Here is a 71646-nt window from a genome sequence, read left to right as displayed (position 1 = left end):
CACTCTGCTAGAGACCCTGTTCTCACCACAGCCCCTGGGCTATTTTCCACACCTACCCATGGAACACCCTTCCTGAGCTCCTCAGCAAGGCCATTATTACCCTTTCCTCATTCCAGTCCCGCCCTGGGAACCCGTCTCTACCAGCGCACTTGCCAAAGGAAGGACTTGAATGTATGGACATATTTCTAGTATGTGTCATTTAAAAAAACCTTTGCTGCACCATGATGTGCACTTGTTCTGGCTGGTAAGCAGCCACCCTGCCTCATTGTTGCATGACCCCTACGTCGCGTTATCAGACTGCAAATTCCTCAGGGCCAGGACCACACCTGCAAGGTGCCTCGTATGCTTTTGGGTCTGGAAATGTAACAAACAATACTCATAAACCCTGAGATCTTTGCTGAAAGGCCCTGGGAAGCGTTCTGCTTCCTTAATTCCACTCTCTGAAATAGGACAAGCACTCTGTGCTGATTGGTTTCAGAGTAACAGCCGTGTTAGTCTGTATTCGCAAAAAGAAAAGGAAAAGGAGTACTTGTGGCACCTTAGAGACTAACCAATTTGTTTGAGCATAAGCTTTCGTGAGCTACAGCTCACTTCATCAGATGCATACTGTGGAAATCTTCTGCAGTTTCCACAGTATGCATCCGATGAAGTGAGCTGTAGCTCACGAAAGCTTATGCTCAAATAAATTGGTTAGTCTCTCAGGTGCCAAAAGTACTCCTTTTCTTTTTGCGAATACAGACTAACACGGCTGTTACTCTGAAAAAAGAAAAGGAGGACTTGTGGCACCTTAGAGACTAACCAATTTATTTGAGCATAAGCTTTCGTGAGCTACGCTGATTGTCACCTGGTTTGCATGACTCTGCTGCTGCTGTGACATGCATTCTCCTGGCTGAATCCGCTCCGTGATGATGCAGATTTGCTGAAGGAATAGACAGCGCTCACGCAGTTTCACTGGGGAAATTTATAGAACCTAAAGAATCAACAGCTCTGTGAAAAGAGCCAAACTCTTATGAAAACAAGATAAATGAGGCCAGGATATTTACATTGGAACAAGCCAACACCCAAATGGATTAAGCGTACAGCCAAGACACTCAAACAATTTGCAGTGAAATTTTTTAAACAAACACATGGTGTGCCAACGGATCCTAATAAAATTACAGAGAAATACAATGGATCCTTTGTTCCTTATCAGCGGTGCATCTGTTGGGAACCATTTTCCAACCTTCCCTGGGAAAGCGGATTCCTTTGGATCTTTATCTAATGGGACGGTAAGTGTCTGACAGCATTTTACAGCCCCGACTCAGGTTAGCATCCCTATTCAGAACGAGTGCTTAAGTGTTTACATGAATAGGGATGGATTTAAGCATGTACTTATGTGCATTCCTGAACTGCAGTCCAACATGAGTAATGGGTGTGGATTAAGTTCTCTCAGAGGCTAATTGCTGAGATGCTTAATAATTTATTAGACTAAACCTTGGATTTTCTAGGGTATTTTTATTATGTCACTGAATGATGTTTTAGTCTGCGTAATACCTGCACAAATGTTAACAAGCTTCTGTATGAGTATAGTGGGTTACTGATACCTCTAAAATTAGCACCTCTACTGTCCAGACTTTTTGAATTGAAAACTTCATTACAGACCTTCGTTTCTCAGTTGTGTTTGTTGCAGGGACTAGTCACTTTTGGTATCTATGTCTGTGGTGTCATTTGATTATGTTGTATAACCAGATCCTGACCGAGCTACAATACTTTCTATTTTTCGTGAACTTTAAAAAAAATACTGACACATCAAAAGGAGAAAAGATAAAAGTGTGTTACACACACAGAGCAGTGCTGAAAAATAAACATTCTAGGGTACAATTTGCTGGAGGCTGAAAATGAAACAGGAGACTCGGAACAGAAGTTAGGAGTGATGGTTGATAAAGCACTGAGGTGGGATTCAGGAGATTTGGGCTTAATTCCCAGCTTTGCCACAGACTTCCCATGTGACCTTGGCCAGTTTCTCATCTGTAAACTGGGATACGATGCTTCTCTTTCTGCCACCATCGTCTTGTCAATATAGACTGGTAGGGAATGTCTCTTGCTTTGTGTTTGTCCCGCACCTAGTACAGCAGAGCTTTGGTGCAGGCTAGGGTCTCCAGGCATTATTGGAATGCAAGTACTGAATACTAGCAGACACAAGAGATGTTAGGGTTACACAGGACACAGTAAAGAGGTACAATGGTTTAAAATGAAACTATGGTGTGGCTTTAATTCAGGAACCTGCATTTTTCACAAAGACGCCTTCAGCTTAAAAAGGAAATGGGGTAGAGTTTTTCAGTCTCACTTGATAATAAATTTAGAGGCGTTAACATTTTGCAAAACCCTCTCCAACACAGACAGAACTGATTCTGGGCGTAGACGGGTGGAATGTAATTATAGTCAGCCAACTAAAAAGGAAGGACTTCATTATTAGTAACTATGAATAACGTGCTCTAATGGTGTGAATTGGAATATGTCAAGCCGATTTTGCAAGTCAGTAGGGTTTGGGAATGGGTGACAGATACATTAAATGGTTTGAACAGAAACATGAAAACAGAACCTTTTCTTACGTCATTTCAGATTGACATCAGACAGGAGGCACATGGTAACAGCGCCAATGGGCGTATGGGACTAAAGTTCATCCCATGGAGAGATCACCATGTGTAGGCGCAAAGCATCATGTAAAGGACAGAGACTGAGGCTTTGTGGGGGGGAATTGTTGGAGGTGGGCTGAGGAGAAAATGGTCTGATTTCAACCGGGTTTACATTCGTATTTGAAGCTGCATTAGGGCTAATGTTTAGGGGTGAGTTTGGATTTAAAGCCATGGGTATCTCATGAGCTGTTCTCACAAGATTTCAGCCCAAGGAAATCGATCTGGTTTCAAAAGATTTGGGACAGATCAGGAGTAGAACTAGAAACAGGCCAGGGTTTCAGTATGGGGGCATGGCCCAGAAGCAACATTGCAAGCATTCCTCTGGATCCAATTATTTGAATCTGACCCCCTGTGTTCAAAGGTCCAAGTCCTGGGTTAGTCTGGTCTCTAGTTTGACTGGGTTTGCTGCTGGGTTTTAGGAAATAGGAGCAAGTGGGACATGGGAGGAATTAGTAGCATGAATGACTCCTGAGATTATCTGCCCACTAAGGGAAACGGAAGAACACCTTTGTTTGGATGTCCTGACGTATGCACCGGGCAGCATTTCCCCTTCTTTCAGAGTAACAGCCGTGTTAGTCTGTATTCGCAAAAAGAAAAGGAGTACTTGTGGCACCTTAGAGACTAACCAATTTATTTGAGCATGAGCTTTCATGAGCTACAGCTCACTTGATCGGATGCATACCGTGGAAACTGCAGCAGACTTTATATATACACAGAGAATATGAAACAATACCTCCTCCCACCCCACTGTCCTGCTGGTAATAGCTTATCTAAAGTGATCATCAGGTTGGGCCATTTCCAGCACAAATCCAGGTTTTCTCACCCTCCACCCCCCCCCCACAAATTCACTCTCCTGCTGGTGATAGCCCATCCAAAGTGACAATTCACATTGTAGGGAGAATGGCCACTTTGGATGAGCTATTACCAGCAGGATAGTGAGTTTGTGTGTGTGGTTTTTGGGAGGGGGGTGAAGGGGTGAGAGAACCTGGATTTGTGCAGGAAATGGCCCAACTTGATTATCATGCACATTGTGTAAAGAATTGTCACTTCGGGTGTGCTATCACCAGCAGGAGAGTGAATTTGTGGGGGGGGGGTGGAGGGTGAGAAAACCTGGATTTGTGCTGGAAATGGCCCAACCTGATGATCACTTTAGATAAGCTATTACCAGCAGGACAGTGGGGTGGGAGGAGGTATTGTTTCATATTCTCTGTGTATATATAAAGTCTGCTGCAGTTTCCACGGTATGCATCCGATCAAGTGAGCTGTAGCTCACGAAAGCTCATGCTCAAATAAATTGGTTAGTCTCTAAGGTGCCACAAGTACTCCTTTTCATTTCCCCTTCTGTCTCCTTAACAATGATAACCACAACAAAAGCCATAAGCAACTTCTGGCTCCAGATATTGTGCAGTCCTTATTGGGAGCAGCTTTGCTGGTGATATTTCATCACTTGTTAGTTTCAGGGATCCAAACCAATGGTTGCGGAGGCTTTGATGGGTTTCCCCCTTTGGTAGCTGTCAGGTGGCCAGGGCAGGACACTCCTGCCCTATTCTCTGCAACAAAAAGCATGGGGGTGGAATGGTACGTGGAAGAACTTGTGCATTCTAATGACAATGATTGCTCCACACAAACCACTTTAATAGGCCTCACTCAATCCCATTGAACTCCACACCATGTAGCACCAGCCCTGCCCTCTAGCAGCTTGGCAGGGAACCTTCAGTGGAGACAGAAGCCTCCTCTCTGGAAGGAACGCTCCCCCAGCAGGTGTTGGAGGTGCCCTGCCCATTTACCCAGGTGGATTCCTAGAAATATTAGTTTCTATTTATTTTCTCATTCGCTGTCCCGCTGGTATAAAGAGCCTGATTGTGCATCCATGAGACAGGGGAGGTCTTTATGCCCTAGAACAGGCAATGAAAGGTTTTTGCCTTCCTCCCCAAATCCCATGTCCATGTTCCTGCAGGATCCGCTGTCATGACACAGGCTGCAAGGCAAGCTGCTCTTCCCGGACCATCCAACCATAGTTCTCTTTGCTAAGCCTGCCAATAGAAGTGTTCAAGTCAGTGCTGAAGATGCTGGGGCTTGTTTTGTGTGTGTGAGTGATAAAAAAACTCCCATCCCTGGAACTTGGCTGGGAACTGCCTTCCAGACTCCCAGAGCTTGCAGTCAATAGACTCACACTTTGGAGGCAAATTGGAACTCGTGATCCCGAGATGAAAGGCTCCTTCTCCCACTCCGTCTCCCGAGCCAGGCAGTGCCACACAGCTATCCGCATTTCTGATCGTTTCAGCAGAGCCCCACCCCAATCAAGGCGGAGACTATTGTTGCGTTTGTCTAATTCATCCAGCTCCCCCCTCCCTGGGGGATCCTGTTCTCCTTCCATTTCTGTCTGTCTTATAAACTGACACAGAAACGAGAGGCCCAAATGGACCCTGAGCAGTGGCTAACGCAAACACACCACGCAAGGCAGGCAGTGCTGACTGAGAACGTGGGCTGAGTAAATGGATTCTTCTCTCTGCCTGGCAGCCCTGCAGTTACGAGAGGGTAACCGCACTGGTCGTAAAGCCTCAGCCAAACCATAAATAATAGGAATGGGCCTAATGGGAAACAGTCTGAGCTGCGAGCTGGGGAACGAGCTGCTACGGAACCGGGGAGGGAATAAAGCAAGCAAAAGTGTTTGGGGAACTTCACCATCAGCTTTTTGGGTGGTTGATTAATTTGGCCAGCGAGGGATGAAGTGGAATTTGACCGAAGAGGGAGTGATTGAAACTCAGTGCTGGGAGGCCCGATTCTTCTCACAGGTGCTGGGCAGGGGAAGCGGAGAGATCAGTGAAGGTGGCTTTAAAAAGCTTCACATCACAGAGTAACAGATTTTTTTTAAAAATCACTAGAAGATGAGTGAAAAGTCCCCAGGCCCAACCCATTTCCCCACAGGGTTTTCCATGCCCTACACTGAAAGGCAGCTGCTAGGATCCATCCTCCTTGCCTGGTTTCAGAGTAGCAGCCGTGTTAATCTGTATTCGCAAAAAGAGCAGGAGAACTTGTGGCACCTTAGAGACTAACACATTTATTTGAGCATAAGCTTTTGTGAGCTACAGCTCACTTCTTGCCTGTCACTCTGACCACGTCACTCCCTCTATGAATCCTTCCACTGGCTCCCTTTTCGGCTCCCTCAAATGCAAGTGGCTTGTCCTTGCCGCCAAGAGCCCTGCGCAGCGCTGCCCCTCCTGGCTCATCTGCTCTCCTCTCCCATCGCGCTGCCACCTTCACCCCACCCTCTCCGCTCCGACAGTCCTGCCATCTGGGACATCCATTTTGCCCACAAACATCTCTGTGCTTCCCTTGATGCACCAGGACTCGTCTCTGAACTAACCTGTCAGGCCTCTGTCCTCCTTCCCTTCAGATCCGGTGTTAAAACCCTCTTCTGTGGGAGGCCTGCCAGACCCGGAAGTAAACACAATCACTGATAACATTTGCTGATGATGCCCTGGGGGAGTGGTAAATAACGAGGAGGACCAGTCACTGATACAGAGCGATCTGGGTGGCTGGGAAACTGGGTGCAACTTAGGAAACACTCTGCATTTCGATAGGACTAAATTTCTTCCTCCGTCCCCAACCCCACTTTGAGAAAAGGTCTCGCTTTGGGCCTACCAGTCCTGGTAGCCAAAAAGGGCCTGGTTTGGTTCCCTGCCACACTACAGTGCAGGCCTGAAGAGAGACTCCTTGTGGCCCTTCCCCAAATGGCGTCGGGGGCCACTTCCATAGCATTGCTGGCCTCAAAACCAAAGACCAGTCCTTCCTGGGACTCCATCTTGGATCCCTTGAGTGGGGCTGCTTTGTCCTGCCAGTCTGCTTTGCCAAGCTGGGCCCAGAACAGACATTTTTCTGTCATCCAGGAGCCTTTCAAAGAGCTCGCCAGGAAGAGACACTAGTGAGCAGAGACACAAGGCGGGGGAGGTAATATCTTTTACTGGACCGACTTCTGTTGGGGAATGAGACACGCTTTCGAGCTTCACAGAGCTCTTCTTCAGGTCTGGTGAGCAGGGCACAGGACTGCTGTCACATAGGGACAGGACAATCCCTAATTTCAAGCAGCTAGATTTTGCTCCTTTTCCCAAACTTCACCCAATTGACATTCAGGGCAGGAGGACTTCCAGACAAAGCCTCAATATGACTGTTAGCCTTAACTCTCTCAGTGATCTATGCATCCCACAGCATTTAGATAGCTGTATAGATGAGAGCCCATGTGATTGCATGGCACTGAATTTTTGTACCACACCTTTCACAGCCGGGGCTACCCAAGGGGTTAACATGGCTGATTTGGGGAGGATTGTCCAAGAGCAAAATAATGTTTTGCTGAAAGGGGGAAGAAGTGAGTTATTTTCTGTCTGGTGACTGATCTATTTTCCTGAGCAGATGCAGGCTCACTGGGAGGTGAGCAAGGCCTGGGCCGCGACAGGCGGCATGCATTCTGCAATGGGCGTACGTTCTGTGCCAGCTGGTCTCTCTCTGAGGCCAGAAGAAAGTTCTTTGCTGTTTGCCTAAGGTCTTGCCTCCTCCCCTTCGAGAAGCTCACACACATCACAGAGGAGTTCCGATAAGTGAGCGAAATGTGCAAGGTTGGCGAAAGAAGCCTTTGCAGAGACCCTCCCCTGCTGCGCAGGCTGCCTCCAAAAAGGCAGCGTGGGAGTAAGATGGTAACAGAACCACACCCAAGCTCCCTGGCGTCAAAGGGAGTCCACTGACCCCAATGGGGTGTTGGATCACAGCTTTGGAACGGACGTCTCTGTAGACATGAGACACGTGCCCCAGGAGGTCATGGAGCTCTGTGCACGGACCTGGAACCTGAGCACTTGAGACAGTCAGAGGTGCCCACTCCGATGGCAGTTGGGATTCACAATAATGAGTCTGTTTGACCCTCCTAAAAGTATTTCCCAGGGGTTGTGTCCCCCCCACACACACACCCCCACACCTCCCCACACACTGCGACATTCTGCAGCTGTGATCCAGGGATTTGCGGAGGGAGGATGTTTATTTGCAGGGAGAGAGGGACGGAGTGGGTGGCTGGCCCTATCCACTTGTGCAGGGCAGCCACCCCGGGAAAACAATGAGTAGCACATAAAAATAAACAGTGCATTGGACTGCATGCAAAGAAAGACAGCCACTGCTGCCCGCTGTCAGGGGAAAGGTGACTGGCTGAAGACAGCAGGCTCCACGCAGGCAGATGGCATTGTCCTGTCCAGGGTCACCTTTTGGGGCTTTTCAGACACGCATTTACAGGAGGCAATGAAAGTGAAAGACTTGAGAACCTTCTTCCTCTCTGCCTCGCCTTCCCTCCCCCAGCGAGAGACACATCCTCCTCCTGCCAGAGCCCCAGGATTGATGCTCATCTTCCTCCCACTCACAGCTCCTTTGATCTTCTGGCCAAATGAAGCAATCCAGCCCACTCCAGCAGGCAGCTGGGTGGAAACTTTCATCTGTGTCCAGGGGCTGCTGCCTGTTGCTGCACTCAACTCATGGCTGCAGTTGCGTACCTTGCCTTCATCTTCCCTGGCTCCCTTCCTCCCATCAAAACCCTCTCTCTTTGCTGGGACCAGCACGGCACCACTTTGCCTGCTCCTTCCTTGTGCAGGAGAGCAGGACCCAGGGGGCTGGGGCTGCGGAAGCATGTGCAGAAGGGAATTGCAGCGAATCTGCTGCAGCATCTGAGTCTGGGCCTGGTGGCAATTCTGAGCACAGCACTTCTGCCATCGCCGGCCATCGATGTGGAACAGCTGGGCACAAGTGTTTACAACACACACACACACAACAAAGCGTATTCACCCCTGCCAAAGCAGGTGCATCTCCCATTGGCTTCAGTGGACATTGTGTCTGTTTGCTTCAGGTCTGAATGTTGCTTCGTGCTCTCTGGTGCACACACGGACCTGCCGCCCACTGTTATATTATCTCCTTCCTTCCACCCTTGGCTGGGTCCCCCCACACCAAAGGCTCTCAAGCAAAGTAAGCCATCATGGGATAAAAGGGAAGGTGCTCTCATGGATTGGTAACTGATTAAAAGGTAGGAAACAAAGGGTAGGAATAAGTGGTCAATTTTCAGACTGGAGAGAGGTAAGTAACAGTGTCCCCCAAGAATCTGTACTGGGACCAGTGCTGTTCAACATAGTCATAAAGGATCTGAAAAAGGGGTAAACAGGGCCGTGGCGAAGTTTGCAGAGGATACAAAATTACTCAAGACAGTTAAGTTCAAAGCAGACAGAGAAGAGTTACAACAGGATCTCACAAAACTGGGTGACTTGGCAACAAAATGGCAGATGAAATTCAACGCTGATAAATGCAAAGCAATGCACATTGGGAAACATCATCCCAACTATACATATAAAATGATGGGGTCTATATTAGCAGTTACCACAGAACGTTGGGAGTCATTAGGAAAGGGATGTAAGTAGGAAGAGAGCCTAAAATAATAAGCCCTTTTATTAAAGGCATGGTATAAGGCAGTACCTGCTCACAGAGTCTGGCAAGAACAGGACTAATATTGCAAATCTACACATTCCTAAAAAGTGCTCAGTACAAAGTACTTACACAAACACACCCTGATATCAAGTGGTACCAAAACATCCCAATATTAAAAATGGTACAAAAACATTCCCCAAAAATAACAAAAACACACTAACCCCTCCTAAAAGATAAGGTCAGGATGACAGTATGTAACTTGTTTATATCAGGGTATAAAAATGTACCTCAGAAGGAGTGTCTTTGGCCAGCCTAGGGGGAAGTAAAAAGTCCCGCCACTGACTAAACTGAGTCCATTGTCACGGGCATACATGTCTTAGTATCCTCGTAAAGTCTGCCAGGTGCTATTACCATGCTTCGTCAACAATAAACCTGGCTGAATGCCTTCATACCTTAACGGATCTTGTGGTCATTGAGCAGCTCGCTCAAGGTCTGCTGTGCCAACTGTCCGCGCAAAGCTGGGACAGCACACAGGAAAAACACACACACGCAGCCAAACATCGAACCACAAGGGATAGATAATAAGATAGAAAATATCATAACGCTATTATAGAAAACCCACCAGCTACTCTCACTAGAGCCCTATTCAAGCGGGCTATGGGCTGCTCTGGAGTCTAGAATTGTTGGAGTGCAGAGTTCTCTGGCCACTCCTCTAGCCACTGCCCTTGGGCCAGGGACTGCAAGGCGGGGGGTGGCATAGGGCTGTGTATGCTGGTCCCACAGAGCCCTTGCATTGGACGGAATTCCCACAAGGGCTGGAGATGGAAAAAGGGGTTATGGGGGTGGGAAACAGATGCTGACCACTGTCTCCACACTTGCACCATCTTGTGGAGGTGTCCTGAGACTTGTCTTGTGGCCTGATTCTGGAGGTGCTGGGTGCTATCTCTGCTCATTGACTTCAGCTAGTGGTGAAAGCACGAAAACCTTAAATAGCCATGATACTGAGAGAGGCCAGACAGTATGAACTGCAGTGCATCCATAGCCCTGTGTACCAATACCAAGGATGTGTATTTGTGCGTTCTTGGAATCTCTAGGGAGTGATTCATGAAAAAATCCCAGAGCTGGTTTTGTACCTAGCCAGCCTTTGAAGCTTGACTTATGGGGAACAGTGGGAGGGATGGGTTTTACCTGTGTTCAGGAGCATGGGGGACACAGCAAGACTTTGGGTGTAAGAGACTGAATTGAAACAAAGTCAGCTCTTTCATTTTGAGTGAGCAAATGGGCAGGATCTTCTGCTCGATGCCCAACAGCCTTAAGGGCAGGCAAGGAGGTTGGCCTAACAGTCTCCTCTTGTGGGTGATGGGTAGTTCACGGTCTGTTCAGTGTGCATTGGACTCTGTTTGTTGTTCTTTCTGTGACACCTTGCCCTTAACAATAAAGGTCCTGTGCTTTGGGAGAGCTGGGGATAGGGGGGTCACTGGTGAAACCCCGTCCTTTGTCCTCGGAGAGAAAGCAAAGCGCACCTGCAGGCAGTTAGGCAGATTGGCCCGCTGGGGAGCGTAAGGCAGCGCGCCGGGCAGCCTTAAAACCCCCAGTCGGGTGGGGGAGTCTCCTCCACCCACAAGATGACATCTGGGAGCCAGAAACTTTCAGGGGGTGCCCTGGAAGGGTCACAGAGTGGGGATACAGGTGCCGTCCCTGTGACACTCTGACAGCCCCCTCTTACCATAAAGCAGTACAGCCCACCCCACAACGCCCTGCAGCTGCAAGCCCCCCGGAGGCCGGCCCTGGTCTGCTGATGGGTGCATGGCTGTTTTGACAGCCCGGGCTACATTGTTTTCTGCTTCAGTTTGTTGAGCAACCTCAAGTGGGTGGACACACACCCGGCTTAACTACAGCCCTGGATCTCACCACCCTCAGCTGCATTGGCTCAACCAGAGCCCGAAACACACACTTGTTCTGGGTGCCCTGGATCTCACACTCCACCTGAGAGAGGTTCCCTCATTGCGTAATGCCACATTGCGTCTGCTTCTGAAATGGCTGTTTAATGCTCTTTCTCCCGAACCCAGGACTGAATTTCCTTAACCTCACAACGTGCCCTCCCCACTTCTCCACAGAGACTCAGGGCTTCATGCTGAGACTGTGCGATTCTGCGACCTGGGGACGTCTGCCAATTCCTCCCCCGCCAGCTGCTGAACAGACTCCGTTCTGGAATGGGACTGGTTCAGCCAGGCGAAAGGTTCCGTTCGCCCAGTCTCTGCTTGCTGAGCCGGCCAGTCCCCCACACTTTAGCAACCCTTGAATACAAGTCAGCCAGTGAAACAGCTGTTTTGTGACTGCCAGAGGCAATAGGGCTCACACAGCATTCTCAGCGTGGGCTTTACCTTCCCATGTCACACCACCCACCTGTCATAAGTAACAATGATGATGCTTAGCACTTCTAGAGCACTTTTAATCTTCAAAGTGATTTACAAACATAATCCTCTCAGCATCCTAGGTTGGTAGGTGAGGGTTGTTATTTCCAGCTCACTCATGGAGAAACAAACCGAGAGAGGTTAAGTGACTGCCCAAGGCCACAGAGTGAGTCAGCGGCAGAGGTAGTAGTTTCTGAAGCCCCGCCCGGGGTACGATCCACTAGGCTAAGCTGACTCTTACAGGGGACCCCACCAGCATTTCTAGCACCAGTGCTGAGGCCAACTGAGTTTCAGCCCAAGGTGCGGAACTTGTTCTGCTGCGGCTTGCATCCACCTCAGCTCCTCCATCCCACCTATTAGGTTCTGAAACTGTTCCCATTGAAATCAATGTTAAAGCTCCCCCAGAATGAAATGGTGCAGAGTCAGACCCTTAAAACAGCCCCAAAACTTATGCTTTCAGATATATATATTTGTCTTACTTCCTGTTGCCCCCTGTGATGATGTTATTTTGCATGCAAGGAGTAATGGTCTCAAGTTGCAGTGGGGGAGGTCTAGGTTGGATATTAGGAGAAACTTTCACCAGGAGGGTGGTGAAGCACTGGAATGCGTTACCTAGGGAGGTGGTGGAATCTCCTTCTTTTGAGGTTTTTAAAATCAGGCTTGACAAAGCCCTGGCTGGGATGATTTAATTGGGGATTGGTCCTGCTTTGAGCAGGGGGTGGACTAGATGACCTCCTGAGGTCCCTTCCATTCCTGATTTTCGATGATTCTATGCTCCAGAAAATACATTTATTCTTCTATTTTCTTTGCATTTTGAACCATTTCATTTAGCCTCCTTTGTCTCCTCTCTTGACAGTCCCAGCTTCTCAGTTTCTCTCTAGCGAGGACTCTCATCAGCCCTTTCTATTTCTGCTGGGTCTTCCTCTGGGCCTGTTCAGTACTGCGCACACTATTGCGGGTCAGGGTACCCACTAGTTTCTGTAAGAGCTTTAGAATGCTTTCCGGTTTAGTCACCATCCCCCCCCCAACCTTTCACGTTCTGCTGCATAGTGAACAGAGGTTGTCATTCACCGGATTCTTTTTCCTGAGCGGTTACAGCCATCTCTGAATACAGCAACATGGACAAGTGGTTCAGATGACTCCTTCCAATGTGCATTATCCTTGCATGTGTCAGCACTGAATCTCATCTGCCCATTCACCAGACTCGACTCAGTTCCTCTGACCTTCCTCGGAGTCATCTCCTGTCTTAACTAACCTCAATCATTTCGAGTCCTCTGCTAATTTTGCTCTCTCTGCTCACTTCCTTTTCCAGATCACTGAAATCCATGACAGCGCTATGCCTCTGACCTGATGACTGTTTCAGCTTCATGAGCCTTGAGTGGGACATTAGAACGACTTTCAGAAAGTCTTTCACAAATGAGGTCAGCCATGTCTCCTTTGTCCACTATTGCCTATCCTCCTCAGGGATGCTTTTTGCACTATTTTGTGTAGCTTGGCCCAGTTCAAAAGACAAACCTGCTCTTCAGAATTATAATTCTGAGCCTCGGGCATATTTACTCTCTCTCAGCAATGGTGTATTAGTATCCAGAGAGAGGACAAATTCCAATGGAAGGAGGGAACTCGATTTTTGATGGCAAATTTTAACACGGGTCTCCTGCGAATCCCTTTCCAGCACATGAGTGAAACTATCCCTGTTTGTGCAACATTGACAGAGACCTGGGATGAGACTCAAATTCCTTCTCCTTTCCCAGCTGTTCTGACATACAGGTGGGCATGCAGGAAATCTTCCATTTGCTTGTGTCTCCTAGGGCCAAATCCTAATTTTGACAATTATTCAGCGTCATTCATCCAACGATCCCAAATTGCTCAATCAAAGTTACAAAGCAATAGGGATCACTTCACCCGTCTCCGAAATGCAGGTGGCAGCCTTTAAACAGTGAAGAGCAACACAACACAGCAGGTCAGGATAGAAAGGAGCTGTAAAAGAATCCCATATCCAACTTCAAACGCAGGAGAATTTCAGGCAGGAAGGATGCAAATTATCCAACTGGAATTTTCCAGGATACTGGGGCTAAAATCTATAAAATGAATTTCCTGTGCAGGTCTGAGTTTCATATTTGCCCCTCTAATGGCTAAGATTTGCACCCACAACCAGGGAGCTGTTGCAGTCTCACTTTGTCACGTTTGCACCAGCAATGCAGTTGCAAGTCTAAAACTGTAGGTGCAAACTTTGCGCGTGCCAGCGGGCCCCATTGAAGGGGGCTGCTCTTTAATGATCATAAATGATCAGGACTTCAGTTTTATGCCTCATCTGCAAGACTGCAGCATATATATATATATATACACATACAGATAAGTTGGAAGTTACCATGCAAACTGTGAGAGGCTAATTAGTTAAGATGAGCTATTATCAGTAGGAGAAAAAAACTTTTGTAGTGATAATCAAGATGGCCCATTTCGACCGTTGACAAGACGGTGTGAGGATACTTAACTTAAGGAAATAGATTCAATATGTGAAATGACCCAACCATTCCCAATCTCTATTCAAGCCCAAGTTAATGGGATCTAGTTTGCGTATTAATTCAAGCTCAGCAGTTTCTCCTTGGAGTCTGTTTTTGAAGCTTTTCTGTTGCAAAATAGCCACCCTTAGATCTTTTACTGAGTGGCCCATTCTCTGACATCCCGGCTTTTTCATGAATTCTCCGAAGGGACCCCGCCAGCCCAAATCAGTTGCCGATGCAGGATCCAAACAAAATGCCTTGAAAAGCCGCTACATTGCATATATTCCATGATGTTAGGAACACTGAGTCACTTCCATCCCCTGTAAAAAGAAAAGGAGTACTTGTGGCACCTTAGAGACTAACCAATTTATTTGAGCATAAGCTTTCGTGAGCTACAGCTCACTTCATCGGATGCATCCCCTGTGTAATTCCACTGATTTGGAATTGTGCTGAATGTGTCAAGCTGGGTTTTGGAAGATTCTTGGTATGTAGCAAAATAATCTTAACGTCGGCTGGATTCTACATTGTGTTTACTAGGCGTTCATTCTCTCACTTTCTCTTTCTTTTGGGCTAATGTGGACAGCAACTCATTTGCCAAATTGCAGAAAGTTCTTCTTTCCCTTCAGTCTCAGGCAAGGCATGTATTTGTTTCTCTGTTCATGGAGCAGGCAGTAGAGTTCCTGGTGCTATGGCAAATACGGTCACTGCTTGGGCAATAAACTACTGTAACTGCAGCATGCCCAGGAGCTCTACCCACAGGCTAGAAACCCATTGGACTAGGCCCTGAGCAACCGAACACAATGGTCCCTACTCCAAAGAGCTTACAATTCTCTTCTGTAGTCAACAAGGAGAAGGAAGGTCAAACTACTTTAACTAGCCACTTCATTGTTCTCTAATTTCAGAAAAAATGATGTTTTGTCAATATTAATCTCAGGCATTATTAATCAGAATTTGTATTACAATTGTCCCTGCAGGACCCATCCAAGATCAGGCCCCACTATACTAGGCTATACAGAGTCACACACCTGGGAAGAGACAGACCCTGACCTCCCTGGGGCACTGAGGGTACAGACACAGACGAGAGAGACACAGGGCGGGAGAAAGGAAGTTCTATTATTACCCCATTTTACAGATGAGGCACAGAGATTAAGTGACTTGCCAAAGGCCGTATTATAAATGTCAATACTGAACGTGGTATCAGCGTGGTATCTGAATAGCTGGCACGTCGATGGATGTGAACATCAGGGCTCATTTCTCACTCTCTACTCGCTGGTCAGCAGGGACTAGGTTTTATCTTCCCCCAGAGTATGTCTACACTGCAGCTGGTAGCATGCCTCCTAGTGCAAGCAGACAGGACTGCACTAGTTCGGTAGCCTGCCCCACTTCCTGGGCCCACACTTGGGTGGCTAGCCTGGGCCACCGCCTGTGGTGCAGTATAGACATACCCTGATAAAGGAAGGTGAAAGCCCTCAGTGAGGATCACTCCCAGGAGCAATGCAGTGGTAGCTAGTGGTAGGCCTAGCTCCCATGCATACAGACCCCATTGCCCCAGCCTGTCAAAGCCCACGCTTCTGATTCAGGCCTTTAGGTCCTTTAGCAGAGTCACCTGGTGATGCTCCTCAACAGTGCCAAAGTTCTAGCTCAGCATCATCTCAGGGTCCTAATGCAGCATTCTTGAGGTCTGTTGTTTTAGACACTAAATAGCAAGAGAACACTAGGGTTGGGGATAGCAGGGTCCAGAATGAAGACCCACTAACAGCTGAGAAGGATGTACTGGCCCTTTGCTGCACCCTGGCATGCTACAGCCAACCCAGAGACTGTAGCTGCAGGCTGCAGTGTGAATGTGTGTGACGGAGTAGTTCAAATAAGCTGAATTCAAATCACTGATGCTGGGAAGGGTAATACAGGGTAAACTGATGCTGGGAAGGGTAATGCAGAAAGAGAATAAAATCACTGATTTCTAGTGACCTGAAGAAGAGCTCTGTGTAAGCTCAAAAGCGTGTCTCACCCCAGTAGCAGTTGGGCCAATAAAAGATGTTACCTCGCCCACCTTGTCTTTCTAACCCTGACGTTCACACTGGAACCGGAGCTTCCTCTGAGTCTCCTGGCTGACTAAGTTATTGAAGATGATGGGAGTGTGCATTAAGACCAGCACAGGAGACATGGTCTGAGAACTAACACACTTCACCACCACAGCTAGACATGCCTGCCTAGGAGCACTGGGGCATGCAGCAGCTTTGAGATGAAACTTGCTCCTTTCACCCCCCTGAAAGTACTCTCGGTGGGAAACGCTTCTTGTCCCCCCATAACCCTTTCCGCATCAAAACTAAGGTTTTTAAATTAAAAATGTTATTGCAGAACAGTCACGATAGTGCTGAAGGATGAAAACCTTTGAGAGACAGGAAATGGGAGCCAAGAGCAGAGATTGCAACCAGGGAAGAAGTAAGACTGTAATAGACACGGATTGACATTTGGATGAACATTGACATGGGGCAGAAGAATGCTGTGGGCTGGGGTCTCCTTCAGACTATAGACCCTCGGCATGTGGGTCCTTGTATGTGCACTTAATACATCTTTCTTTATTCTACTTGTATCATTACCAGGAACCTGTTACAAAGTAAATGTCAGTGTGTGATGTGCATGAAAGTCCCAAAAAAGTAAGGTTGGAAATTATACTGCCGTGTCCCTGAGGACAGCCTTTCTATGCTGTACTACCAAGGAGCCTTCTAGTTAGTCTCTTAGCTATTTCACACCCTAACCTGCACATACCCTCACACAGACACCAGCCTCCCAATATGAACCACCCCAAACACACTGGCTCCCAGCCCTCTATTTATAAGGTCTGTCTGGGTCACATGACACAGATCAGCTGACCTTTCCCATAAAAGGCAGCTTTCCAGCTACTCTAGCCCCTCTCTCAAAGCAGAATATCTCAGCGTGTAGGTGAAACAAATGCACCTAACAAATAAGGGTCTTTTTCTGGTCTGCAGTGAAGTTTGTGGCCTGGAGCTAGGGAAGTGATTCCGATGTAAAAACAGCTGAAGTTTTTTTTAAAAAATTATAAACTGAAAAAAACAGTTCTTCTTCCTCCTCTCTGAAAAGTGAGCCCTAGGTGGAGACTGTGTGTTCAGCCTCACAGCAAACACACTCCTCTTGATTACACCCAGCCCTCTGACCAGCCACACCTCTCCCAAGGCAGAGGCTTGCAATGAAACCCTCAGCTCTTTCCAGCTCCGCCCACAGGTTTTATCTCTTTCTTGTTTTGATCTCCCCCCGCCCTCCTTTATGGATACAAGGGAAGGGCAGAAACATAGAAATTTAGGGCTGAAAGGGTTGAGATGTCTTCTGGGCCAGCCCCTTGCTCTGAGGCAGGACTAAGTCAACCTAGACCATCCCTGACAGGGGTTTGTCTAACCTGTGCTTAAAAACCTCTAATAAAAGGGATTTCACAACCTCTCTAAGAAGCCTCTCCAAGTGCCTAACTATCCTTATAATTAGAAAGTTTTTCATATCTAAAATGACCTAAATCTCCCTGGCTGCAGATTAAGCCCATTGCTTCTTGTCCTGCCTTCAGTGGCCATGGAGAACATTGATCACTGAGCTCTTTAGAACAGTCCTAAACATATTTGAAGACTGTTCTCAGGTCTCCACACTTCAGCCTTCTTTTCTCAAGACTACACATACCTCGTTTTTTAACCTTTTGAACCTTTCCTCACAGGTCAGGTTTTCTAAACCTTTGATCATTTTTGTTGCTGTCCTCTGGACTGTCTCCAATTTGTCCACATCTTTTCTAAAGCCTGGTGCCCACAACTGAACACAGGACTCCAGCTGAGGCCTCACCAGTGCTGAGTAGTGCAGGACAATTACCGCCCATGTCTTACATACCACACACCTGTTAATACATCCCAGAATGATATTAGCCCTTTTCACAACTGCATCAGACGGATGACTCATGTTCAATATGTGTTCCGCTATAACCCCCAGATCCTTTTCTGCAGTACCACTGCCTAGTACTGCACACAGGCATCAAATATCAAATTCCCCATTTTGTATCTGTGCATTTGATTTTTGATGCCTGTGTGCAGTACTCTGCACTAGTCTTTACTGAATTTCAGCTTGTGGCTTTCAGACCAATTCTCCAATTTGTCAAGGTGATTCTGAATACTAATCTTGTCCTCCAATGTATTAGCAACCTCTCTCAGCTTGGTGTCTTCCGCAAATTTCATAAGCATCCTCTCCGCTCCATTATCCAAGTCATTAATGAAAATATTGAACAGGACTGGACCTGGGATAGGCCCCTATTTGGCCTCACCTGATACATCCTCCCAGTTTCACAGTGAACCATTGATTATCTTTGAGTATGGTCTTTAATCCAGTTGAGCACCTACCTTATAGTAACTTCATGTAGACCGCATTTCCCAAGTTTGCTTATGAGAATGTCATGTGGGACTGTATCAAAAACCTTAGTAATATCAAGATATATCACATCTACTGCTTCCCCCCATCCACTAAGCCAGTAACCCTGTCAAAGAAGGAAATGAGATTGGTTTGGCATGATTTGTTCATGACAAATCCAAGTTGGTTATCCCTTATTATCCTCTCCATGTTTATAAACTAACTGTTTGTTTATACCAGTATCTTCCAAGGTATCAAAGTGAGGCTGACTGTTCCCCTTTTTTAAAGCTAGGTACTACATTTTCCTTCTCCAGTCCCCAGGGATCTTAGCTGTCCTCCAGGAGTTCTCAAAGATAACTGCTAATGGTTCTGAGATTGCTTCAGCTGGTTCCTTAAGTACTCTAGGGTGAATTTTGTCAGGCCCTGATGACTTAAATACATCTAATGTATCTAAATATTTCATTGCCTGTTCCTTCTCTGTTTTCATTTACTTTCCTTCCCCCGGATATAATATTAAGTGTTAAATATCTGGTCACAATTAACTTTTTCAACACCTCAGCCTTCTTGATGTCATCCATTATTAGCTCCCCTTCCCTCCTAAGTAGAGGAACTACATTTTCCTTCATTTTTATTTTGCTTCTAATGTACTTATAGAACCTTTTCTTATTGCTTTTATTTCTGTTCCATGGTGCAACTCATTTGGGGCCTTAGCCTTTCTGACTTCGTCCCTACAGGTTTGTGCTGTTCCTTTGTGCTCCTCCTTAGCAATTCAGCCATGTTTCCACTCTTTGTAGGATTCCTTTTTGATTTTCAGGTCATTAAAGAGCTCCTGTTGGAGCCATATTGGCCTCACCATTCTTTTTATCTTTCCTTTGCATTGGTATAGTTTGCTGTTGTGCCTTTAATATTGTCTCGTTAAGAAACTGCCAGCTCTCCTGAACACCTTTTTCCATGAGATTTTCTTTGGTGGGACCTTTACCTACCAGTTCTGAGTTTGGACTTTTCCACATTTGCTCTTGTCATAAATATAAAGGGAAGGGTAAACACCTTTAAATCCCTCCTGGCCAGAGGAAAAACCCTTTCACTTGTAAAGGGTTAAGAAGCTAGGATAACCTCGCTGGCACCTGACCAAAATTACCAATGAGGAGACAAGATACTTTCAAAGCTGGAGGAGGGGGAGAGAAACAAAGGCTCTCTCTGTCTGTGTGATGCTTTTTGCCAGGAATAGAAAAGGAATGGCGTCTTAGAACTTAGTAAGTAATCTAGCTAGATATGCATTAGATTCTGTTTTGTTTAAATGGCTGATAAAATAGCTGTGCTGAATGGAATGTATAGTCCTGTTTTTGAGTCTTTTTGTAACTTAAGGTTTTGCCTAGAGGGATTCTCTATGTTTTGAATCTGATTACCCGGTAAGGTGTTTACCATCCTGATTTTACAGAGGTTTTTCGTTTACTTTTTTTCTTCAATTAAAATTCTTCTTTTAAGAACCTGATTGCTTTTTCATTGTTCTTAAGATCCAAGGGTTTGGGTCTGTGTTCACCTATGCAAATTGGTGAGGATTTTTATCAAGCCTTCCCCAGGAAAGGGGGTGTAGGGTTTGGGGAGGATTTTGGAGGGAAAGACGTTTCCAAGTGGGTTCTTTCCCTGTTATATATCTTTTAGACGCTTGGTGGTGGCAGCAATAAAGTCCAAGGGCAAAAGGTAAAAATAGCTTGTCCCTTGGGGAAGTTTTAACCTAAGCTGGTAAAAATAAGCTTCAGGGGTTTTCATGCAGGTCCCCACATCTGTACCCTAGAGTTCAGAGTGGGGAAGAACCTTGACAGCTATATTTATTGTATCTAAACCCATTTGGAAACACTAGAGTTACATGACACAATGCTGACTGTGACATGTGGCCAATGAAGACCATGGCAAGTTGTGTTTAGTGTCTTATCAGACAGTGGTGGTCAAAACAGAGTCCCAGAGAAAATTATCCTGCCAAGGAGCCTTCTAATGCTGGAATTTTCATTGTAGACAGGCAGTAGAATACGGGCAGTAGAATACGGACTGGAAAATCCAGATTTCGGGTGCCAAAAGTTCTGAACCAAAGCCCACTGAAGTCCTTGGGAGTCTTTCATTGATTTCACTGGGCTTTGGATCAGGAGAAAGAGAAGATCTAAGACTATTTCACTAGTGGCACCAGAAAGCAGCCAGTCAAACAGCCAACCAAATGGTCCCTTCTGGCTTTAAAATCATAGAATCATAGAATATCAGGGTTGGAAGGGACCTCAGGAGGTCATCTAGTCCAACCCCCTGCTCAAACCAGGACCGATCCCTAATTAAATCATCCCAGCCAGGGCTTTGTCAAGCCTGACCTGAAAAATTTCTAAGGAAGGAGATTCCACCACCTCCCTAGGTAACGCATTCCAGTGTTTCACCACCTTCCTAGTGAAAAAGTTTTTCCTAATATCCAACCTAAATCTCCCCCACTGCAACTTGAGACCATTACTCCTTGTCCTGTCATCCGCTACCACTGAGAACAGTCTAAAGCCATCCTCTTTGGAACCACCTTTCAGGTAGTTGAAAGCAGCTATCAAATCTCCCCTCATTCTTCTCTTCCGCAGACTAAACAATCCCAGTTCCCTCAGCCTCTCCTCGTAAGTCATGTGTTCCAGTCCCCTAATAATTTTTGTTGCCCTCCGCTAGACTCTCTCCAACTTTTCCACATCCTTCTTGTCATGTGGGGCCCAAAACTGGACACAGTACTCCAGATGAGGCCTCACCAATGTCAAATAGAGGGGAACGATCACGTCCCTCGATCTGCTGGCAATGCCCCTACTTATACATCCCAAAATGCCATTGGCCTTCTTGGCAACAAGGGCACACTGTTGACTCATATCCAGCTTCTCATCCACTGTAACCCCTAGCTCCTTTTCTGCAGAACTGCTGCCTAACCATTCGGGCCCTAGTCTGTAGCGGTGCATTGGATTCTTCCGTCCTAAGTGCAGGACTCTGCACTTGTCCTTGTTGAACCTCATCAGATTTCTTTTGGCCCAATCCTCCAATTTGACTAGGTCCCTCTGTATCCTATCCCTACCCTCCAGCATATCTACCACTCTACCAGCTTTTTCCACATCCTCTGTCACTAGGTTGCCTCCATGCTTCAGTAAGGGTCTCACACTTTCCTTGACTTTCTTCTTGTTGCCAACATACCTGAAGAAACCCTTCTTGTTATTCTTAACATCTCTTGCTAGCTGCAACTCCAGGTGTGATTTGGCCTTCCTGATATCACTCCTGCATGCCCGAGCAATATTTTTATACTCATCCCTGGTCATTTGTCCAATCTTCCACTTCTTGTAAGCTTCTTTTCTGTGCTTAAGATCAGCAAGGATTTCACTGTTAAGCCAAGCTGGCCGCCTGCCATATTTACTATTCTTTCTACACATCGGGATGGTTTGCTCCTATAACGTCAATAAGGATTCTTTAAAATACAGCCAGCTCTCCTGGGCTCCTTTCCCCCTTATGTTATTCTCCCAGGGGATCTTGCCCATCAGTTCCCTGAGGGAGTCAGAGTCTGCTTTTCTGAAGTCCAGGGTCCGTATTCTGCTGCTTTCCTTTCCTCCTTGTATCAGGATCCTGAACTCGACCATCTCATGGTCACTGCCTCCCAAGTTCCCATCCACTTTAGCTTCCCCTACTAATTCTTCCCGGTTTGTGAGCAGCAGGTCAAGAAGAGCTCTGCCTCTAGTTGGTTCCTCCAGCACTTGCACCAGGAAATTGTCCCCTATGCATCTATGACCCCAAGACGTGTCTGGGTTCAAGACCACCCTGCCTTTCCCAGACTGTTACATGGGAGTTAAGTACTGCCTAGATCCCAGATAAATGGCAGTCCCAGTAGAGGACAATGCAGTTGCTACATGAGGATGGTTGTAGGGTTTTTCCCTGTGCATGCTGTCACATGATGAACCCGTGTGCCCTAGGAAGCCAGGGAGTAGTAGCTAAACAAACATGCATCAGTAACCTCTCTGCCACTTATTGATAAGAATCCCAGATCTCTATTACCGTGTCCTATAGCAATAAAGCATCCTACTGGCCTGCCTTTACTGTTAACATTGGGTCTCTCTGCAGCAGGTAACAATAAAGTGATGCCTTTTTACACATGAAAAACAGACACTTGACCAAACTGGATTAAAATCAAATCAGTTCCTGACACCAAGTATCAGGAATGAGACCTGCATTAGAACAGGGACGGACCAGCTGATTGTGGAAAACATCTCTGGTTCCCCAGACTGAGCCCTGATGCCCTTCAGCCTCAGATAGACCCCCCCACATTCCCACCCCAATATCCATCCTCTTTGTCCGCTTCCAAGATAGCCGGGAATTGCTCTTTCCCAGTTATTCCCTGTTTACCTGCATTACTCCACACTCTGTGCTACAGCCTGAGACCCATCAGAGAAGATGGGAGACAAGCTTGTCCTCACAGATATTCAAAGTTGGGTGCTGGAGGGATGCATCAGTGAGATGGTGAAGAGGAGGGTCATAGATCAAACTGGAACAGCAGGACTGAACTAAAAAAGGCTGGAGAATTTGACTGGGCCCAGTCAGGGCAAAGAGAGAATTATGGAACGAATAAGGCTTCAGGGGTAAGACTAGACAGAAGGAGGAGGAAGGTATCAAGACAGACATGACCCCTCCAGTAGATTCTGGGTCAGTTCAAAGCCCTGAGTGAAATTTTTGGAATAATTTTTTAGTTGCAAAATTGCCTTTTTTTATCATTTGAAATTTTTCATGAACTATTGTACAGTTTTTCTAAATTTTTCATTTTCACTGGATTTTTAGTGACATTTTTCCTGGTAACTGCGACAGACAGCATTATCAAAATCACTGTCAAAAGCTGTTTCATTTCTGAGAAGCCAGGGTTTTTGGTCAACAACTATTTTGATAAAAATGTTAAAAGATTTTGATTGCTTGCTGTGTTGCGGAAGCCATGTTGGTCCCACTATATTACAGGGACGAGGTGGGTGAAGTAATATCGTTTATTGGACCACCTTCTGCAGGTGCCAGAGACAAGCTTTTGAAATTCTTTGGAGCTCAGGCTAACTTGAAAGCTTGTCTCTTTCCACAACGGAAACTGGTCCAATAAGAAATATTACCTCACCCAGCTTGCTCCACTAAAAGAATAGGGGGGAAATTCCCCAAATGTGAAAATAGTCTATTCCGAACCCAGTGAAGCAAAATCAACGTCAGTATTTGGAAATTTTCTATGCAGTTGTTTCCCCAGGTTTCAGCTGGCTCTGTAAGTAGTTTGAGGAATGGACAGACATTCAGATCTGAAATCTTCTCTTCAGCAATCTGCTTTGCAGACTGTTGCAGTGGTGGCTGAATGCTTTTTGCGCAGACGGTTCTCCTGATGCTGTCTCCTACTGACTTGCTCTGCCATCTGCTGGTTGTAGCAGCACTAGAGATACTGCCCTACTTATAAATTAGTAATAAAATGAACTCCTTTTTCTGCTGAGCCATCTGCAGTCCCATTCAGAACTATTTGCATTGTGCTTAGTTTTCCTGCTTAACGGTTCAGAAACAAAATGGGGTAGCAGTTGGGCCCAAGACATTTGGGACCTTCAGACACAGTTTATTTTCACTACTTGAGCTGCCTTTACAGCTGTGGCTACTTCCCTCTTGATTGTTTCTTGCCTCTTAAATTCACTATGGTTACTTCATAGAGTCACAGATTTTAAAACCATAATGGACCATTGTGATCATCTAGTCTAGTGGTTTTCAAACTTTTTTCATTTGCAGACCCCTACAAAATTTCAAACGGAGGTGCGGACTCCTTTGGAAATCTTAGACATAATCTGCGAACCCCCAGGAGTCCGTGGACCATAGGTTGAAAACCATTTCTATGGTAACAAAAAGCTTTTGTGGACCCCTTAAACATAGTTTGAGGACCCCCAGGGTCCACGGACCACAGGTTTAAAACCACTGATCCAGTCTGACCTCCTGCATAATAAAGGCCATAGGTTCTGACAAGGGTGGGAATGAGCGTACTGTGCTGGTACCTGCTGTGACTAGACCCAGCCAGAAAGTAGAAATCTCTTCCTGCAAAAATTCCTGTCTTTTAAATCATTTTCATCATAAACTGGAACAGAATTTTTGGCTGGCCGGATGCCCACCTACAAGGTTCTGGTCAATTTCACTTTCAGTGATAAAAATGTCCTGTGTACAACAGAGTGTATTGTCTCGAGCATCCTACAGCACACCGCTTTACCAGGAGAGTCTGTTGCCAACGGCCCTGCTAGAGAAGTTCAGTGGAAGTCGCAAATTGCTCGCATTGAACAGATTGCCATCCCGGTTGTACAGGGTGGTGCTCTGCAGAGGGGAGTTCTTTTGAACAAGAAAAGAAGGTCCCATTGTAGTCTCAGCACATCCCAATGGACGGTTGGAGTCACTTTGACAAAGCTAAAAGAAAAGGAGTACTTGTGGCACCTTAGAGACTAACCAATTTATCTGAGCATGAGCTTTTGTAAGCTACAGCTCACTTCATCGGATGCATAAAGTGGAAAGTACTGACAAAGCTGGCTGACTTGCTTTGGCTGTCGATGCAGCCATCAGTGAAACCAGCCCCGGGGATAGCGCTGTGAATTCCAGTGAACTCGAGGGTTGATTTAAAGACCCAGCCATAGACCTTGCTGGTGGAATTGACACAGGGCTCAAAGAGACCACTACGTTGTGTGACAGGGTCAGGCCAGATGGCTACAGGAGAGTGATAGAAGGCAGATATATTAGCCCCAGGTTAAGTAGGTCCCTTTACCCTGGGTAAGGTAACAGGGAAGGTTCCAGAACAATCAGGAACCTTCTGGAGACAATTAAGACTGACAGGCTGATTAGAACACCTGCAGCCAATCAAGAAGCTGCTACAATCAATTAAGGCAGGCTAATCAGGGCACCTGGGTTTAAAAAGGAGCTCACTTCAGTTTGTGGTGTGCGTGTGAGGAGTTGGGAGCAAGAGGCACTAGGAGCTGAGAGTGAGAACGCGGACTGTTGGAGGACTGAGGAGTACAAGCGTTATCAGACACCAGGAGGAAGGTCCTATGGTGAGGATAAAGAAGGTGTTGGGAGGAGGCCGTGGGGAAGTAGCCCAGGGAGTTGTAGCTGTCGCCCAGCTGTTCCAGGAGGCACTCTAGACAGCTGCATTACACAGGGCCCTGGGCTGGAACCCAGAGTAGAGGGTGGGCCCGGGTTCCCCCCAAATCCTCCCAACTCCTGGTCAGACACAGGAGGAGTCGACCTAGACTGTGAATTCAGAAAAACGGCCAAGCTGAGGGCTGCCGTGAAGCTCCAAGGCGAGCAAATCTGCCAATAAGCACAAGACCCACAGGTAGAGCAGGAACTTTGTCACAGTTGGTGATGTCAACCTCTGAGGTTTGACTTGCCCATCGGAGTTTCTCCAGCTCACAGTGAAGTCTTCACATCAAGGCTGGATGCTTTCCTGGAAGATATGGTTCAATCAAAACATGGGCTCAGTACAGAGGGAAATTGGGTTAAATTCACTGGCCTGTGTAATACAGGCAACCTGACTCATAGATTCGTCATAGTTTTTAGGCCAGAAGGGACCATTACATCATCTAGTCTGAGTCACTGGCAAAACTCTCAGTCACATTGATGGCCCAGGATCCAGCCCTAACTCCGCAAGACGCCAATGGGGGAAGATTTCAGAGTAGCAGCCGTGTTAGTCTGTATCCGCAAAACGAAAAGGAGGACTTGAGGCATCTTAGAGACTAACACATTTATTTGAGCATGAGCTTTCGTGAGCTACAGCTCACTTCATCAGTGAAAGCTTATGCTCAAATAAATGTGTTAGTCTCTAAGGTGCCACAAGTCCTCCTTCTCTTAATGGGGGAAGAGTTTATTTTAAAATCAGCGTGGATCTAGAAATAACCAAAATAATCCAATGCCTCAGAAACGTGGGTGAGCAAAGGGCCAGTTTGCAGTTTTGGGTACAGTCAATGTACCTTCCAGCCTAACTGCAGTGCTAACAGGGGAGGGAGTCAATCTCCAAGGGCTTATTCGTGTAGTAAGGTGCTGCTCAGAGGAGCAGGGGTGACAAGGTCACTCCCTAAATTAGCAGAGGAAAGGTGAATGGTAGCATGTGCCCATGACTGTTCACATTAGGGGTGAAAGCCTGGCCCAGTGAAGTGCTGGGGAGTTTTACCATTGATTTCTAATGGCACTAGGGGGGTTCATCCTCAGTGTCTAGTCCTCAAATTTCCATTAATAGGATTGGGAAAGAATTTTGGACCTGACAAATGGAGCCTGGGAAGCACCCCGCCTTTCCCTGGGACAGTCCTTACTGGGTCACTCATTTTCCTTTCCTCAGTTGAGAGACTTTTAACAGAGGGCTTGTAAGGGTCCGTGGTCATCCCTCCCTGTCCGTCTCAGCGAGGGCCCCTGCCTGCTCACTACAGAGTTCTAATAATCTCCAAAAGCTCTTAGCAACTGGCCAATATGCCCCCATCTAGCATAGATGCACAGTATCCAGAGCAAGGTACCCGATCCCCATGCAGCAGGGTATGCATCTACAGCTGCTCGTGTGGCATAGCAGGATGGCAAATGCCTGAGGGAGAGTCTCATGGCCAAGTCTGCTGCCAAGTCTAACTGAATCTGTGACCTTTTGTCGCACGTGTAGACAGTCTGGAGGGAAGAGGGGGACCGTGCAGTTTCAACTGGAGCTTGTGTGAGGTTTAAGTCAGATCATGTGGCTTTCCATTACCTTTGGTGTTAATATGTGCCTCGGGCCGTTGCAGCTGGACTAATGCTCAGTGTTTACGTTCTAAAATGCAAGTGATAACAATAATAGCTGGTTGGATGACAATTCTCTCCCTTTCAGAATAATGAGGCTTAAAGTCAGTGACCTGGGAAGTGCTGAGGGTAGACGTCTCGACTTATCCTTCAACTAGCTCAAGTGATAGACAAGGGAGATGCTCCAGATCTTAGCACGATCCCTTACACTGCCTGGCCAATAAATTAAAGACTGGGGTGCACTATGACTTCATTATTCGTATTTATTAATAATAACAGGGCCCGTACCTAGGTTTTTTACTTGGAGTTTTAATCAGTAGTTGAATTTTGTTTTTTAATTCACTGTCCACACAAGGGAGTAGAAAGAAAAGGAGTCCTTGTGGCACCTTAGAGACTAACCAATTTATTTGAGCATGAGCTTTCGTGAGCTACAGCTCAGTGAGCTGTAGCTCACGAAAGCTCATGCTCAAATAAATTGGTTAGTCTCTAAGGTGCCACAAGGACTCCTTTTCTTTTTGCGAATACAGACTAACACGGCTGTTACTCTGAAACAAGGGAGTAGTACTCTGAGTGAAAGCAATGGATACACTAGGTAGCTTCCAGAGCCCTGAATACAGTAAGAAAGCTCGCTGCTAGCCACTGAGCTCCTTTGGCTAAACAAGAGGACATGAGTATCGATGGAGCAGAAAAGGAGATCGGTGACTGTGGGCCAGATTCTCCACTAGTGTAACTGGAAGTAGCTCCATGGAACTCAGGGGAGCTCCGCTGATTCCCCAGCTGAGGATCTATCCCTGTGTCTAACCGGCAGGAGGTTGACTGGCTCTGAGGATGAGAGTGCAGAAGAATCTGAAACCATCAGTGCCATGGCAGTCACCGACGTCTGGAAATGAACAGAGGCTCCTGTGCAGAGCCTTGAGCGCAGGGGTGATGCACACGCTTCCCTGCCCTGCTTAGAACATTGGTAGCTGTGCCGAGCATTAGCTAACGCCCCCTCTGCCAGCCTGGGCCAACGGCAGTCGCCTATTTAGCATTTCAGTTTTTTAGGGTGGGAGAGACCCCTGGCAAGTTTAAGCAGACTGCAAGGACCCACTTGGCCACTGGATGTCATTGCTGTTCAGTTTGATGTTAGTAGCAGCAGGGCATGAAGCTCGAACCGTGATTTATCAGCAAAATAGATGCATGCGTACTGTACAGAATGATCAGCAATACAAGCTGCCTCCACCCACCCCTGCTTGGTGTATTTCCAGCATAATGTATCACAAAAAAGGAGGCCCATGATGAATCAAGGGTACTCTGTGCTGCCAGGGGTATTTTAATGTAGGGAGATTGTTCTCGCCGTTCTTCCGTAAAGCACCCAGGCTGCGTATTCTGAAGGCAAACTCTCCCAATCGATATTTTCTCTCGCCTGTGTCCTCTCCCCATCAACTTCATACGGATTCTAATAAATGAATGAGACTAATAACGCAGCTTGCATCAATTTGCCTTTGTAGATGGCATGCACTTTCAGCAGCCTCCGTGTAATTAATTCAGTCGAGCAGCATGTCGCTGTTACATTTTTCTTCACCCACCAGCACAGCAGAACAAAAGGAATTTGCTCGCCTGCGCTATTGTGAAGGAATTATTTTAATCTGTCGGTTTTTCATTTGGGATGGAGAGTTGAAGAAATGGGAAAATGGAATTACAGAACTATTTGAAGCAAGCATGTCCCTCTAAAGGACTATTTCAAGCCAACACCTTAAGTCCTGGACCATACCCAGTTGGAAGAGGGTCATGCCTTGTGGAAGAGGAAGTGCTCTGTAGCTCTAGGGCTCCAATCCTGCAAACAGGCAGGTATTTCACTTTACTGCCATGAGTGGCCCCACTGATGTAGCCCCATTGAAACCATGGGGGCTATTCAAAGCATGAAAGTTAAGAATGTATAGGTGTTCGCAGAATCAGGGCCCTGAAGCATCGTAAGACATTGTTTCTGACTGTAACTCTCCACTTTGGACAAATAATTCAGCACTGAATTATTCATTACAGGTTCAGTGTCTTAAAGCCCCTGCTCCTGGAAGCCCATGATTATGGGAGGCTCTCAGCTTTCATTTTAAACAAAAGTAAAAATATCTGACCAGCTGTAGCTAGTTAACACAACATTGACTTTGGCTGTGCTTGGCAATTCTAAACATTTCCTGCATATAGTGCTGAGTAATTCCCATCATTCAGGAAAGGACTTAACCCCTTGCTTAAGAGCTGTCCTGGGTAAAGACAGACTGAAGCATTTGCTTAAATACTTCCCACAATCAGGGTCTTTCTGAATCTGTGAAATGCAAATGTGCTTTCCTCTGACATCGGTGGTAAAGCCTGGATCCCCAAGGCTTTTGTTCATGGGAATCTCTGGATGTTCATTGCGTGGGGTACCTGGACAGGGAGAAGATGTCTGGTAGCAGAGAACTCTTTAATCTTGCAGAGACTGGTTAAGCAAGATCCAGTGGCTGGAAATTGAACCTAGACCTATTCTAACTGGCAATAAGGTGCAAATATTAGACAGGGAGGGTAATTAGCCATTGGCGCATCATACAAAGGGATGTGGTGGATTCTCCATCATTTTTTATTTCAAAATTCACTTCCCTTTTATGTAACAAAATATGTTTAAAAGGGAAAAATCTCCCCACAGCAGCACAAGGAACCATTTTATTTTTGACCCAAAATTGTTGTTTGACCCAAAACCACATTTTTGTTACTCGCGTGGTCCAGCCACCAAACTGGTCCACCCCTAGTGCAGTGACAGGAGCATTCTGGGCACAGCACTCGGCGCATGCACTGGGCACAGGGGTAAACCTCAGCATGTCACTGGTATGCAAGTATATCCTGGATCTGAAATGTAAGGGAGGACAGAGCACCCAAAATTAGTGGGAGATCAATCCCTGTCAGTGCTGGTACCACCCGAGAGGACGAGGATTTCAAGGTGAGCACATGATGCTCTCCCTCCATCTCGCAGGCAGGCAGAATGGCAGGTTGTGTGTCTCCCCTTTTGGGCTGCCTGCTTGCAGCAAACAGCACCACTGATCCTGTGCTAAAGCAGGGGGGTGACAGAGGGATGGTGAAAGACACGCCACCCCTAGCACTTCCAATAGCCTTGCAGCAAGCACACCCAGGAGCGATTCCCATTTACACATCAGCTTTGGAAAACTCCCAGGAGACAGTAGCTCAGCGTTTCTCCTGATTTTAATTTGAGATGTCCGAATGTTTCCAGGCTCGTTCATCCTGCCTCTAAGTGAATCTTTTCTGTGCCTGAGAAACCACCCTGTGGATCCTTTTCAGCATGACGAATGTGACATGCATCGGGAAGGGGCCTGAGATGCATTTGCAGGAAGAGACGTGAGTGAGTGATTTGCTAGCTGAGTGCAAGATGGCGTCGACACACTAGGTACGTTAAACCAGCGTGGTTTGTGCAGTCTGACACCAATGTGCTGGGGATTGTACCCTTTTGGCCCCAGCCTTCTCCATCAGCTGCTTTGGATTCACTTGTTTTATCTCAACCACATTTACTCTAAAGACATAAAAGCACAAAGCAATGAACAAAGGGCGTGAGGTTGGAGTGGGAGTTTATCATAGGAGCTGGCACCATTCCCCAGAGGGGACAGGCTCAGGGAAGGGAGTATGTTTCCCTGGCTCATCCAAGTGCTAAAGACTGTGAAAAGGGATTCTGGTTGCACCTGTTGGAACTTCAGGGACCTCTGTCCTCGCCAATGCACAGTCTCTACCCATCTGGAGCAAAATCCTGAGAAATGTTGGGGAACAAAGCCCTGAATGCAGTGAGCACCAACAGGGATCCTCGCAGACCCTGCCTGGGGCTCTCATGAAAGATGATGCTCATTTACACCAGGAACCAGGAAGAGCATGGTAGTTAGGGCTTCACTATGCACATTCTGCAACTGATGGGCAGGGAGCTGAAGCTGATGGGCCCCAGAGACCCTTCCATGGTATCTGTAGGTGTATTTAATGCTGGTTTCCACTTCCATTTGTGGTCAAGGCCTTTTCCGTACCTCTGAGATGCAATGACACCAGGAATGTTACTGATTTCTCTGTGCCTAAAGAGAGTTATCTGCTGGATCTTGATAATACTGATACTTTAAATCAACGGGGCAGGGACCCGAGAGGGAGAATTGATCTTTCTCTCGGTGAGCCCAATACAACAGGGAAGCCATCCCATGTGGTTTGGCAAATCAGGGTGAGATAGATTTCTTTCTGGGGTGGAAACTGTGAACAAAGAAGGAGGAAAACCTCACTCCATCACCCTAAGTCCTGTAGCACACACCAACACACTTATGTTGTAGTCCACTAGCTAAAGGGTTAATCACTGAGGTGCACCATATTTCCATCAGGGAACCAGCCTGAGTCAGTTTTCTCTGGGGAAATGGGATTGGAGGAATGAATGTTACACCCATACCGGCCACTTCACAGCGAGATCACTGGGCATTTTACACCCACCTCACCCCGAGCATGCCAGGAATTCACAACAATGGCAAAACCTCCAGCTCTTACCTTGACCACACCTCAGACGAAACCAGCCGCATCCTCTGTGTTACTCTGAGCAAAGCAGACGAAGGAGGGAGTGCATTGCACTTAGTTTATTGAAACAAATGATTAGAACGATTCGAGATCTCACTGGAGGGGGTGGGGTGAGAGCACCGGGAGCTTGGGCTGCATGCAGAGATAGGAGAAAAGCTCAAATCAGAGAGGAAGAAGAGGGGAGCGTCCGGTATTCATCCCTCCGAGATCCTCACATGGCTCTGCAGGAATCCTTACCCCAGGACGTTCAGTATCCCCTAAAAGACAGAGCAAGAGCAGTGAATGCAGAGCTGAGCTCCTGGCCAGGGGTTACATTGCACAAGACCAGTAAGAAACAACTTAGAGCTGCAATAAACGGCTGCCAAATTTTGGGCAGCAGGGCCCCTCGCACTGGAGTCACGCTGCTTCTCTGGGCTCCGTTGTTCTCTGGATCTCCCCAGTTTGTGATATTTCCACCACAGTTGTACATTACCCAGGAACGTGCAGTTAAGGGACCGAGTCCGCGGCTAGGCCGGGAATAATGCACAATGAGTGGGAGATAAGAAGAGACTTTGTCCTGTCCCAGGAGCTTGAATTAAATGCCTGTCATGTTCTGGGGCATGGGGTTATTGCAGGCTGATGCTGGCCCTTTAAGAGGAAGCAGGGCCAGGGCACCTATGCTGCATCAGAGGACCCTGATTAGGGCTTATAAGGGGGCCCCTGACCTAGGGAGGAGGGAGACCTGGTCAGTCAGAGTTAGGAAGCTGCAGGCAGTAGGACTGCCCGAGTCCCCAGGGTCAGGGAGAGAGAGTCTGAAAGGAAAAGTAGCCCAGGGGAGCTGACGAACTGCTCTTCTTTGGTTAGGTTATGTATGGGACAATCAAATACCCAAGAGAGACCGTGGGCATGGCAGTATGTCCTTTGCAGGCTGGAGAGAAGCAGTGCCCTGTTACAGGGGCCATGCCAGTTGGTGGCATGTTGCTTCTCTGGGCTTGGTTGTTGTGTGGATCTCCCCAGTTCTAACGTTTTGCCCTCAGCTGCACACTGCCCAGGAAAATGCAAATGGGGAGCAAGTCTGTGGGCTAGGCAGGGGCTATTGCATGATGGGCTATGAGCTCAGGAGAGGTTTGGACCTGTCCCAGCAGCACAGCTAGGAAAAGGGCCAGCATTTTGTAACATTTCGTTCATTTACGTTTGTTGCCGAAAGGTACATAAAAAACTCTTGTCGGAGCTCAGCAATGAGGGTCTCTCCTAGCCAGGGGTGAGCTGGAGCCAGTTCGCACGGGTTCATGCGAACCACTTGTTAAATTTTGAAGCCGGTTTAGAACCGGTTGCTAAAGGGGTGGGCAAACTCTGGCCCGCGGGACCGTCCTGTCTGGCCCGCCTGAGCTCTCGGCTGGGGAGGCTCCCCTGAGAATCCCTTTTTCATTTTTACTCACCCGGCGGCACTCCGGGTTTTCGGTGGCACTTCGGCGGCGGCGTGAAGGAACCGGTTCTTCAGCTTTTGGCAGCTCATCGCTGCAGTCCTAGCTCCTCTCATGGCTTCTCCTGGAGCCCCTGTCAGTGACTCTCCGCCTGAACTGGGGATGTCATGTACCGAGAAGGTGCATAGGGATCAAAGCTGCTCAGATATGAGGTCCCTTTGGTCTAATTCTCATTCGGTAGCAAAAAAAAAAAAACAATAGAGTAAGCAATTAACAATAAAAATATCATCTAGATGTATATATCTTTCTTTCAAATACAGGACAGAGAAACCTTCACATGCAACATATTAGTGTCCTGGAATATCCCCTGGGAATAAAGTCAGACTCAAAGCGCCGGTAATCTCCTCGCCATAGGAGGCAATACACATACGGTCTGTGTACTCTTTCAGATGCCATGGTGCAAATTAAACCTGGGCACCCAGATATTGGAAAAGCCTTCTGAGTTTGGTGTTTCTTGGATGCGTTCTAACTTTTGGCCCCATTCACTCCTTATATTCAAACTGGTATTAGTTTGGGTCATTTTTTTCCCTGTAGCATTTCCATTCAATGTTAATTAATAAAAAATCCAGGTTAGTTGGAGATTGATATATTGAACTTAATTTGAGAATGGGAGAAAAAGAAGGTGGACTTACCAGCACCCTATGAAGAGCAGATAGCGCTTTGGGGGTGAGCTGGTTCACACAGCCCTGTACCCTTCCAACCAGATCAGTGAGGACACTGAAAGGAACGGGAACCCGGTTTGGCATCACATTTGGCACAAGGTTTGACACAAGACTGCCAGCCACACTCAGGACAGCAGAAGCTGCAAGATGAAATCATCAAACAAACTCAACAGGAAGATGAACAAACATTTTGAATGTCCTTGTTGCTAAAGCATTCGGGGCTGTTTCTCAGTGTTAGGAAGAAGAAGAGCATTACATGGGCAATGGCCAAAGTTATAAAAGAATTTATTGAATAACATGGATGAAAGCAGCAATCTGCTCCCAGGTCATGGACCTTTCCCTCAGGGTAAGGATACGCTGGGACTGCACGGCCTCCTCACCAAGCAGATCACTCCACCATCTGGGCGCACTGTGATTTAAAATTCTAAAATGTTTTGAGAAATAAACAAAAAATTAAAGTTTGTGACTTTCTTTTTAAAGTGATCTTTTCCTAACGTTAGGACTTTCAGTAAGAATTTTATAACTTTGTTGTCTAGACACAAACTGCAAGTTAAAACCTTTTGCCAAGTATTTAATTTTGCAAACCTTGATAGGTAAACTATTCTGCAAAATCGAATTATTTCCACTCACCTAGCTCAGTGTAAACCATGACTGTATGATGGATGGTTATTTATTTTAAACATAATGCACCAGATCCGGCTCTGACTTACACCTGTGTAAAACTGGAGTAACTCCACTGCACATGTGAGCAGAAATGGGCCTGATCCATTTACATATGAAATAATGACTCAAGAAGATGCCATGCTGTTGACATGCATCATGACAGGAAGGTCCAAGCTGCTCCCAGAGCCACAGACTGCAGCAGATTCACACAGTATTTTTAATTAAGTTCTACAGGTTTTTTTGCTTAAGGTATACACACTTATAGAGATTTTCAGAGGAGCCCAACCCCAACGGCATTTGGGTATTTAACTCCCTTATGCCCTCTTGAAAACCTAGCTGGGGCTCTGATGTGACTCTTGCAGTTGCCATAAAGATGGCAGCCTGCAGAGATTACAAGGCTGCTCTGTTCAGATCACTGACTATACTGAAATATTTGCCAGTTGTCTTAAATGTTGCTTTATAACCAGCATCCTTATTTATCATACAGATTCTGACTGAGGGACTGGTCCGATCCCATTGGGTTCAGGAGTCTTTCCATTAACATCAAAGGGAAGGGAATCAGACACTAAGTGAATTTTTCCGTAGCAGGAAGAATTGCAGTTTTCAACCAAGGCATCTTCGGTTGCAGAGGTTCCATACGCACAGTGTTCCACAGCCCACAGCTCACTCACCTGAGTAGCAGCAAAGCGCCAGGGTGACAAGCGTGAAGACAACTGTCAGCTTCATGGGGGGGATGGCTGTCTATTCAAGATCAAGTCTTAAACTGCGCGATATTTAATAAATTCTCCTGTAGAGCAGTACATGACCAGCGCCTGTGTTTATACTGGGGACCCTGCCTGTGCTCCTCCCAGTACTTCCGGTGGCAATTAATCTGACACATTTGCACAATTAACGATCAGATGAAAGATGCAAATACCCCTCCTCTTGTATCCTGCTTTGCAGGGGAATGGAAAACACTGAAGAGGGATACCTGCCAAGTTCTTCTAACAGCTGGCCATGCGTACAGGAGATGTGGCTGAGGGAGAAGAGCGTTAGGCCTTTTGGCTGTAGCACACGTCAAAACATTTCATAATGCACTCAGGTTTTCAGATTAGGTTTGTGACAAGCAAAAACTTCTGTTTGCTGCCTCACAAATCTCCTTCACTTCCCTGGGGGGAAACAAATAATACTCTGAGTCTAGATGTGTTTCTAAAATGGAAAGAAAATGGACTTCCCATGTCAGTCTCAATTTATTACTGCGATGTACGCTGAGTGTTTCCTGAGTAGTCAGGAAGACGTGCTGCACGAGAGCTCACTTTCTGCACACGCTGCGCGAGTCTGTCAAAGAGTTAGATCCCAGGTTGGTACTTCAGAATTGCATTTTGGTGACACAAATGGCCAAAATCTGCCATGCATCAAAATAGCTTGTTCAGTCCTGGGTTGCTGACAGAAGGAATTCCTGAGGGGGGCTGTTCTGACAATAGAGCCTACAAATGTACCCAAATTGTGAGCTCAAGTCGAAAATGTATGTAAACGTTCATAAGACGTTACAATAACCTACAATCACCAATGCTGGTGGGGAAAGGTACAAAAGGGAGACAGAATAAGTGAATTAGTCTAAACAAAAAGGCCAAGTTGACCCGATTCAAAGACTGTGTTGAAATTAATCTTATTAAGAACAAGAGATGTAGAGCTGGAAGTTAATGAACCATAATTGGTAGGTCGGATATTAGGCTTAATTAATTGAAAAAATAATCAGGGGATGGGTTATTTCACCCGGCTCCCTTTTGGGGTCCTTAAAAAAATGAAATTTTGTGGGTAAAGAACAAAAAAAGAAAAAAAACAGGTGGAGAGGACAGAGGGAGGCACCCCCACCATTTCCTGGGACCGTGGGCCTTCACCGTCCAATCCTGGGAGGTGTCCTGACCAGAACGGGCCACAAAGAGAGGGACCCAGATGATATCACCACTCCTGATGGCGCCACCTGAATCCCAACCACCACTCAGGATGGTCGTTATTGCCAGCCCCGATGCCGTCGAGCAGTCTGCCAAAGAAGGGGAGTCTCGCCTTCTGAGACTGGCCTTACCAGCCGCCGCCGCAATATCGCCCGTCCAGTGCCACTCATTTATTCTCTTTTCCCCACCTTCGATTCCATCTAAGAGACGGTCAAACACCAATGGGTGGGGGGGTCTATCCACAGCTAAAGGGAAAGGGAACAAGGGAGACTGCAAAAATGAAAGCCTTTTTCAGCACTGCACAGTTAATTGCTGTCACTGCTTTTCTCTTCTTTTCTGTATCTTGAATAAAAAGTTTTAAAAATACTTAACAGTATGCGTGCGCCCGTGTTCAGCGAGCTGAAGTCTCTGTAAACCAAGCCCTGGACCCTGTTTAACTCTGTTTAATGTTAACTAGGAACGAGATTTACGTTAAAACCTTTGGCCCATCTGTTTCCTCTAAGTTATACAACAGGCCTACACATTCCAATCAAGCCTGGAGGCAGGCAACAGCGTGGCCCGTCCGACTGCAATGTTCAACACCCTTGCACTACGACTGGGCGGATCCTGGGAGCAGCTGACCCCCATGAGAGATGGTCCTAGGGATTCACTCTGTGTTGTTACAACCTCAATTCCCTTGTCGTTCCTGTCTCACATGGCGCTTGCTGACGTCTAGCTGGGCCTGTGAGTACCAGTGGTTCTGAGCCAAACTTTGGATCCCAGCCACCCCAGCCACTGGGAAACTCCGTCACTCCCGGGGGTATATTCATTTCACACAGTCACAATTACTCTTACGCAGGAGTTAGAATGAAAATATACCGGTCATGCCTTAGCTTGGCAAGACCCAAAGTGAGGGCGCCTCTGGCTGGAATGGAAGTTGCCCATCAGGGAATTAACACTGTGCTATAATTACAGATCCTGGATACCTCTCATCTACATGAAGAGCAGTAACAGCTAAAATTGAGTGCCAACAATCCAGCCTTTCCTATGGCATCTACTAGAGGGACTCCTCTGTACAATGACAGCACTGTGCTCTCTCTTGGACAGATCTGCATGGGAGAGCAGAGGTGCACACTTTTTACAGATGCTGGGCTAATATGGCACTGAGCTACCCACGTGCCAGACACATCTGAACAGCACTCTGCGTGAAGCGAGACAGGCATCCGAACACAAAGCAGTCGAATGACAGATTTTCCAAGGACAGCAAAACAGAAAAGTCCTTCGGCTAGATCCTCAGCTGATGTCAATTGGCATCGCCCCACTGAGGTCAATGGAATTCAGCTGATTTACACTAGTTTGGGATTTGGCCCAGTGATTTCAGTGATGCAGCTTGCAGAGGGTAAAGGTGGCATAACTGGACCCTACTGAACATGGGTTAAATTGACTCCTGGGCACAGGCCAGCAGATGGCCTACATGTCACCCGCACTAATGCAGTGTGGTCCCTTGTCCCCCCGTAGAGGCTAGACAATGTCCAGACATTTATGAGTCTGCTACTGGCTTTGAGCTAATAAGCCTGATAGTTTAGCTTAGCTGTAACCCTGCAAACTAATGCTTCATCGAGACGTCTGTGGTGAATGGAGCGTGTGTGGGCTCTCTGCACAGGATGGAATTTCACCCCCTGACTGCTGTCATTCAAGTTCCTGAGAGCTGTCAACTGCTACAGCTAGATGTAGATTGTGGTGGGCCTTTGGGCATAGGAGGAACTGGACAGGCATTTCTACCCAGCTGCACCAAGATCATTCCTCATGCCCACTAGGCAATGGAGGGTTCAGCACCCAGCAGGCGGACACATGCGGTGGGATGAACGCTTTCCTCCCCATTTTGCAAAGTGGCCTGCCTCATGCTGCATAATTCCAGCTCCATGTGGATTCCCGGGGACAGCCAGAAGCAGATTTCATCATCTTCATTTGGCCAGGGGTTTGTGGCCGTTCTTCTCTGATCTGGACCTTGCCACAGACCTCTGGGCCTTTGCAAGCCCCAGGCTGGATTACTTCACGGAGCGCTATTTGAACCTACGCTTGAAGACCACTCAGACCCTTCCGCGAGTGTACACTGCGGCTGCCTGCTTAATGCGCAGTGCTAGTCTGATGGAGCAGGTTACAGCTGCCCTCCCCCGAATGCTGAGATTGACCTATAGCACCCTGGGTACCTCAAGTCCCAAGCTTTCAGGCTGCTGAGCATTCTTGACTCCCACTGACATCAAAGGGGTGCTTCTCTCCCTGTTTGCTCTCACAGCTAGGATGCTCTTGCTAACCATCCTGGGGGGCTGGAGAACAGGATGTCCTCAGGGGCAGGTCCTTGGCGCAGCAGCTCACCACAGTGCATTAGAGCCCAAGTCTGTTTGCCTACAGGGCCCCAGGCACTGGACCGTGGAGGTGATTGTGTGTGATGAGCTGAGCTGTAGCTTGGGACAGGGGATTCTGATGAGGATCATACTTGTAAGCACTCCATGCTCCGTATATTGGATGAAGTTCTCCACCAGTGTCGACTGGTGCAGCTCCACTGATGTCAGTTCCATTGAACAGAGCTGCACCAGTTTGCATCAGCAGAGAATTTGGCCGACTGCACTTCAAACCAGAGGCTTTGTGATAACTGCCATTGTATCAATTACAACAATAAAATAAATTGACACCTGAAGCTCATATGTTCAGCGGGGGGCTGGAACAATTTTTATACTGCGGGTGCTGAGAGCCATTACACCAAACTGTAAACCCTGCATATAATGGAACCACTTCAAGCCCCCAGCACTGCTAGGTCCAGCACCTATGAATGTTCAGTTCTTCGTGTCAAAAACATGGATCACTCCTAATTCCCTTTCTAATTCAGGCCTAATTGTATTTGAAGTACCTGGCCTCTCCAGAGACACTGCCTCAGAAATTAATCCTTGCTCATAGCCAATTAGTTTGCACTGACATTTAACTAGTGTACTGTAAATATCCGGGGTTTACATTGTTCTGTTGGAATCTCATTTCATTTGCATGATAAACACTCTGTAAATACTTAAGTACTCACTACCTTAAAGAGCTGTGTGTCCCAGGGTAAATTAACAAGGACGTTTGGAGGGGAATCTTCCTTTGACAGCAGTATTGCTACCCTTGGCTGTTCCTATTTTGGCTCAAGCTACTGTAACGCAAACACTTTTTCTAATTGATTTTGGCATCTACTCTTCTGCGTTCAATTAATTACAACTGCCTTGATTCATAAGCACCTCTTAGTAATGTTTTACTCTGCTCTTCTCTAGTTATTTTTGGCTGAGATATCAAAGTGCTTCAGAAACATTCATTAACCCTTATAAAACCCAGCGGGGTGTATCTGCTCTCCATTGCAAAAGGGCCCTAGAATCATAGAACCGTAGGGCTCGAAGGGACCTCAAGAGGTCACCAGGTCCAATCCCCTGCGCTGAGGCAGGACCAGGTTAACTTAGATCATCCCTGAAAGGTATTTGTCCAGCCTGTGCTTAAAAACCTCCAATGATAGGGATTCCACAAACTCCCTTGGAAGCCTATTCCAGAGCTTAACTCTCCTTTGAGTTAGAAAGTTTTTCGAAATATCTAACCTCAAGTTCCCTTGCCTCACATTAAGCCCATTGCTTCTTGTCCTGCCTTCAGTGGCCATGGAGAACACTGATCACTGAGCTCTTTAGAAGAGGCCTAAACAGATTTGAAGACTGTTCCCAGATCTCCTCACTTCAGTCTTCTTTTCTCAAGACTAAACAAACTTACCTCGGTTTTTTAATCTTTTGAACCTTTCCCCATAGATCAGGTTTTCTAAACCTTTGATCATTTCTGTTGCTGTCCTCTGGACTGTCTCCAATCTGTCCACATCTTTCCTAAAGCCTGGTGCCCACAACTGAACACAGGACTCCAGCTGAGGCCTTACCAGTGCTGAGTAGTGCAGAACAATTACCTACGGTGTCTTACTTACCACACTCCTGTTAATACGCCCCAGAAGGATATTAGCCTTTTTCGCAACTGCATCATATTGGTGGCTCATCTTCAATTTGTGATCCACCCTAACCCCCAGATCCTTTCTAGCAGTATTGCCGCCAAGCCAGTTATTCCCCATTTTCTAGCTCTGCGTTTGATTTTTCCTTCCTACCTGAAGTACTTTGCACTTGTCTTTATTGAACTTCATCTTATTTCAGACCAATTCTCCAATTTGCAAAGGGCATTTTGAATTCTACTCCTGTTCTCCAAAGTGCTTGCAACCACGCACACCTTGGTGTCATCTGCAAATGTCATAAGCATCCTCTCCACTCCACTATCCAAGTCAGTAATGAAAATGGTGAATAGTACTGGACCCGGGACAGCCTCCTGCACAACCCCACTAGCTATACCTGTCCAGTTGGACAGCAAACCATTGATAACTCCTCTTTGAGTGCGGTCTTTCGACCAGTTCTACACCCACCTTATAGCACATCTCCCCAGTTTGCTGGCGAGCATGTGTCACTGGCTGGCCCTCTGAGGCAAGCTGGGCTCAGCTTTGCCTATGGCTTAGCAGCTATCGCTCATCCTCACTGATGAGCTGGCAACACAAGGGCTAATTAGTGACCCCAGCTGGGTGTAATGGGGCTTGGTTAGAAAGACTGGCCCCAGCTGTGGTGGGAAGCAGGGTGAGCAGGACTTCAATAGAGTCAGGAGCCCAGGGGAGGGAGGGGAGCCCCCCGCTGGGAAGAGACTGACAAAGTCCGGCTGAGGCACCCCCAGGGAGCAGATTAGGCTCCTGACAGGGGCAGTCCCGAGTTAGAGCTAGCAACAGGAGAAAGAGACCCCCAGGGAGTAGAATACGCTCCCCTGCGGGGGAGCCCTGAGCCAGGGCCTACAAGGAGAAGGGAATAGAAGAGAAGCCAGGGAGGGGCAGAAGACCAGGGGATGTGGTATTTGGACCCCCAGCAGGAAAAGCCTGGGGCATCAGAGCTCACAAGAGCAGGGAAAAGTGCCCCAGGAGGGGTGACGGACCTTTTGTGCGCCTCGACTGAGACTCTGAGCACTCTGGAAGGGGAGTGAACTGTTATATGACCTGGCAGAGGGCCCTGCCTCAGAAGACACCATTGCGGCCAAGAAAGAGGTCCCTCGGGGAGGAGTCAGAAGTGAAATCTTGCAATCCTGTGTCCAGGCTCAAAGGGATACTTCAGAGGCCAGGATACGGCATGTCATGTGGGACTGTGTCAAAAGCCTGACTAAAATCAAGATACATCATGCCGACAGCTTCCCCCGTCCACTAGGCCAGTAGCCCTGTCAAAGGAGGAAATTAGGTTGGTTTGGCATGACTTGTTCCTGACAAATCCATGCTGGCTGCTCCTTATTACTCTGCTATCCTCCCAGTGCTTACAAACCGATGGCTTAATTTGTTCCAGTATCTTTCCAGGTATCGAAGTTAGGCTGACTGGACTGTATTTCCCCAGGTCCCCTTTGTTCTCTTTTTTAAAGACAGGTACCACGTCTGCCCCTCCCCAGTCCTCTGGGACCTCAGCCAGCCTCCGGAAGCTCTCAGCAATAAATCACTAACAGCCAAGATTACTTCAGCCAGTTCCTGCAGTACCCTAAGGTGAATTTCGTCAGTCCCTGAGGACTTGAATACAGCTAACCTGGCTCAATAGTCTTTAACCTGCTCTTTCCCTAAGATGACTTGTGTTCTTTCCCCATTGTTGTTAATATCAGTTGTTAATTATCTGGTCACCATTAACCTTTTTAGTGAAGACTGAAACAAAGTAAACAAACAAAACAAACCCCTCAGCCTTCTTGATGTCATCAATTTGACGTAAATCCAGTAATTTCCTACGATGGAGTCTCCAGATGGAGACGGGTGATTTGACCCAAGGTGTTTCTGTTGCATGCCTGGAATAACAGAAATGTGTTGTGGTGGTCAAAATAAAAAATGTCCACAGAGGTCAATTGAATGCTTAGTGGCCTGCCTGTATTATTGTTAGGTATTGTGACGAAGTGGGACTGTTCTTAATGTTTCCTCTGAATAGTGTGGGGGTGCCTCAGTTTCCCCTATGCAATTCTTAAGTATCTAGGGGGTGGGATAAGGGTGTATGATCATTGCAGAGCCCTAGAGGGCAGGTGTGTGCAGGGATCTGGACACAGAGAATGGCCGACATCCTGTTTCCTGGCAACTGATGGCCTGGGCCCTTCCCCCCTGCAAGGTGAGAGCTAAAGGGTCGGAGAACAAAGGAATCTGGTGACCTCCTGGCCCGGGAAAGGGACAAAGCCCAGAGGAGGAGGGGCTGGAGGGAGTTTCAGTTTGGGGCTAGCTGGAGACATGGAGTGAAGGGCAGATGGGGTTGTCTGGCTCCCTGCCCCCCAAAATGGACCCGGCTGAGGGGTCCTGTTCTCTGCACCTGCAAGCTCTGTGTTAGACCATGTTCCTGTCGTCTAATAAACCTTCTGTTTTACTGGCTGACTGAGAGTCACGTCTGACTGTGAAGTTGGGGGGCAGGACCCTCTGGCTTCCCCAGGACCCCGCCTGGGTGGACTCGCTGTGGGAAGCGCACGGAGGGGCAGAGGATGCTGAATGCTCCAAAGTCAGACCCGGGAAGGTGGAAGCCGGGTGAGCTGTGTGTCCTGCAGACAGGCTGCTCGCAGAAAGGAGACTTCCCCAGAGTCCTGACTGGCTTCATGGGGAGCAGTTCCAGAGCATCGCCTGGGGACTCCATGACAGGACTTGCTGTGGGAAGCGCACGGAGGGGCAGAGGAGGCTGAATGCTCCAAGGTCAGACTCAGGAAGGTGGAAGCTGTGTGAGCTGTGTGTCCTGCAGACAGGCTGCTCCCAGAAAGGAGACTTCCTCAGAGTCCTGATTGGCTTCACAGGGAGCAGTTCCACAGCATCGCCTGGGGACTCCATGACAGGTATATGAGTATGCCATGTAATTATTACTGCTAAGTGTATGTGTAGCCAGTGCAATAGGTTTGTGTAGGACTCTCCAGGGAGATGTGAAGTCACACTCCCTTCCCTACGAAACTAACTTACTCTCTGGCCCCAGTCCAGCAGCGAGCGCCATGCAGATGTCCACATGAAGCCCTTATGTTGAGAATGACAAAGGCTGGAGGCTGGAGATGGCGGGTGCATAGAGTAAGGTTGCTGACGGCTAAGGCCACTCATAACCTCAGCTCTGGTTTATTTTCTGATTCATGCATTTTTAGAATTGTAACAGCCGGATCTTCCGGGCGGCTCTTGGAGGCACTGTGAAAAAGGCTGTAAGGAGGGAAGAGGAAGAGCGGGAGGCAGCCTGGTGTATAGGGGCACTGAGGGCTGCTCCAGACGACAGCAGCAAAGGCCTTGCTCCATATGGAATTCTCTCCACGGAGTTTGTCAGCGCCAGGGGATTTGTTTGTGTTTACAACAAGGGGGAAATTGTTCTTTAACTGATCAGTGGTTTTTCCCAGCTGGATACGGATCCGTCTGCCTGTCCCAGGTTTTAAAACTTAAAATCCAGACAAGAGGCATCACCAAAGCATTCCGGACCTGAAGAATTTATCACCCAATTAGGCCAACTGTGGAATGTTTTTACAAGATCTCCTCCAGTTCAAAGGGAATAATCCTGGGGCCGTTCTCTGGCCTGTGTGACCCAGGGGGCCAGACTAGATGATCATAGTGGTTCCTTCAGACCTTGGAATCTGTGAATCTATGAATAATTGTAAAAAAATATGATTCATTCAATGTGATTGTATGGTGCCCCCTTGTGTGAAGAGACAGAAGTGCAGCCACTGTTGACATGAAATGTTGCACTATGACCAGAACTGGGCAAATATCACAGCAAATTTTCCACAAATATTATCTGAATTTTCAGATAGACCGATTTCAATGTGTTTGTACCTCTTTGAGTGTTTCCTTTCTGCTAACAGCCTCAGAAAAGAAGTTACTGGCAGGAATATTCCTGGACCCAGTGGACACTAGGGCGTTAGAAACGCCAGCTCATAAACACGAAATATTCATGTGATTCTGAGCACCCACACATCCAGCTCCTCCCACTCGCATTCATCCACAGAACCTCAGTAACAACCTCAGCAAGCGGAAGATGTCTTTTCAATATCCCTGCGTCTATTTCAAAAGTCTCTTCCTATGTTTAAGAAATCTGAGGTTGCCACTGAATGTGGGTGTGCCTTAGAAGCAGAGGGGCGTGTTGCCGAGGATGGTTGCAGGCAGGCAGCTGGAGGCAGAGGGCTGTGGAGGGGAAGTGTCCGGGAGTGTGTTTGGGAAATGGTGCTTTAGCTGGTGAGATCCTTGATTTCCAGTGATTCCATTCATGGAAGATGCCTAACTTCAGGGACTGAAAGCAGAATTTGACCCTCTGTCCTAAACCAGACAGGGCCTAGTTAATCTCCTATGTGAAGCCGCCCTGAGCAGATGGGACCCCTGGGTGAGGTGTTGATAAAAGGAGAGGAGACATTCTTGTCAACTTCCTAAGCTTCCCGTATTTATTGCCCTGCCCTCATCCCCAAGCCACTTTTGCTGACTCTGGGCACTGTTTATCTGGGCACTTTGTTTATCTGCTAAAGGAAGACTCTGCACAAACAGTGGTTTGATTGGTAAGAGGAATTCCTGTTAAGTGAGCGAGAGGGGAAGGCTTAACAGGAATTCCTCTTATCAATCAAACCATTGTTTGTGCAGAGTCTTTCGTTTAGCAAATAAACCCAAGGGGCCAGCCCTGTCCCTGATATGACTCCACCAATGCCATGGGTTTACACCTGGATTGGATTTGGCCCATCTTGCGCCTGGAATTTACTGGCCTCGTTTTCATTACCTCCTTATCAGTATCCAGGTGACATGTACGCAGGTATTGCTCAGATTAGGAACAAAACCTGAACATTATGATGAGCCTCAAAACCAGGTTCCTATCGGCTGTAGTAGCAAATATCAAGCCCCCAGGAGGGGAAAAGATAGAGGGTGTCTGGGTGCAGAAACAATGTACTTAGTGAGCCGTAGCAAGCTATTTCTGGGTTCAAGGCTGGGGTTTGTCCTGCCTATTGGCCTCTATTATAATATCTGTGAGGACATTAAAAAAACACTCTTCTACCAGCCTCTCCAAGAACACACAATGTCTTCCCTTCGATTCCTTCTCTTACAATGCAGTTATCGATGTTGGGAGTCGCCTCTTCTCAGAGGATGGGATATAGAACTGACATCCGGGGCCAGAGCAGTGATCCATTGAAGGGTCTTTAAATCCACTGTAAGTGTTAGTTGGGCCTTGATCCTCCAAACTCTTAGACAAGCGTGTCACTTTACACATGTGATTAGCTCAGCTGGGGCCATTGGGATGAGTTATAGGTATAAAATGAGGCATTACGGGACCAGCTCCTTGGTTTGAAACCCCAAATGATGATCTCCAGGTCTGACTTCAATGGGAAGCTCTTTGGGGCAGGGACTGTATTTTTGTTCTGTGTTTGTACAGCGCCCAGCACAACGGGATCCTGGTCCGTGACTTGGGCTTCTCAGTGCTACTTCGGTACAAGTTATTAATAACAATATAGAACTGGTTTTGTTGGCTCCAGCCATCTCTCTCCATCTCTCCGTAAGATAAAAATCCTATAGATGGCTAATGCGTGGAGTTCTTAGCTCACCCTTTCATTCACAGCTTACCACCCGGCCCTAGAATCAGTACTGTGGTTAAAGCTCCACTGGGTATTAGGATAATACTGGGTCTGGGTTGCATTCTGATGCAGGTTTTAATGTGCAAGGGCTGAGCTATTCCCTCTTCTTCCCCTGTTTATCTGCAAGATGCGGCAGTGATGAATGGCTGCTCAGGCCTAGCGGTTGGAGCAGGAGTCGGGCGCCAGGAACCAGAGTCAAGGGTCAGAGCCAGAGTTGGGAGTGAGCAGGGTAGGAACAGGACTGGGGGGACAAGGCAGGCCCCAGGGTGATTGTAGCTGTGGGCAGCCAGTGACCTGCTGCCAAGCTTACCCGCAGGCCTGCTGGCTCCCTTCAGCCAATCAGGCGACCCTACCACAACTCGGCGGCACCCATCAATCTGCCTGGAGCTCGGGCTGGCTAGTCCCCGAGCTTTGCTGACAGAGCTCACCCCTTGCAGGCAAGTGCATCCATCCACTGATCCCAAGCCCCAGCTAAGCTGCTGCCCCAAGTGGGTGCAGTCAGGCTCCACGCTGGTGCAGGGGGCAGGAATCCACCTGCCCCCACCCCTATGAGTTAGTTTCTTGCACAAAGCCCCTTTGCTCTGGCTTTGCACAGAGGTCCAGGATCCCCCTTCCTGCAAGAGGATGTTTCTGTTCCACACCTGTGGCCACCGCCTGTGAGCTGAGATGTTTCCCCATTAACTTTGGGTGGCTCTTTGCCCTGACGCACCAGACTGATCCAGCCATGACTCAGAGTCCTCCTAGCGTTTTGAATGTTGTTGTCCACACCTTGGGCTTGTGCCAAGTCCCGTAGAGCCATGGGCTGACCTGGGCGGGTACAGCACAAAGTGGGCAGGGCCTGGAGAGCCGTATATTGGATAGAAAGAAAGCTCCCTGCGTGGGCTTCTTGAGAGAGGATCTCCTGGAGACAGGCAGATTCTGACTCCGTCTGCAATAAACAGCCATGAAGGCAGCTGGCCTCTTCCTGCTCCTCGGCGTGGGGCTTTACTGCTGCTCAGGTGAGTGTGATGGGGTCAGTCAGAAGCTGCTTTTCCTGCTCCCTCTAAACTTTCCCACATGCAGACAGTCCAGACCGGGAAAGCAGCCACTGGGCTGGTGGGGATCAGGGCGAGAAACCTGGGAACCTCTTCAATGTTCAGCATTGAAGAGCACAGAGCCTGACACCTGCTCGTAGACGGCAGCAGATGGCTGGAGGGTCAGGCTCTGTGTTCAGCGCTAGAGCGAGAGGCCTGCAGCCAGACCGCAGGTGAGCCAGTCTATTCCTGGGACACAGCAATGCCTGGAAGTGAAGCTGAGCAATGCCGCGTTGAATTACAGTCCCTGCGCCTTGGGAGTCCGTACAGCCACAGGGGTGAAAGTCCAGCCCTTCCTATCAAACCGGCGATTCTCAGCCCCCAGCTGACTCAGTACTCCATCGAGCGCCGCACACAGAGCAAGTCAACTCCCTGGGCTTGCACAGCTCTCTGTGGGTCCCAGAGGAGTTCACACAGTTGCCTTCTCCCTCCGCGCTACCCGAGTTCACCATACCACAGCAGGGAACTCTGCGCCCAGGCCTCAGCTGGTGTAAATCGATGTGGCTCCACGGAGAATCCGGCAGGCGCAAGGGAACTCCCTCCTTGCCTGCTTCCGAGGTCACCAGCCGTTTGTCATCATGGGGCCTGATTCAGCTCTTGCTGACCCCGCTGAGATCAGCTGCGCTACCCGCACAGGCGAGACCATAATCAGGCTTGTAAACTGTGGCTGTGGCCCATAACCGATTCTGGGCAATCAAAGGTCCCTTTGTTCCTTGGCAGCACCAGGTGGAGCTTGAGCGAACTGCCGGGAACGTCAGTGTCACGGGGCTGGGTCACTGTCAGGAGCCTGCTGTGGACGCGGTGGGTTTTCGTCAAGGCACAAAGGCAGAGCGGGGTGGAGGTGGCTCTGCCGGCTGGCAAAGGGCAGGTGAGCAGAGCAGGAACAGGAGTGAGATCAAGAAGGAAGGAAGCTGAGGGGGGAAGAGGCTGCCCCAAGTCAGAGGCATGGAAGGGGAGCGGAGAGGAAACTCAAATGGGGTCCTCCTCACAGGCGTAGGGTTGGGGGCCTGGAAGCAGCAGGAGAGTTTCTATTGGACCTGTGCAAGGAGCAGGCTGGGAGAAGCCAACAGCCTACTTGATCTAAGGAGTTTCCTTTTCCCCCCCATGTGTTTTAGGCAATGCCAAACCGGGTGGTGCTTCTGACGGAGGGAAAGAGGTAAAGACTCCTTCTGTGCAATTTAACTGCATACTCTTCTTTGCCGAAGTCATTCTGTCCCAGTGTCGTGGAAAGCCAATACTGCTAAAAACAATGAGGCAACATTGCCCAGTGGATAATGCAGTGGAGTGACAGTCAGAAGATCTGGGTTCTAGCCCCAGCCCTGTCACTGACCTGCTGGGTGACCTTGGGCAAGTCACTTTCCCCCCTCCCTGCCTCAGTTTCCCTACCTGACAAATGAGAATAGTGTTGCTGCCCTCCCATTGCAAAGTGCAGTGAGATCTCTGATGAAAAGTGTTAGATAAGAGCTGATTAATCGTCTTAAATGTCAAGCTAACACCACCGTTAAGATCCCAATTGTCAGAATGAAAGTTAAAATGAACCCGCACAGTGGCAGCTACCCACGTTGCTTCGGAACTCTCCAAGTGGAGCTCTTAGCAAGCAGGACTGGTCACAATGGGATAAGTGCAGAAGAAATTGAGAGCCTGGTACAGCTTCAGTTAGTCCTCCTGCAGGACCATTAGATTTTAATTTCTGCAGTTCCCCACCAGCCTAAAGCATCCCCTTCAACATGAAGTTCTTTTCAGCAATGCCTTGTGTAAGGTACATTAATACTCCCCTTTACTCACACAGCCAGATTGTGGCAGATATATGCTTCCGGGCTGCCCCAAAATCCTCGACCCTGTATGTGGCACCGACAATGCGACGTACCCCAATGAGTGTGAGTTGTGTGCTGAGAACCTGTGAGTATCTGGACGCTTTTGAGTGCAAATATTTCAAAAGCTGCTGTTTTCACATGGGCCTTGTACAGCGGAGCTCTGCCATAAGTCCCCTGTTCATGCAGAAAGCCATGACTTTTGGCTTGGTGCAATTTTCGGGGATAAATTTTGCCATTCCCCTCTTCCCTGCTGATGCTCTCTTCCACTGGCCTAGAGTAACACTAGAGCCATCTTCACCGGCTCGTCCCATGCTTACTGCTAGCTGTGGTATTATCATAGCACCTAGGAGTCCCGGTGGTGGACTGGGACCACATTGCGCTAGGCACTGTACAAACACAGAGCAATAAGACAGTCCCTCCCCCAAAGAGACAAGAGACAGACAGGCTGATGGGGGAATACAAGGAGACAACATTGGACCAGTGGAAGTGATGCACACAGTGTATTAGAGGCTGATCCAAAGCCCGCCCAAGTCAATAGCAAAACTTCCGCTGGTTTTAGTGGGCTCTGGGGCTGGCTCTCAATGAATCTGTGCGTTGTGGGAATCCCATTTCGGATCAGAGCATGTAGGCAGGTGTGTGAGCGGAGGGAAGCCAAGTTGTTCCAGCACATCTGCTGCAAAGAAAATAAGACTTAGCTGACCCCAGCTTTCTGCAGTCCTCATGGTCTGCTGTGGTCTGGGCCAGTGCCATTGCCGATAAAGATGGAGACAGTTCTTCTGAGGTGCATTGCATCAATTGAATGGCAACTGAACCCAGCAATGAGCCGACCAGACGTATGAGAACCCGCACTGCATTGGCAGGGGTAGCGGGAATCTCCAACTAGAGCTCCAGTTCTAACTTCTGGTTTCAGAGAGAATTCCACAAGAAGGGACTCCTGGGCCCATCTTCCAGCGGAGTTCCTCCTGATTTTCACTGGTGAAACTGAGGGCAGAATTTGTCCCATAGAAAAGTGAGATGGAAAAGACTTAGGTGGCCTTGGCCATCCCCAGTAGTCTGCTCTATGGTGACTTCCTCACATCTGAAGGCCAAAGAGGAGAGTTTCTAAGGAGACAGGAGTACAACATAGATTCAAGAATGCACCAGTGGATGGGACTTTAGCTAGGGAACCGGGATCAACGACCCAGCTGTCCTGGGGCCCCCACCACATCCCTTTGAGATTCAGTGAGCAGCTACTCTGAGCCCGCTGTCCTAGGTCGCTGTGTCTGGCTGTCACAGGGTTTGCTACAGCACAGCATTGTCTAAAGACAACGCCCACCTCCACTTCCAAAGGTCTCCAGTGACTGCTAGATGATACGATACATGCAGGGGAGAGGGTTGTGTAGTATCCTTAATCCGCAGCGTCACTAAGGGCTGGGCCAAGAGCTGGTTCCACAGTGAAGAGAGGAGGAGAGTTTTCAAGTGAGATTCAAAGAGGGTCAAGTGATGCGGAGGGGTCCAGAGCAAAGGAAGGAGGAGATATGAGCGGGGGGGTGGGGAGGGGGTGTGCAAGAACAAAGTGCTCCCTACCCGCAGAGAGCTGCCGGAACAGGAGAGGTGACGGTCCGAGGAACAGAGCGCCTGATCCCAGGGAGATGAATGAGTCTGTCCACTGACTTCAGGGGGCTTGGGATGAGGGTCACAGTGAGCAGGCTGGGGAGCAGGGGCACACGGGGCTGGAGAGGAAAGGTGGGGAGAGTCCCTGGTGGAAGGAACTGGATTCAGGGAGGCTGGAGAAGTTGATGGGAACTAGAATGACACTGGCCTGCATTTTGCAGTGACAGGGCGCTGGTCCTGCAGCGTTTTTTTCAGGGGCCCATTAATTTGTGCAGCCAGCAGGGACCCCTAAAGATGGGCTGGGTTTTAAAAAAGGGAAATAAATGATGTTACCAGTCCTCTGTTAGTTTGGGAGCTCCAGGAGTACAAGTTCAAATGAAACACCGTGTGGTTTCACTCGCACAGTGTGTCAGGGCTGTTGATCTAGACCTCAAAGCCCATGCAAAATGCCTCCTTATCAGCATTACATGAGAGATAAGAACCCTGTCCTTGGTCTCTGTAACGTCTCATCTCGTGGTTTGCAGGAATAGGGAGCTGAGAGTCAGGACCGAGGGGCATTGGCAGAGGTCTGAGAATGGTGGAGGAGGGGAGCCCAGGGCTAGAATAACAGGGGGGCTGCACGGTAGGATTGTGGGGTGCTAGCAGAGCTGTGTGTGAGACGGGGGTCCAGCAGCAGCCTAGCAGGTGTGCTGAAGGCCAGAACTGAGATGTGGGTAAGGAATACCTGGGAGTGCGGAACTGGTTAGTGGAATAGTCACTGGTCCTGATCTCACTTGCACTGGTGTCATTTCATTAGATCGCTGTTATTGGGGTGCAAAATATTCATAAAAATCCACACCTGCTTGCGGCTTTTTGTTGTTGTTTTTTGGAATTTCTATGCACACCTGGGAAATGGATTTGGTTTCCCAAGGTGATGAACATGAGTATTTCAAGAGAAAACTGAACCAATCTGGAGTCAATTAGTCCCACAAAGCTGTTATTTTTTCACAAGTGCATATCTGCATTTTCCCTGCTTGTGGCATTAAAATAGTCGCAAAGAGTCATGTGGGGCAGGTGCAAATGTGAATGAGACAAAGTGGGGCGTGTTTGCATGTGAAACCCCTGCACAGAACATCGCAGCGCGGGCTGAGTTTAGCTAGGCAGGAGTTGCAGGTTCTTGATTGCCAGCAGGTGTCTGATGTCTGCTTTGCAACAATGAAGTAATTTATTCTGACAGGAGATGTCAGAAAGTATTAGCTCGGAGGTTTACAGGAATTAATTAACTCATGTCCCTAATAACCCCCGTCCCTCACCCCGAACTGCCTGCCGAGAAGACCTGGGATCAGCCTATGACTGTGTGTAATTTTAAAATGACATTTTAATTATTATTTTCCACCTGATGTTTCTCCCTGGAGTGGGAGAGTCTTCCCTGCCCAGGGGGTTTCAAGCTGCCCTGATACGTTTAACCTGTCTTTTCAGGAAAAGGCAAACTAATGTTCGCATAAAGAAGAGAGGAATGTGCTGAGTGCCTCGTGCACTGACCGCCTCTGCTCAGATGCCGGCAGAGAAGTGGGCGTGTGACAATTCCCGATGAAGACGCACACGGCTGCCACTGCACCGTCCTGCTGCACCATTCATCGGTTCATAGATATTCTCCATTCAATAAACCTGACAGCATTGCAGCCGCTTGCACGGCTCGTCTTTTCCAGTTGAAAGGTGTGAGTGTGACCTTTGGTTTGGGATACGGGGGAAATCTAACGAGCTGTCAGCAAAACTGTTGGAGGAACTGCCCCCCCCCCCCCCGCCCCCCGCTCACTGGGGAAGAAATGACCGGCTTAGCATTCAAAAGAGCCAATTCTGACCTCCCTGACAGCAGTAAAAATGCAGAATCGCCCCCCTGATTTTGCTTTGGTGTATCAAAGGTTGGGATCAGGCCCGCACACTTTAACCTGGGCGCTTTACTGGGAAGAGGCAAGACTGGCCTACTCAGTACTGAATCAGCTTTGCATTGTGCACAGAAGCAAGAGCTAATGGCCTGAGTGTTCACCTGCAGCTCCTGCAAATGTCAGTGGGACTCACGGGTGGCTGGTTCCTCTGCAACCCTCAGCTTCACTCGGCAGAAACAAATTCCCCTTTTTATCCTGCCTCGTAACCCCTCCCGTCCGCCCCGGCACTGGGACACCGCTGAGCCCAGACATTGAACTGGGTGACTTTGGCTGTGCATAGTCTTTGGGCTGGTCCCCTGCCCACGGGTGAATTTCACCCCCCTGAGCAGCATTTCAACCCAGATACCTCCACTTTGACCCTCCAGTGTGCGGCCCAAAGAAACGGGAGGGCGTTGAATGCACTGAAAGAGGGGCTGGGTCATGTCTGGCCACTAGGGGCTGCTGTTGGACTACAACATTTTGATAGCCAGAGTTTGAAGTTGTGTTTAAAAACCTCCTGTTTTCTGTGATGCTGGCAACATTCTAGGATCTGCAGCTGGAGACTTTAGATTTAAATAGAAATTTGGGGGAAATCTGCACAAGGTGTCTTGCAATTGCCTTGATGCAATCAAAATAGGGTGCCTCTCCCTTCAGCCCCGCTAATTTCTGTTTCTCAGGTGAGCTGCGTGTCATCCTCCTGGCTGTGCACTGATGCTGGTTGCCTCTTTCTGTGCTGCACCCTGATTAAAAAATGTCATGAGCCACAACCCTTAATTACACTCCTGGCTTCCCCTCTGCCCAGGCTGCGGTGCTGGCAAACGCAGGCAGGCCCCAGTCCCACAGCTGGGGCCATCTGGGCAGGCCCTTGTGCCCACGTGGACCTTTGGTTCCTCACAGGCAGACTGGTGCACACACAGCCTCACTGATCTCAGGCATGGGGATCTGACTGCAGGCTTGGAGCCTAACACTGAAAGTGGAGGTGTCAGGGCCTAGCACAGAGGCAAGGTTCTGCCCTCTTGGGAGCAGGATCAGCAGGCTTGGAAGGGCTGCCCTGGTAGAGGGAGAGCCCGGAGAGGGCTGACATGCAGGAGGAAATGGAGATGCCAAACCCCAACCATTATTTACCCAGCATTCTCACAGCCTGTGGCATGAAGAGGCAGGATGCCACGTGGTTAGAGCACTGGCCCAGAACTGGCAAGATCTGAATTCAATTCCCTGCCATACACTCCCTGTCATTGTGTGACCTTGGGCAAAGTCACTTGGTCTCTCTGTGCCATTAACATTGCACTCCCTATCTCACAGAGGTTGGGAGGAAAACTGCGCTGAAGATTGTAAGGTGGTCAGAGACTGTGGTAACAGAGGCCATGTAAGAACCATAGATTGCCCTGTGGTCAGGGAGAAATTGCACTCTGATGTGATTGGCAAGAGGGAAAAGGATTCTGATTTTTTGCTGCTATTAAGAGTTGCAAGCGTTCCGAGCTGTACGGGCACCTTGGAAACTGGCTGAGCGAGGCACCTGGTAGAATTGACTCTGCTACCTTTAATTCAGACGAGTCCAGGGTCCTGGACTCGCAAAGGCTTTGAAGCTGCAGGGCTCACTTGTGCCCGTCCAGTTAGTGGGGGAGCTGGCAGAGCAGTTTAGTTTTTACCAGCTAATTAGTCCTGGCAATTTTAGAACCAGGCAAAACCCAGGTGAGGCTTTAGAACAAGATTTGCTACCTTTGGGGCTTGAGCTGCGCTGGGAGAGCTCAGGCAAAAGCAGAGTTCTGAGCTTCTGCCTGCCTTTTTACTGTAAGCCCCGAATAGCATTTCATTTGTATGCTGGGCAGGAGTTAGTTGCAAAACAAACCTTCTGCTCCGTGAGTATCCTGTGCTTCAGTGCTACCAGCATGGGTTTGGGTCCGTCTTTAATGACGTTTCCCTTGGAAAATGCTGGTGCCAGAGAAATGCTTTTGAAACCCCAACAAAAGCTCTAAAGACAATGAAACTCAAAACGCGTCCAGCTGGAGCATCGGGAGTGGGGTGGGGGTTACGACTCCTGGGGTCTTCTCCCAGATCTGCCATAGAGCTTGTGTGTGACTGCGGGAAAGTCACATACCCTCTGTTTGCTCCTCTATAACATGGATGGAAGGACAATAGCAGCCTCACAGGGGCTTGTTAATGTTGGTGCTTGTAAATTGCTTTGAGAGCCTTGGATAAAAGGGGTTATTATATGTCTAATGGGGCGTTGTTAAGGGAGCAGGACACTCAAAATCCCTTGGTTCTCGACAGTTTTTAGTCTTACAGCACGATGAGACGTTTTGAGTGCGTCGGCCCCAAAGTCCAGTGCATGATGAGGAATTAGACGGGAAAGGCAGCCAGCCCTCTCACCGTTCACTGCTCTGCAAATTCATTGCACTGGTGACCAGTGTCTACGGGCTTCTGTACACTTGAAACACTTCAGCACTTCAGTGTAGACACTACCCATGCCAGTGGGAGGGGTTCTACATCAGCACATGTAATCCACCTCTGCGAGAAGTGGCAGCTAGGCAGATGGAGTAATTCTTCTATTGACCTAGCACGGTCTACACCAGGAGTTGGCTTAATTACATCACTCAGGGGGGTGGAATTTTCACACCCCTTCGCGACGTAGCTGGGTCAAGCTAATTAGTGTAGACCAGACCTAAGGCTCTGCACCAACACAAGATGGCTCCCACCTATGGGAATCTGTGTGGTACTGTAGAATGCAAACCGATGCCAGCCTCTGGCATGCTAAACGTTAGTCAGCAGATGTCCTATCCAGACAGTATCACCCACCTCTAACCAGAGAATTTGACTGTTTATGGAGGAGCTGACCCAGCATGGCAAACATCAGGTCCCTGGAGACTAAAGGCAGGCTCAGTGCTATGTCTACTCAGAGTTTCAATCCACTGCAAATTATGGATTCTTGCTCAACACAACCCAGGTGAACCCACGCTGTGAGGTCCTAGATGTATTCATGTAGTATGGGAAAAGAGGTAACTGCCAATGTAAGTGGGGCATTCTGGAGTTTCAGTGTAGACGGAACACACAGCAAGCCTTTGGGGAACAGAACTTGTCCCTACTCCAGTCTGGGTGATTTCACTCCTGTGCAGAGCCAGTACTAGACCTGTGCACCTCTTCAGTCTGGATTAAGCCCAAATGAGAGTCTGTAAGTGGTGCATTGGCCCTGTAAACCCTGTTTGGAGCTCTTCGTAGGACTTACATGGTGCACAGGTGGCCTTCCACGCAAGGGTGAATTTCGCTCACTGGAGAATTACCCCAGAAACCAGCTTCCTGACCAAATGGAAATTCATCTCTAATTCAGCCTTATGAATTACACATTAATCCAGTCCTTAACTGAAGTACATCTGTGCCACGGCTGATGGCGCCCCTCAAGCCCGAGATAGACAAAGGGGAGCCCTTTCGAATGTTTTCCCTGGTTCAGGAGGTTGTATAAGAACTCATTAGTAATTGCTTCCATGTCTGCACCCTGCTAGGAGCCAGGTTTGCTTTTCTGCGCCCTGCTAGGAGCCAGGTTTGCTTTTCTGAGCTTTTTTTCAGTTAGTTTCGCCAAGTCCCTATAATGCTGTTCACATCACCAGCAATCTGACACACTAAATGGGGGGAAAGAACAAAATTGTACTTCAAGGAAGGTGGCAAATGGCTTCTGTTTTTGTCTGACTAGCTGCAGCCTTTCATCTGGTGTTCCAAGGGTAGCACTTCCAAAAATTATTGTCCAGGGGAGCTATGAATGCAATTTAAATGACTCAGTTAGGTGGGGAAACAGGGCTTGTCAATACTCAAGAAGGAACACTGTTGAGTCGTCAGCCTCTCTGCCACTGCTCCCCTCCCACAGCTTTTCGGGTTGTTCAGCCAGTCAGCTAAATAAGAGAGGCAAAGGGGGCTGCAGCTCCCCTGTAAGTGAGGAGATGTAATTAAGCACTATGGAGGAGTTGACGGGCAGAGGACTCTGGGCTGGGCTGCATTGCCTCATTCGGGGCTCTGCCAGGGAAAGAACTTGCTCAGAGAAAGGTTTCAGAGTAGCAGCCGTGTTAGTCTGTATTCGCAAAAAGAACAGGAGGACTTGTGGCACCTTAGAGACTAACACATTTATTTGAGCATAAGCTTTCGTGAGCTACAGCTCACTTCATCAGATGCATTGAATGCATCCGATGACGTGAGCTGCAGCTCAGAGAAATGCGGAGCCTGCCCCAGCACCCTACTCTGGGATCAGAAGTGCTCAGATTGCAAAAGAGCTGAATGCGAGCATTGCAAACGAGAGGTTCGTCCATCATCCCTCACCCAGAAATCAGGGTGCCAAGGATGGGCTAGATTCACTCCTGCCATATGCTGGCTTCTGAGGGAACCAGGGCACAGAGTGCCCAGGGAGGAAAGGCAGCTGGTGTTGGAGAAAGGCCAGAGCTGACTCGAAGAGGCTGGGCCACATCTCCAGGGGCTGGAGCAGCCAACCAGATGAAGGCACAGCAGGCAGCTTGCCCTGTTGACCTCTGCTCAGAGGAAAGAGTTTCTGGAGCTGGCTCCAGGGCCTGCAGGGTGGGCGCGAGGGGCTGCAGAGACCCCTCCCTGAGCTCCGCAGGTCTGCTACCTCCACAAAAGCCAGCCACTCTTCTGTGTCCTCCCAGATGGGCACTGACTCTCTCCTGGCCTTTGCACCCCCTTTGCTTCCTCTGGGGCAAGGGGAGGAGCAACGGGCTGCAAGGACCGCCCTGTCTGCAGGGGTGACAGTCTGCACCGGTGCAGGGCATTTTGCTCCCTAAGTGAGCCCTGGCTGTGCAGTGCTGCGGCCAGGAGTAGGATGCACCAGCAGGCAGGCAGCTGCACTGAATTCTCCCTGTGATTTCCTCTGGCCGCAGCACTCCCCTTCGCTGCTTGCCCTGGCACTGTGTGGGCTGTTAAAAGCTGCTGCATTTCAGGGGTGGGCGGAGTGATCGGGTAGAAGGGGCTATAGGGCAATATGAATCATTCACAGATGACACTGGTTTAACCAATCAGGACGAAAACGGCTCATTCATTCCAGCAGAGCACAGTCAGACCAAGTGCCCTGACATGGGGGGAGCACAGTGTGACGTGGGTACTAGCTGCAAAGAGACAGGGCTGCCCTCGCTCTCGCATCAGGCTGGATAGTTCCTCGCTCTGCAGCAGCTACACATAGGGATGAGGGGGAGCATGTGCCACACCGGGACTGCCCGCATTGCCACCCTGGCTTTGCAGGGCACAGCAGGGCTGGACTGAGGGTGAAGGCTCGACAGAGGAGCCCTGCATGAGTCGCCCGACAGGAAGGAACCGTGACGCAAGGGGACGGATTGTCGTGGGGTTAAATTGGGGGATTCATCTGGCCCTACTGCCGGCTCCTTGGGCAACTCGGTTACTCCCTCAGTGCCTCGTCTGTGAAATGGAGAGATCAGAGCCCTTCTCTCCCAGACGTCGTCTGTCCTAACGGCTCTTTGAGGCAGGGACTGTGGGTGCAGGGTGCCTAGCACTGCTACTCAGCCGGAGCAAGGGTTGAAGCCTCTGGCCCACAGTGAGCAACTCTCTGTCTCCTGGGCCAACGTCCGGCGCCTGGCTGGGCTGTGTCCGCGTCAGCCGTTTCACCTGGTGTGAGGTTCTAGTTTCCGACTTTGAAACTAAACAAGCCCTTCCCCAGACATTTCTACAGACCAGTCCCAAGGCCCCTGCTCTGCTTCATGTGAATTTTCCCTTCCATTCGCTGTAAGAGACTAAATCGAAACTAGAGTTGGTCCAAAACAAAATGTTTACAGAAAAAGCAGTTTTGTCAAAATCTGTTTTGTGGGACCACATCAATTTTGATTACATTTTCTACAGGAAAGTCTGACCAGATAGTTTCCACTTTCTCATTTCGGTTTGTTTCATTTACGGTTGTATAGGCTGTCAATGTATAATGATATTCGATCTGACAGTACACATAATACATAGGACTGTACAATGTTTTGACATTATCAGAAGGAAACATTTTTATTTTATCGAAACAAAGCTTTTCAATGGTCAGGCACTGAAATTTTTTCAATTTTCATTTCATGGAAAAATGCAAAATCTCAGCTTCTCGGTCTAATTCGGAATGACGGAAAGTTCTGCTCCATCAGCACTTCCTGCAGAACGTCAATTCTGTTTTCTGAACAGCTCTAATAAAAACCAGTTTAGAAAGAAGGCAAAGAAACAAAAAGCCAGCGGAGGCCTCACCAGCACCAAGTAGTGCTTCCATGGCTTCTAGACAACCCTCCTGTTAATATACCCCGGAACGATATTTGGGGTGTTTTCACAATGGCGTCACATGTTCATTTTGTGATCCCCTGCAACACCCAGCTTCCTTTCCGCATACCACCACCTAGCCAATTATTCCCCACTTCAAATGTGGGCATTTGATTTTTCCTTCCTAAGTGTAGTACTTTGCACTTGTCTTTATTGAATTTCACTTTGTGGACTTCAGACCAGTTGTGGCTCCCTTAGTTAAAACTGGTAGAAAGTGAGGCCAGCAGGTCCAGCCAGAATCACACAGCACAGGTACGAAATACATTTCCCACTCAGGCAGTGTGTACACTGGGCATTTTTTCTTTCCTCCTCCTCTGATTGCCATCACATGTTCAGTCCCAGCTGTACCATCAATAGTGGGAGTGCGAGTGTCTACAGGCTACCCACAACTGAACCACTGTATCATCTAACCCTGCTTAGAGCCAGTCTAGAGAACACAATAACTTACCCTGGCAAGTTTCAGAGTAACAGCCGTGTTAGTCTGTATTCGCAAAAAGAAAAGGAGGACTTGTGGCACCTTAGAGACTAACCAATTTATTTGAGCATGAGCTTTCGTGAGCTACAAGTACTCCTTACCCTGGCAAGTCACACCAGTACATCCCACGTCTGGATTAGGGGTTTGTCCTGGCATAGCTAAATCCATGCAAATTTCCCTCAGCCCTTAGATGGAAATACCCACTTAACTCCAAGATTGGGAGCCTGCAACACCCGTCGCCTTACAGCACGGGCGACCGTCCCTTTGAAATGCACGAACACAGATTTGGAAGCATTTTAACTTCAAATAGTTCCTCTTTATCTAACCACTGATGAAAACATCTTGTGCAAAACGCATCCCTGGCAAATAAACAAACAAACAAATTACAACGCTATGAGCACCATTATACCACTCTGTGTCCGCTTTGCATCCATATCGCTGTAGTGACAGAAAATCTGTGGCCAGCTCTTGGGTTACATGAGAAATTAATCTGGCCCATTGTCCGCAGTCTGTGAACAATGTTGACGGCTACCTTGCATTAGAATAGGGTGTGGTTTTTTCAGAGGCTGGTGTGAGCAAACGGTGTTGAAGGCGTTCTGGGCTGCACACAGTGTCAGAGAGGAACTGAACAGAATGATGGTCTGGCTGGAGAATGGGGCAGGGCTGCTGTCTGAAGCGGGTGTGAGATCCAAACTGTGTTTTGGCTGTTCCTATCTAATATCTCTGCTCAGGAGTGTGTCTGTATCAGATTCCAGCGAAGGCCAGGGGTGTCTCTGTCAACTCCATTTCTCTCTCCAAAAACAACATAATCTTCTCTAGGAGGCTGGAGCATCCTCGCTGCTCTGAAGTCATGGCAGACAGAAAATCAGCTCTGCCAACATTTCTGCCTGTGTTTAATGTCCATCACTACCATGTCAAACTCATTCAGCGTGCAAGACAAAACAAGAGTCTGGGGAAGTGCCAGCACTTGTAAGCTCAACATGGTGCCTGAAAACAAAGCTGGATTCGCGCTGCTTTGTACATTGCCATTACTGAGCGTTCCGGGATCAGAATTTAGCAGCCACAGGTACTTTTCATGCTGAAAAGCACCATTTCCTTCCTGCCCCGTTGATCAGAACTCTTGGAAAGTTGACAATTGGATATCATTTCCTTTATCAAAACATGAACAATAGTTTGTTATTGTAAGGATGAGCAGTGGACATTTGAGAGAGAGAGATGAAGTGTTTGCTTTGAAAAATGTAGCACAAATAAAGATTTAGGCGTTCTTCCCTGAAAGACGCAATGTAAAACCCCAGGGAGGGGCTGTTGACCCAAGGCAGGCAGCTAAGAGCTCTTTTAACGCCAGCCATAGCATGACAGAATCTAGACCCTCTATCCGCAGTCTGGGCCTACGGTGCTGCTGAAATGATCTGGCTTTGCTGCTAAATTAAACTAATACATCCCAAAGCTACACAGGGAACAGAGATGTGCAAGTTGCGGTGTTTACAAGAGGCACTTACTGAACATAAACATCACTCTCAGCTACAAACAGAAGTGTGTCTGCTCCATTAATCAGAGAGAACTAATGGCTCTGGGTCCGCCCTCCAGACCGGGGAAGGGAGAAGATATCATTCATTCCTCAGGAAGAGTGCGCATTTTAGTTTGGTTCAGTGCATGCTATAGGGTTGCAAATGGCAGCTAGATGGCATAAAAGGCCTGACGCAGAGTCTGCTGAAATCCACAGGAGTCTTTCCATTGACTCCAGTAGGTTCTGGATCAGGCCCTGCAAGAGGGAATGGCAGTAAACACACTGAGGGGAACATGTTTGCACCAGCTAGTTTGCCACAAGCTCCTCCAGTTGAGCCATCAGCTAGGTGTAAATTGCTTCTCCTCTCCTCCGCTCTCCTCATTGGTCTCAAATGCCCAGGAATTAGTTAACGGAAGAAATATTTCACCGCCCACTGCCAGGCATGATGGAATGCACAGCTACTGCCTCTTGGTGCAGAGTTTCAAGTGCTTCCATATTCTTGGCCAATGTAGATGGTGACTTATGTTCTACCCTTATGTCCTGCTTCGGGATCACTTCCAAGGAGCATCTGGAAATAGCCCGTTTCACGGGCCAGGCAGTGGTGCACATGCACAGCTGCCCTGGCTTTTGTTACTCTCTATGATCCCTAGCATGATCCATCTCCATTTTTCAAAAATGCCTCTTTCTGAAGCAGTTTGTTAGCTGTAAGTGGCAGGTCCAGGATTTTCCTGCTAGCTCCAGGAGGAAGTGCAGGCATTGGCCCAAAGACGACATCCGAACAGGCACGTAGGCGCAGGATAGATATATTTAGAGTGACATAAATGGAACGGTCAGCGGCGGGCGTGAGCATCCTCAGCACAGGTGACACAGAACTTTCTCACCAGCTGGCCCGGGGCTGTTGAACTAACTTCTAGGAGGGATCAGGCTACCCAGGAACTCCACACCTGCCGAATGAAATGCACGCCCTGCGTCCTCGACCAAGGAAGAATGGTATTGTCGTTGAAGCATTAGGCCAGGACTCAGTGGATCTGGGCTCAAGGGCCAGCTCAGCCCTAAACCTCCTGCCTGGCCTTGGGCAAGTCACTTGATCTCTCCAGGTCCCCTTCTGCAAGCAGGGGGTCATGATGCTGTTGTGAGGATCAGTACATGGGAGGCACTCAAGCACTGTAGTGATGGGGGGATATAAGAGTCTGTCTATGCTGCAATAAAATACTCATGGCAGCAAGTTGCAGATCTGGGGTCAGCTGACTTCTGCTCACAGGGCTCAGGCTGCGGAGCTAAAAATTGCGATGTAGATGTTCAGGCTTGGCCTGGAGCCCAGGCTCTGACTCCTGGTGTGACCGGGGTCCCAGGGGACCCACATTCACGTTGCTCAATTAGGGAAAACTGCAAGGAATGGGACAGACAATCCCCAAAGCTGAAGGATATTCTGATACTTAGATTTACCAAACCAGCACAAAACAGCTTCTATAATACCTCACTGGTTACCCTGAAGCCAAAACACAGTTCCCTTGAAGCAACCCAGCCTTGGGCTTCCACCCAGACACACAAATCAGATATGATGGGAATGAGAAATTAATTAGAAATTAGTTTGGAACAATCCATTTGGAATAAATTGGAACACTCCAACAACAACCGCTTTATTTCAGACAAGATGTAGCTACCGAGACAAGGAGAACATCTGGCGAAAGATTAAAAATATCCCTGCAAACTGGTATTCCTGCAACATGCCTAATTAGTCATTGCCTATAGCTGGAGCAAGCGCATTCCTGTAAATGGCTAATTTCTTGGCAAGAGCCCCATCAGCTTTATTATGTAGATGTGCTTTCAGAGAAATGCCTGCCCGCAGAAAAGTAGGAGAAAAAATGTAACTGGAAATGGCATGTGGTGCAAAAATTTCCTTCCCTCTGCAAACGACTGTGTTGAGGAACATCTGTCAAACATTCAGCTAGAGCGTGAAAACTGTCTCCTCAGCAGTTGCCAAGGCTGGGGCAGGAATTTTGGTTTTGAATCTCAAAGTGAGTTGCTTTAAGAGAAACGTGAAGCTCCTCAGCCCTCCAGAGAAGATGTGCGTAGCTTCTTAACATTTGCAAGTGAACCCAGCGAAGCTACAAGGGGCTTGAAAAGAGACTTTCACAAGGAGACCTGTATTAGGTATGCGTCTGAACTGCCCCAGAGCCTTCCATTCCACCACCCTGCGGAAGGGGTAGTTCCAAACACTGGGGACCAGTACTTGTTCGTGCTTTTCTGTGCTGCGGGTCCTCAGCTCAGAGGGTGAGGAGGGCTGTGCAGGCATCTGGGCAGAATAGACCTGAGACACTCCGCTCCTGTGACTTCCCTTCTCAGGTCTTTTTCACGACCACTGAGAAATGCATTAAACACGGTGGTCCGAGACCTTCCATTCAGAACAGCACCTGAGCATGTGCTGAACGTCAATCATGCGCTCAAGTGCTGACCTGCACTGGGTCCTAGCAAGGAAGCTTAGGAGACCGTCACTGTCAGCTTTTTGCCATACTGAAAATTTGACTATTTATTCCAACTCTTTGTTTTCGGTCTCAGCCGCTTCTAATCCATGATGGAACTTCACCCGAACCCGAACCCTTGCCTTATTCCAGCATCTTGAAAGTGCAAATGAATTCTGTCATTTGATTCTCCTTTGTGCCCTATTTGCCCAACTTGCTCCCATAACTTCCGCCGAGAGGGCCTGTTTTGCTCTACAGACGCGGAGCTGGTTTTCCCCTGTCATGATCATCCACATCTTTCTATGTTTTGATTATAATTTCAACCAATATACCTGGCACTGAAGTACAGCTCACAGGTCTGAAATCCCCAGGAAAATCCTGACAGCCTTTTAGTAAGATAGTTCCTCTCTTTGCCACCCTGCAGTCCTCTGTGATAGGAGTCACTGGTTTTAGGGAGACGTTGCATTTTTTTGTTAGCAGCTTAGATCTCCTGAACATTTAGCATCTGGTGCTGGTGATTTCTTGCTTTCTCTAGGTTCTCAGTTTGGTCCAATTCAGCACCTCCTGCGTTGAGACCTCAGTCCCTGATGATGCCTGATGATTATTACTCAAAAAAATAACACATTGAGAATCAGCTTCTCCGCAATGTCCTTATCCTCTTTAATTGCTCTTCATTTCATGACAGCCCAGCAGACCCAAGGGTTCTCTTGCAGAATTCCTGGGAAACTCCTGACAATGCCAGTCACAGTTGGCCTTGAAGGATGACTGTTCTGATCGGACACCGCAATTCCAATGTCCCAAAGAATTTTCTGAGCATTCGCTTGCTTGCTGAGCAGCAAGAATCAATCCCCTTTTCAAAGAACATTTGGTTAGTTATTCAAGAATCCGCTTGCTTCAGTTTGGGTTTGTTGGCCAAGAATGCTTTTTCCATGGCTGAAATATCAACATCAGGACTGGCTCGGTAATAAATCTTGGCTTTATTTCTCAGTCTCCCTTGCTTCCACTGGGTGTCTGTTTATTTAAGGATTCCGTCTCTGTGTCGGTTCCATATGGAGCTCCAGGGCTGAATTAAGCTCTTTGTAAATATTTGACAGTTTCTCACATAGTCATATTCTGAGTGAGGTCAAAGTGGTACCAGTGCACAGGGCTAAGGGTCACCCAAAGAATGTGGTACTATGGGAACTGAAGAGAGCTTATGGCCTCGGCTGGTGGCCACATATCGATTACCATTAGCATTGCGCTCAGCAGGCAATAAGGGGAACAAATGAGCTTTAACTGAACAAGGGTTTTTGGCCTTCTTAACTTTTGTGAAGCTGGGAATTGCTGTTTTTATTTATTTATCTGGTTTGCCACTCTTTGCCCTAGAGAATGATCCTCTTATACAGGAAGACCTGAACTCAAGAAGGAAGAAGCAGGCTGGCTGTTATTGAAGCCTGATTCTCTGAACAAGCTTATTAATAAGCAGCTTCTCCAGCATCCCTCACTTGGAGAAAGGAGAACAAGTGCTGGCTTTGAGTCCTTAGAATCGGTCATTGCTCTAGCCTCTCTCTATACATGTGCAGAATGAAATGAACACAGACGTTTCCATGTCATTGATTTTCATAATGGTGTGTGGGACATTTTAAGATTTTTTATTATACTTTCTTAAATCAATCCATTCCCAATTAATCTCTAATTAAATGAATTTTCTGTGTTTTTGGAGGCTATTTTTGTAGTGCATGGCAGCCTAATTACAATCATTATCTTGCCTCGAAACCATTTAAAATAAGTTGTAGTTAATGGTGTGTGTGTGTGTGTGTGTGTGTGTGTCTATATATAAAAGTATAATTATATAGTTTATATATAATTAAATGCAACTCTGTGTGTGTGCGTGTGTACACAACTATGTATATAGGTGTAGGTGTGTAACTAAATACAACAGTTTGCATTTTATCCATTGTAAAGCTCACACAATTTAAAAGGTTACACAGGTTAGAGGTTACATGTCACTCCAAGTTAAAAACCTCAACGGGGCAAAAAATGACATCCCAACAACAACATTAACCCAGGTGCGTGACCTGCATGTGTCTCTAATTAGTATGTGCAGATCAGGGAAGAGTGTTGTAACAATCACCTACTGGCGGTAAAACTGTTTTAAGCTCCAGGTAATTTTACCAGATAATTACCAGCTTCACCAAAGTCACTGGAAAATGGTTCCCAGTAGACATGTGGGGTTGGGATTATCAACCCCATGGACTCTGGAGACATAAACTCCCCCAGATGTTTTGTTGTGAGCTGCAGAATCCGTGTGCTGCCCCAAGGGGTGAATTTGAGATTAGATATCCGGTTTATAGACTCCTAGCCCATTAGAACTTTTTAAATGAAAGCTTCCCTTTGCAAATGCCCATTGCCTAGTGTCCTGCTTCTTCCTAGGGAAGCAAGTGTAAGCTGCTAGATGATTCAAATAAAGACGTTCTTCCACCCAGGTCAGAGGGTCAAAGCCATAGTGTTACAGAGGGACTTTTAATTATGGTTTATTACTGACCTAACGGTGACAGATAACACTGATTAATAGTGTATGTTTTTCCTATAATAATATTCACATCCCTGCCAAAATAAGCAATCAGCCTTCATGTTCCCCAAAAGAGAATCATAGAATATCAAGGTTGGAAGGGACCTCAGGAGGTCATCTAGTCCAACCCCCTGGTCAAAGCAGGACCAATCCCCAACTAAATCTTCCCAGCCAGGGCTTTGTCAAGCCTGACCTGAAAAACTTCAAAGGAAGGCAATTCCACCACCTCCCTAGGTAACGCATTCCAGTGTTTCACCACCCTCCTAGTGAAAAAGTTTTTCCTAATATCCCAAACCGAGACATCCCCCACTGCAACTTGAGACCATTACTCCTCGTTCTGTCATCTGCTACCACTGAGAACAGTCTAGATCCATCCTCTTTGGAACCCTCTTTCAGGTAGTTGAAAGCAGCTATCAGATCCCCCCTCATTCTTCTCTTCTGCAGACTAAACAATCCCAGTTCCCTCAGCCTCTCCTCATAAGTCATGTATTCCAGTCCCCTAATCATTTTGTTGCCCTCCGCTGGACGTTTTCCAATTTTTTCGCATCCTTCTTGTAGTGTGGGGCCCAAACCCGGACCCAGTACTCCAGATAAGGCCTCACCAATGTCGAATAGGGGGAAACGATCACGTCCCTCGATCTGCTGGCAATGCCCCTACGTATATAGCCCAAAATGCCACTGGCCTCCTTGGCAACAAGGGCACACTGTTGACGCCTATCCAGCTTCTCATCCACTGTAACCCCTAGGTCCTTTTCCGCAGACCTGCTGCCGAGCCATTCGGTCCCTAGTCTGTAGCGGTGCATGGGATTCTTCCGTCCTAAGTGCAGGACTCTGCACTTGTCCTTGTTGAACCTCATCAGATTTCTTTTGGCCCAATCCTCCAATTTGTCTAGGTCCTTCTGTATCCTATCCCTACCCTCGAGCTTATCTACCACTCCTCCCAGTTTAGTGTCACCTGCAAACTTGCTGAGGGTACAATCCATGCCATCCTCCAGATCATTAATGAAGATATTGAACAAAACCAGCCCCAGAACCAACCCTTGGGGCACTCCACTTGATACTGGCTGCCAACTAGACATGGAGCCATTGATCACTACCCATTGAGCCCGACAATCTAGCCAGCTTTCTATCCACGTTATAGTCCATTCATCCAGCCCATACTTCTTTAACTTGCTGGCAAGAATACTGTGGGAGACTGTATCAAAAGCTTTGCTAAAGTCAAGGAATAACACGTCCACTGCTTTCCCCTCATCCACAGAGCCAGTTATCTCATCATAGAAGGCAATTAGATTAGTCAGGCATGACTTGCCCTTGGTGAATCCATGCTGACTGCTCCTGATCACTTTCCTCTCCTCTAAGAGCTTCAGAATTGATTCCTTGAGGACCTGCTCCATGATTTTTCCAGGGACTGAGGTGAGGCTGACTGGCCTGTAGTTCCCTGGATCCTCCTTCTTCCCTTTTTTAAAGATTGGCACTACATTAGCCTTTTTCCAGTTGTCCGGGACCTCCCCCAGTTGCCATGAGTTTTCAAAGATAATGGCCAATGGCTCTGCAATCACATCCGCCAACTCCTTTAGCACTCTCGGATGCAGCGCATCCGGCCGCATGGACTTGTGCACGTCCAGCTTTTCTAAATAGTCCTGAACAACTTCTTTCTTCACAGAGGGCTGGTCACCTCCTCCCCATGCTCTGTTGCCCAGTGCAGTAGTCTGGGAGCTGACCTTGTTCGTGAGGGCAGAGGCAAAAAAAGCATTGAGTACATTAGCTTTTTCCACATCCTCTGTCACTAGGTTGCCTTCCTCATTCAGTAAGGGGCCCACACTTTCCTTGACTTTCTTCTTGTTGCTAACATACCTGAAGAAACCCTTCTTGTTACTCTTAACTGTGACAGGGTCAGGCCAGATGGCTACAGGAGAGTAATAGAAGGCAGATATATTAGCCCCAGGTTAAGTAGGTCCCTTTTCCCTGGGTAAGGTGACAGGGAAGGTTCCAGAACAATCAGGAACCTTCTGGAGACAATTAAGACTGACAGGCTGATTAGAACACTTGCTGCCAATCAAGAAGCTGCTAGAATCAATTAAGGCAGGCTAATCATGGCATCTGAGTTTAAAAAGGACCTCACTTCAGTTTGTGGTGCGCTTGTGAGGAGCTGGGAGCAAGAGGCACTAGGAGCTGAGAGTGAGAACGCGGACTGTTGGAGGACTGAGGGGTACAAGCGTTATCAGACACCAGGAGGAAGGTCCTGTGGTGAGGATAAAGAAGGTGTTGGGAGGAGGCCATGGGGAAGTAGCCCAGGGAGTTGTAGCTGTCGCCCAGCTGTTCCAGGAGGCACTCTAGACATCCGCATTCCACAGGGCCCTGGGCTGGAACCCGGAGTAGAGGGCGGGCCCGGGTTCCCCCCAAATCCTCCCAACTCCTGGTCAGACACAGGAGGAGTCGACCTGGACTGTGGGTTCGCGAAAACGGCCAAACTGAGGGCTGCCGTGAAGCTCCAAGGTGAGCAAATCTGCCAATAAGCGCAAGACCCACCAAAGTAGAGGAGGAACTTTGTCACAAACATCTCTTGCTAGCTGCAACTCCAGGTGTGATTTGGCCTTCCTGATTTCACTCCTGCATGCCTGAGCAATATTTTTATACTCTTCCCTGGTCATTTGTCTAATCTTTCACTTCTTGTAAGCTTCTTTTTTGTGTTTAAGATCAGCAAGGATTTCACTGTTAAGCCAAGCTGGTTGCCTGCCATATTTACTATTCTCTCTACACATCGGGATGGTTTGTCCCTGTAACCTCAATAAGGATTATTTAAAATACAGCCAGCTCTCCTGGACTCCTTTCCCCCTCATGTTATTCTCCCAAGGGATCCTGCCCATCAGTTCCCTGAGGGAGTCAAAGTCTGCTTATCTGAAGTCCAGGGTCCGTATTCTGCTGCTCTCCTTTCTTCCCTGTGTCAGGATCCTGAACTCAACCATCTCATGGTCACTGCCTCCCAGGTTCCCATCCACTTTTGCTTCCCGCACTAATTCTTCCCGATTTGTGAGCAGCAGGTCAAGAAGAGCTCTGCCCCTAGTTGGTTCCTCCAGCACTTGCACCAGGAAATTGTCCCCTGCACTTTCCAAAAACTTCCTGGATTGTCTGTGCACCGCTGTATTGCTCTCCCAGCAGATATCAGGGTGATTGAAGTCTCCCATGAGAACCAGGGCCTGCGATCTAGTCACTTCTGTGAGTTGCCAGAAGAAAGCCTCATCCCCCGGTCCTGTGTTCTATAGCAGACTCCCACCACGACATCACCCTTGTTGCTCGCATTTCTTAACTTAATCCAGAGACTCTCAGGTTTTGCTGCAGTTTCATACCAGAGCTCTGAGCAGTCATACTGCTCTCTTACATACAATGCAACTCCCCCACCTTTTCTGCCCTGCCTGTCCTTCCTGAACAGTTTATATCCATCCATGACAGTACTCCAGTCATGTGAGTTATCCCCCCAAGTCTCTCTTATTCCAATCACATCATAATTCCTTGACTGTGCCAGGACTTCCAGTTCTCCCTGCTTGTTTCCCAGGCGTCTTGCCTTTGCATATAGGCACTTGAGATAACCCGCTGATCGCCCGGCTTTCTCAGTATGAGGCAGGAGCCCTCCCCTCTTGCGCTTTCCTGCTCGTACTTCCTCCCAGTATCCCACGTCCCCACTTACCTCAGGGATTTGGTCTCCTTCCCCCAGTGAACATAGTTTAAAGAAGGAGATGTAAGCCCCAGAGAGTGGTGAGTCATGGGAAGCGGGTGCATCTCCTACTTGCTACTTGTAAATATTTCTGCATGAGTCTGAAAACCTAAACGCCCATTTAAAAATGTGAATGGGACCATTTTTATGAGAGAAGCATGGGCCCCGTGCTCAGGGAACCCTGAGTTCTGATCCCCGCTCTGCCTGCAATGCCCGCTGCAGCCGCTGGCTTAGCTGGTGTATGGCACCCAGCACACGTATGCCATTGCTACTCAGCTTTATTGTACAAAAAAGGGCCCCATAAATATAAATGAGACCAACTGAAGACAGAGATACATACCTGATGGAGCTGTGTAGAGGCATAAATTATTCTGCAGCACATTTGGCTGTCAGAGCAAGCTTTGTGCCTTAGTACAGTGTTGGGATGTAATAAAGATAAGATGTTAGAGACTCATTTTATGATGCTCTCTTCTGCCGGCAGAGCTGTTTATCTTTCTTTTCAACCTTCCAACTTTCTTACTTTGATTCTGATTCTATCCCAAAATGCAATTGTAACCGGGGAGTCATCATTGCACTGGCATGGTTCCAGGGGGGTCCCGCAGGATTTGGTTCTTGGCCCTGCGCTATTTCATACTTTTCTCAATGACCTGGAAGAAAACATAAAATCATCATGGATAAAGTCTGAAGATGACACAAAAACTGGAGGACTGGTAAATAAATGACTAGAACAGGTCTCCAATACAGAGCGATCTGGGTCACATGGTAAACTGGGTGCAAGCAAATAATATGCGATATAATATGACTAAATATAAATGTATCTATAAGTATCAACAAGGGGAACAAATATTTAGTAATGGGGCTTTTCAATCTAGCAGAGAAAGGCCTAACGTTATCCAATGGCTCTAAGTTGAAGCTAGACAAATTCAAACTGGAAACAAGGTGTAAATTTTTAACACAGAGGGTAATTAACCATCCGAACAACCTGCCAAGGGTCATGGTGGATTCTCCATCACTGACCATTTTTAAATCAAGACTGGATGTCTTTTCTAAAAGCTCTGCTCTAGGAATTATTTGGGGGCAGGTCTCCAGCCTGTGTTCGACAGGAGGTCAGACAAGATGATCACAATGGTCCCTTCTGGCCTTGGAATCTATATTTTTAGGACATGTGTGAATAAATAATTCAACAGATTAAAAAAATGCGGAGGAAAGAAAGCAACAAAGCAAGTAACAGCCCCATCATCTTTCACCAGGTAGAATGCGAGGCAAGTGAATGGCTGCAATTAGGCTGCCAGGCCATCCAAAAATAGACTGAAAATACAGGGTTTGTTTAGAGTTTTATTGACAACAGCCTGACTTAACCAAAGTAAAACACATCTGACCATTTCCCCCACAGCCCAAAGGAAAATCAATGACACTGACAGTTCTGGTTTCTTTTCCTTTAATCCCATTTCAGTGATAAAGACTTGGCAATGGGGAAGTCTGTGTTCCACGGATCCCCAGGGTGTGCACTGCTGGGTTGTCATTGCAGTGCATGTCATGCTTGTGAAAGGTGCTACGCAACAGAAGGAGGGGGTCTGTTTATCCAGAGAACAGGTGTAGCAGAAGCAACAACAGCAGCGGAAGCTCCCCATTATCTCCCTGCCAACCCACAGAGACCTCATCTCGGCACCCCCAGCTCAGTTGTTCACTCCAAGACTCAAAGCTACTGTGATCCTGAGACTTCTCTAAAGGGAACCCGACCTAGACTACAAACCATGTTCACAGAAGAGCACTGCACAGCTGAAAGTTACCAATAATGTCTGGCCTCCAGTGATTTGGACTGGATTTGAACCAGGTTCTTAGACATGAAAGGTCCAGTAGTCCATTGCCAGTTCCCCAAGCCCCCAACTGGGTGGTTTGGGACTATTTTTTCAGGCATTTGGCTGATGTTTGTTAGATTTAGCCTGAGATGATCGAAGCCCTGGAAGCAAATCGAAACTCAACTCTTCTCTAGAAAATCCATCAGAAAACAAACTGAGGGCCAGTTTGTTTTGGTAAATTTGTTTCTAGATGATTGGATTTAAAGAGTCAATGGGAAAGCTGACATTAAATTCCTTGGCCACCTATAGATCTTTGGGCTCCCTGCAATATGCCTGCCTAGCAGTTAAC

General features: G+C 47.9%; 1 protein-coding gene across 1 annotated transcript; it reads left to right on the top strand.

Moving 5' to 3' along the window:
- The first annotated feature begins 47062 nt into the window (after positions 1-47062).
- LOC144269644 (pancreatic secretory trypsin inhibitor-like) lies at positions 47063-52103 on the top strand. Its single transcript, XM_077825452.1, has 4 exons — positions 47063-47117; positions 48308-48348; positions 48982-49091; positions 52058-52103. Exons 1-4 carry the CDS (start codon positions 47063-47065, stop codon positions 52101-52103), a joined length of 252 nt encoding a protein of 83 aa, XP_077681578.1.
- Positions 52104-71646: the final 19543 nt, after the last annotated feature.

Source organism: Eretmochelys imbricata, chromosome 8 (assembly GCF_965152235.1).
Source record: "Eretmochelys imbricata isolate rEreImb1 chromosome 8, rEreImb1.hap1, whole genome shotgun sequence".
NCBI lineage: Eukaryota > Metazoa > Chordata > Testudines > Cheloniidae > Eretmochelys > Eretmochelys imbricata.
This window is presented reverse-complemented; position numbering and strand designations above follow the sequence as displayed.

Coding starts and splice junctions, on each gene's coding strand:
- LOC144269644 (XM_077825452.1), top strand. CDS start 47,063: ATGAAGGCAGCTGGCCTCTTCCTGCTCCTCGGCGTGGGGCTTTACTGC. Junction 48,349..48,981: donor CTTCTGACGGAGGGAAAGAG/GTAAAGACTCCT, acceptor TTACTCACACAG/CCAGATTGTGGCAGATATAT. Junction 49,092..52,057: donor GAGTTGTGTGCTGAGAACCT/GTGAGTATCTGG, acceptor CTGTCTTTTCAG/GAAAAGGCAAACTAATGTTC.